Below are 72,089 nucleotides of genomic sequence, written 5' to 3' on the forward strand. Positions count from 1 at the left end.
AAGTTGTGTTCGGGTTTCAGGAGGATAACACAAGCGCGCATCCGCTCCTCTCAACGTGCATGGCCAGAGATTGAGCTTGGTGGGACGCATTGGGGTGTGTCTGTTATCGTTCAAGATATTGCGCCATATCTGAGGGCTCCTTATCGGACAGCGCCAGTATATTGTTAGCTGCACGTTCAAACTGCCGTAGCACCTCTTGATCAGCGCTGGTTTCCCTTACCAAACAGGTGCATACCGCGTGCTATAACACCTTGCCACAAATACGGTAAAGAAACACCTGACCGAACCATGAAATCATCACCGTCATTGTTTTTCTCTTATCAGAGAAACAGAAGAAGGGACAGACATTTATTTCATGGACGGGTACATGAAAACAATGCATGCCCGTTACATTAGTCAAAGTTCGGTTATCGGGCATACCAGGTATTTACGAAAAGAAGCCGCGCAAGTGGAATTTACGACTAAACACGAAGGATGCTCAGCAATGCTGCACCTTGTTCACTTGCCCTACTTTGGGCTCCTAGCGGCGACACATGTCATGCTGGACCCGATGCGCTCGGCGCCTGCACTTCCACCTCGGCAGGTTGTGAGAGCGTTATATGCTGAAGTGAGCAGCTGTGATCTGGAGGAGTGACTTTCCGTGGAATAGAATATTTTCCTGTAAATATTCTTTTGTGAACTTCAGCAGGATAGCGTGCTTTCTGGGCAAATACCGGAAATTCCTTCGCTTGCGTGAACGTCGTCACGATAATTTCGTCGGATATACGAGACAACGATTTTCCATTGCCTGGTTCATAATGTACACCCCATCCGTCCCAATTGCTCACTCTCTTATGCGAAACAAGTTTGCAAGCACCGATAAAATCACGGCATCCATAGTGTAGCTTCTGCGATCGGGAGGTGCTTCAGAGACTCGGGACAGTCAATCGCAATGACATGCCCCAACTAAATCTCGCGGCTTTGATGGGCGAAGCATCGCAGGCAGCGTTCCTCGTGTGCGCGGCAGCATGACTTCTAGGAAAATACTAATGGCGAGCAGATAGTGAAGAGCCACGAGGCCTTAGTAGGAGCAGCATTTGCTTACTGTTAACACCATTCTTGCTAGGCCCATCAAGAATGTCTTGTCGGAAACAATTTGTGACCACTGCGATATCTCAGCAGATATACGGCGTTCTGCTGCTGAGCTCGAGGTCGTTGGTTCGATTCTCTGCTGTGGCTGCGGTTTTCCGAAGTGACTGAATAAAAAAACACGCTCAAAATTAATTCGGACCCTTCCACTCGGGCGGCGTCCATCACGATCGAGTGGGCTGTTTCGGAACGGTAAAGCCCACAACATATTTGTTTAAATACTAATTTGTTACTATAGAAGGGTACGAATTTAGAAGTCAGCGGCATTTTCTCTTCAAACTCGGATGTACACGAGCGTCCACCAATGGGCGCGCACTGCAGACTTACGTCATGAGCCGGTCGGCCAGTGACCCCGCCGACGCAGAACATGGTCGCCCACGCTTCGAATTGGCGGTACTTTTGAGTAGGACTATTTCTCTACTCGCGGAGGCAATTGGCGGCTGCACTTCAGTCATCTTGGCGGGGCCTCTCCAGTCTTCGTACATTGTTCCCGACTATACAATCTTTAACACCAGACACATTTTAAAGCTTTTGTAAACTGTGGCAGGGCTCTCTTAAATTGCGCCCATTCCCTGCTATTTCTCACAGTTGATGACCAAATACTACAGTGCCACTTCTTTCGGCTCTGTTAATCACTGCTAGTGTAGTTTAAAGCTTAGGCGCAGTATTCTTAGCAACAGTAGCATACATCGAAATTTCACTTTTATCGTATTGACAACTCTGAAATTCCAGCCAAGGTCGGGCCGCCGCAGCGATGCATTGGGTACCACGTGTTTCATGATGAATGGGCACGCAATATGAAAATCATGGGGGTTATCGAAAGACCAAGAAGGTCTCCTTGGTAATTCGGCATCGTAATTAAGGTGGCGTGAGAGTGGGTTTCTTTCATGAAGCTTGTTAAGGCTATCTGTGAAGTGAATTTTTTATTCAGCTGTACAAGTTCACAACATACGCTTGCGTCATGGATTTGCTTATGTCCCGGCCGATACAAAAACAGCGTGAGGCAATTATTTGCATTTAGGCTCTCACAAAATACCTAAGAGAACAAGAAAAAAAGCTAATTAAGCAATCACATAATATGAACACCTAAAGCATATATACATGTAAGCGATATAACTTCTTCGGCGCGTAACGATCAATAAGAGCAATACAACATTGGAACACGTCTCTGTGAGTTTAGATTTGTAGGAATTGTAAATCAATATACATATATGGTGTCCCAGCTAACGTTAGCCAAGCTGTTGAACAATAAAAAGGTTGGGGGGATTGAAGAACACGGCGCAAGATACGATCTGAAGTCCTGCGGTGATTGGTCACCAGACATTTGACGACGAAACGCCGTAGGTTTTGCAATGGCACCTTTTATATATATATATATATATATATATATATATATATATATATATATATACCGTATGCGTCGAAACTTTCCTGAATGTCTTCACCCATTCTATGGCGAACGATTCTTGTCTGATCAGATTGCGCCCACGACCAGAATTATCGTGTACGTTGTTAAACGTTAGCCAGTACCAGTAATTACGCTGGAATATACAATGTGTCATGTATAAATAGCCGAAGCACATGACCCGTAGTACAGATTGTGATGACCAACGACGATTTTCGCTGCTATCATGGTGATTTGAGAGCGACCTGTTTTTCTGCACACAGGTTAGCCCAGTAAAGAGCTACAATCGTTATTCACATTTGTAACACTGGCTTGTTCTTGACCGTCACGACAATGTGACAATATGGTATATAATGTCACGTTGTTGCACAGATATAATGCGAAATTTACAGAAATATAATTACAGTTTTTCGAATGTATGAATTACGGATGCAGCGCCCATGCTGCCACTGAGCGAGTGGCAGTGAGGAGCTGTCTGAATCCCCTCGCGTATGCCGAAGGCGATAAAAAACGAGGAATGAGGATTTCAGCGGCAGGAAGCCGACTTCACCCGTTGACCACTGCTAGCGTTTTCATATTCTACAATGACCGAGTGTGTGTTTGCCACTTCATAATTTAAACCATCATATAATAATTACTACATTTGTGTAGCGGTCTCAGCACCTTCAAGCGAGCCACCTTTGCCCATGATATCTTTTTTCTTCTCTCTCGCTTCCCACATGAACACAAGGATCCATATTATAGCTGCAAAAGCTATGAGCGACCCGCAGATGACGAAAAGCACATCGTAGGCTCCAACGTTGTCCCGGAAGTATCCTGCAAAAGGAAGTGAGAGACAGCATCACTTGAAAGTAGCCTTATCAAAGGATGTAACTGCCTCATTAGCTCTGCATGTGTACTTATGTCAACTGCTCTGGCTCGGCCGTAAGTAAGAATGGGGAGAAGGGGTCACAATTGAATGGCTTGGGAATTCTCACCGAATCATTTCGAGAAACAGTTTTTTTTTTAATTCAGGCTATCAGTTTTACATGAGTACGCCATACGCATGATACCAACTTCAGTGGGCAGATTGCCGGAACACAAAATTACTTATGTGATAGAAATAGCCAACGTGCTGTGACCTGGGGCCCTATAACGCCAAACTATTCCGACCTGTTTTTATTCCAATCTCTGGACGTCAAATTTACGTAACCACTGACGCAAGCATCAATCGGTAACCCGCAGCGTTGTCTGAACAGCCGAACCAAACACTCTCCTCGTTTATAGGGGGTCACATTTGTTCGCTTTCAAAACCAATAACATTGCCTTCACTGAGCGTTTTTTCTTATATAATTTGCTGACAAGGGCCGTGGAGCACGCTAAAGTGGAAAGGGTTTCGATGAGGCAGAGTCAGCGCAGTAAACATAGATAGCCGGATGAAGAGGGTGGTGCCGTAGTCTCCGATTGGTCCGCTTCCCCTTACTTAGCTTGCGGTGGCTGGTCCAAAAATCGCGGTGGCGTGCAACGGAAGGTGAAGAATGCCGCTAAAACGAATCCTCAGCAAGGAAGAGTTGGCAGAGCGATGTCGTATATGTGCCGAAAGGGCTCGATAACGTGTTACTGCCACGTAAAAAGATTTATTATACGCATATAAATCCATGTTCACCAGAATGTGCAAGTAGCGAATGCATCAGAAATCGCTGGGCAGCCATCAGAAAAAAAATTCAATTTTTTTCGGCCTATTAATGCATTTTTAACGTCTACACGTCACTTTGAAGCGGTGAGTTTTCGCGGTTTTCTGACGTTGCGTGACAGACAGGTGAAGTGGGCGCAGTCCGAAAACTGTTGACCAATAGAAGATTGCTAACGGCGAAAAAGCGTCGAATCAGCCATAATTCGTTTTCTTCTGGTCGGTTTATTCATGCATAATAAGTGTGTACATGCCATATCAGATGGAGAGCTATCGCGGTTTTCGTGACGTCGCGTGACAGACAGGCGAAGTTGGGGGTGGCCCGAAACATTTTTTCACGAATTGTGGAGGGCTGATTGCACCATTGGAGTAGAAACATTTGGAATAGTTGTAGATTATAGAGCCCCTATTCACCTCCTAATGGTAAAATCGACCACTTTTCTAAGGCATTCCTAAATAAAAGTAGAGAGACAGGTAGTTAATGCAGCAGAAATTAAGAAATATGATGGTCTTTGTGCAAGTAATCGTAGTTACCAGTGATAAAGAATGAAAATTTTAGATTATCATCTTCAAATGTGAATGCTGGTCGATTTGATCAAATGCTTGCATGCGTAAAGGTGGTTTGACGAATCCTAAATAAATGATAGAAATTCAGTGCCTCTGTACATCGTTTGTGTACCTCCTTGTGTCCCGGCTGCGCATATTGGGTTTTAGAAAATACCTTGCAAACCTCCCATTACTTGATTCCCAGTTACAATTTGTGCTTAAATTTGTTCTCAGCTACTGGTCTAATCGTGGCTACACGTTGGCTCTGTGCACAAGGCTGTTTGCTGTAGAATTCCACTGTTGCTATAATTATATTGTTGCGGGGATAAAGTTTCCTGACGATTGGCTTGATTGTCTTTGCAAACATATTATTCTGGTAAATAACAAGCGGTGTTCTTGCTGATCTTACGCTTTCACCAGTATTTACTGCTCCTTTGAGTTTTCCTAGTTGACACGTTCAAATGTCCCTTACATCCCAATTTTCTGTTTTTTTTTTTCAGTTTAACCGGCTTACTGAATCTGACCAAAGTTCTGCTGTTCGAGACTTTCATACTCTGTGGCATCTCCATTGGAGATTTTGCTGTTTTGTAAAGTTTGCTACTCTCTTTTTGTTCTACTCTACTCCCGCCTGCAATTCCAGCGTTTCATTCATTGCCTTATTCGGACCTTATCCGCCTGATTTCGAGCTTATTGTTTGCGAGTAACGACCTTAATTCCTCTGCCTGTATCCCAGTTGCTGCCACGTTGACTGATTGTAGCTTTTCCTTTCCATCTTCGGCAATATTGAGGACAACTCTGGGGCTTACTCATCCACGCTCACTACACGTTGCCACTAGCCGTTCTACATATTGCACTAAGGCTGTATCTGTAATTGTAATATCTGTAATCGATATTAATTATATAACATATATCGCTTCATGTGCGGGTTTTTCTACGTCAACTTCGGGCTGCTGCGTTTGAGGAAGATGGTATATATTCTTGACTATAACTTTCGTGGCGTGAAGTTAACCGACACACCTCCTCCGCTATTTCTACTGTAGATGCCATAGTTTACAAATGCCTGTTCTCCAGCCTATCTTTTCGAAACTTCCTCGTTGATGTGCTTCAATTGGCAGAGCGATGAATTGTCCTAACTGGTTGGTTTTCGTTGCTCTTGCACTATGCACCACACAAACTAGTCGGTTGAAACAAACACAGATCAGGAATTGTTTGTGTCCGCTTGTGATTATCGTGCTGGTCTATGTTCCTTTCGTCCTGTCAGTGTGTGCCGTGCACAGATCACGAATAATGAAATAAGGCCCATGACTATAGTAAACCGAGTTTTTATATTTGCGACCTCTAACTCGACGTCCTCATGTAACATATCCCTACATTCATCATCACGACGTATAACGCGTGAATAAATGTAACTTGTATTTGCAACGGGCTCAAAGTTATGAGGCCATAAATTGCTTTATTCGACTATATGGTGAAAACAAATATGTTATTCAGGTAATTATCAATTTTTCTTCATAGCAAAATTAAAACAATTTTTCTTTGCGGTGATAGGAACGAGGTTGAGAATATTTGGCGTATTTTACAACTCGGTAACGTTTGTGACTTGCAGTTACTTTCTGTGACAGCAGATGTACGTGTTTGAATTGTGCTCCTGATTAAAACAACACGTTGTGGTTACCAAAACTAGCAATGTAGGATAACAAGCATTTGTGTTTCATGCTTACCTATCACAGAGGGCTTTATAAACGAGAGCAGCCCGGCTGAGGCGATGACCATTCCGTATGACATGGACATCCTTTCCTGGCCAAGGTAAATGGCGAGGATGACGGGGAACAGCACTAGACCAGTGCCAATGGTGTAGGCGATGACGGCGGCCACGGTAAATATGAGCCCGTGAATGTAGAGGAAAGGTAGGATTATGAACATGCCACCCTGGACGGCAAAGATGAGTACGATGAGCTGCTTGTTGGTCAGCCAGCCACGGTCGACGGCGGCCGGGAGTGTGAGCCTGCCGAGGGCTTCGGCGATGGCTCCCATAGAAACCATAGTAACTGCACTGGAAACGGCGACGCCTCGGTCTACGGCGAAGTCCACGAACAATGATATGTAACACTCGAAGCCGAAGCTGTGAACAATGAAGCTGTACATGACGAGATAAAAGATGGGGTGCTTGAACACAGTGAGCCCGTGGCGCAAAGTCCCGTGCTTCTTATCCCCACTAGAGGTAATCGACAAATTCTGCGCATTGGCCTGCTTCTGTTCGGGTGGGGCGCTTCGCCACTTGGGTGTCCGCGGGAACAGACTGAACGCGAGTCCATTCATTACAATGGCACCGAAGATGAGCAGTGCACCGCGCAGGCCGTACGTCTTGGTGAGGAACTCGAGAAGTTTGGGAAAGACGAACGTGCCCATTGTGACGCCGGTAAAGTTGATGCCCATTGCTAGACCTTTGTGCTTGACGAAGTGCTCGCTGATTATGGTCGGCGAGACGACAAACACCATACCAGCCCCGATGGCTGCGAGAGAGAAATGGCAAAAGCACGCATTTCATGTATAAACGGGTAACACTTTGTCGCACTTTAGTAACTTTGCACTTGCAGTCGCAACAGCTTCTGCCTATTATAAAGCCTTGGCAATTTTTCTAGCGACGATATTATCACATGCTAAGTAGTATGACAATCTTAATTAAACATTTTTGATACCTGAAAGAGCACATCAGCTTTTTCATTTCTTGTTTTACATTTGCAATGCTAGGGAAAACACGGGGAATGCGGGAGAGGGAAATTCAAGACGACGAGCAACACGAGAAGAAGTTGACAGCAGGATTCAACGTTTCGACAAGTGGACTTGTCTTCTTCAAGGCGACATATGCTCTATAGCATATGTCGCCTTGAAGAACACAAGTCCGCTTGTCGAAACGTTGGCTCCTGCTCTCACCTTGTTCGGGTGTTGCTCATTTGTCATGCTAGTAATATCAAGCACAGTTAAATATTTTCGCATAGAAACAGTGCCATTAGCGTCTGCCTTAACGCAACATGCCTGGAGTGCTGTCTCCTCTGCGTGTGTGTGTGTGTGTTTCTGTTTGCGTGTGTGAGTGAGTGAGCGTGACACACATACAGAAACAAAATAGCTTAATTTTCTGCCTATGTGCATGTGTGTCAAACCCACGCTGTCAAATTATCAAAATTCAGGTGAACAATGAAGCATACTCGTCCACCCACGCATCACGATTAGTCCAGCTCCGTGTGACACAATGTTATGCCGTAGTATTTGCAACAATGGAATCGTGTTAAAGAGGCCAAGCCTTCTGGAAAGATGAACCAATTGCATAAAAGACACTACGTGAAGTTTTATAACAAGTGGCTATTCTTTGTTTAGGATGATTGTTATGTATTGTGATTGCGGCAGGCCAGGCGCGAAGTCCTTTCTGAGGCTCTGTTGTGGCTGCTGCTCATGATAGTGACTCAAGCGCGCTCTCGCTGCAAAGGCTCAAGTTACTCGGCGGTGGTTTTTAGGATCCCATTTCTCGGGCTCCGCTCTCTCCAACTCTGCTGTAAACGTCCGTACAATTCTATAGCAGACGATAAGAATACACGCGATTTCAATTTCTCCTGTGAGTGGGTCTGCCTGGCTTTACTGCCTCGAGCATGCCACAACATATTATCGACGAAGGTGATTAAACCGTGTTAGTCCATAAAGGTAACGCGACATCGTCCATGGCTTCAAGTGCCTCCCCATCAATGCCAGACATGCCCTCGTTGTTGTCCTGGTCATGTTCCCGTGCCTTGGTCTAATTTATTCGCGCTTAGTTTCCCAACGCATTTCTCGATGTTAGATTGTCGAATCTTGGAATATAGTAAAGCAGGTCCCTGGAGGCGGCGGCAACTGTCCATCAAGACCACCACAAGCGCAGCAGCAGGCGAGGAACCCTCTTGTTCCACCATGAGCCGCGTTGGACACATAGAATCAGGACGCCGAGGACGATAAGGTTCGTTGCTTAGCGTTATCGATGCGAAGTCTCAAGCATGCTTAAAGTCACCAAGAGCACTGGAGCTGCCTTCAGACAAGACGTTTGATTGACTGAAAGGGATACTTCAGGTTCACTTGGCTCCACGGCCATCCGTTCAGACCACAAGTTTTACAAGCGATGTCAACTAGAGAATGAGGCTATGGCTGACTTCATCTCCAAGCTAAGGAAGTTGGCACAGACTACTGACAACGGATATTTTCTTGACCAAGCCTTCCACGACAGATTCGTATAGAGGTTCAAGCACGAAGCAGCATTAACGACTCTTAACCGAGAACAAGAAACTAGCGCTCTAGAAAACAGTGCGGAACGTTCTCGCGATGGAAACTGCTAGCAGAAGTGCGCCGCTCACGCATGCTTCGGAAAGTGGTGCGTCTAAAGTGCACGAGATGCGTGCTTAGAAACCGCATGCGTCGTCTTCTTGCAGCTTCCGCTAGGACTAGGCAATTTATGCGAACAAAGGCTGTCCACATACTGCTGTTACTTGCTACAAGTGTCAAATTAAGTGACATATATGATACAAAGCGCGCCTGTCGGAGCAAAAGGTGGAAGAAAATGAAAACCCCCTGAAAATGGATGTCAGTGTGGCCGACTGCGGCATGGTCGAACTCAATAATGTCGTCCCAGTAACTGACAGTGCTAAAGTTGACAACAAGCCTGTGTGTATAAGACACAAAACCGGCGCAGCAGCGTCCGTGATGTTACTGCAAATGTTCAAGAAGTTGTTCTCGAACACGAAGCTTAACCCAGTGTCAACAAAGCGCGGAACGTACGCAGAAGCCTTCGTCAAGTGCGCTAGCCTAGGCTTCGCCGAAGTCCGACACAACGATTAAAATGGCAACCTGCCGGTTGCGGGTTGTAAAGGGACAACCTCCACGTATTGATCGAGGCTGGCACTAGAGCATGCAACTGAACTGGAGCAACACACTAACCTTGAACAGATTGGAGACAGCTTTGTACAAGTCACCGACATGGCCAGGATGGAGACCTTACTGGGTCGGTACAGCAATATCTTCAAGGATGCAGTAGGCATCATCGCTGGATAACACACCGAACTGGTTCTGCCAGAAGAAGGGCACGCGAAGTTTTCAACAGCTCGAAGCGTTCCTTTTGCTTTACTGCCAGCTCTAGAAGCCGAGTTGAGGAAGTTATTGAGACTCCATATAGCATCACTCCCGTCGTGTTAAGCCACATTGCGATACCTCTGGTACCGGTTGTGAAGAACGATGGCGGCATTCGCTTGTGCGGAAACTGGAAGATGACCATAAATTCTTGTCTTGACACCGAAAAATACTCAATACAATGGATATGGGGGCTCCTTGCGTCACTTTCAAGAAGACATTTCTCTAAAAATGACATCACATCTTTCAAGCAGGTGTAGATGGCCGAGAATTGAAGAAGTACTGGCACGTCCACTTTTAGGGGAATCACGCGAGCGCGCGGCCGTGTGCCCCGGAGCGCCACATGCAGTCTGCTTGCACATGCGTGCTGAGAACCGAATAGGGCTTACGCGGCGTGTCACCTGCTACTGCGCCGGCACGCGCGAAAGCTCGCCCTCGTGCTGGCGTCGTAAATTTGCTGACATCTTCGCCGTACATAAAGCGTTGGATGTTATCACCCGTCGCTGAACAAACTGCTCAAAAGAGTAAGGATTTGCTCGTAGAATGCCTGCTTTTGTAGCGTTAGCTACACTGGCCTAGCCAAGCCCGTTTCGCGCGGCACATCAAGAGCCGTGCTGCGCATGCGCAAGGATCAGTGATGTCACACGGCTTGCGCACCGGAGCCACTGGAGCCGGCACCTCTCGCGCACTCCGCCGCCGCCGCGCGCGACTCACCGCCGCCGGTCTGCGCATTCCAGAGGAGTGACGTCGTAGCCGTGGTAGACGCACTGGCGCCGGCGCGCGCTCGCTGTGGAGTCGCTGTCTGACACTGCGCTGGAGCCTCTGCGCTTCTGACTGGCGTTTGCCAGTGTGGTATAGCCACGGAGAAGGAGAGCGCAAATGCTGCTCAACAGCGCAGAAGAACGAAGCTTGACTCATCGGATCCCGAAGTAGTTGCCTGGCAATTAGCGGTTGAGCGTAGGAGACAACCAGGAAAGCTAAGAATAATCAGCTGAACCTTTGGTAACGCTACGTATATCCTGGCATAGCCGAGCTAAGCCACTGCAACTTTTTTTATGTGTCGTGAGTTTATGAGGGACTTCTACGGTAATTTTCGGGATCGTGTTCATAATAAATCTTAATTGAAAGGAGCTGAGGCGCGTATTACAGCATGAACCTGTCCTACAATGTTTTTGTCGCTGCTCTTCCTTGCATCTCCGGTCTATCTGTCTGTCTTCCTTGGCGCAGCCAACCCATTTATTGTAAGATTACAAACTGTAAACGAGCATTACTTTGCCTCTATAGCAATGCAACCGCCCCATGCTAATAAAGGACGGTTAAGTTGTGTTCCGCGGCAAAATGACCTAACGTGAAAATACAAGTACATGTCAACAAGCACTACATATGTGACTAACTAGCCTCAGAAAGCTCTTCGTCAACTGCAGTGTTTTTTCCAAGTCAGCACATAGCTCTACGGATTGGACTGAGTAGGTTTTAATAATAAAGTGGGACTTAACAATGTTGAGTTCATTAGGTAAACTGAGACAAGTAGCACATAGGCACACCCGTCGTGTATACAGCATACTGTCAACTATTAAAGAAAAAACTCTCGGACTACTACTGTACACTTCAAGCAGTTTGTCGTGCCGCTTGACATAAAGGACTGAGCGCTTTACGAAGGTTTGCACGAAATGCGGGCGTTCGGGCACCGCGATGCAAGTAAAGCTACGGGGCCAGTGTCAGGCGAGGCATTGCGCACGCCGGCAGAGTAGCAGGCGATACGCCGTAAGCACCGCCTATGGTACCTCTGGCTCTCAAGGCGCCTGTGCAACCATTTGCCTGGGTGGCCGCATGTGGCACACCGCGGAGCGTCGCCGCGCCTTCGCGTGTCTCCCTAAGGCCCGTATTCACGTCATTGTCCCAGCTACAGCTCCCCGAGACAGTCGCTCGTGACGGAGTTGGCACGCCTCGACGACCGGCCGCTTTCTGAGCAAACGATCTTAGAATGCCGGCTGATACGGTCTTCACACCAGAAGGCGACGAGGGCGCTACTGAAGTTCCTTCGGTCAAGCGACCTGCTTCAACAACTGTGACGCTAATGAGTTCCTTTGTCTATTTACGTGTTTTTTTTTATCTCCCTCTTCTTCTAAGTGTGCGCATTTTTCTTTGTCTTTCTTTCTCCCCTTAACCCTTCCCCAGTGCAGGGTAGCATACTGGATATCTACCTTCCGGTTAACCTCCCAGCCTTTCGCATCTTATTTATCTCTCTCTCTACCCTTAACTTATGACTTAAGTAGCCGGTCGATGCTCAACACGTTTCATAGACAAATCTTGTACTTAAGGTAAACATTAATCGACACTTGAGTGCCGGAAATTAATGTGCAGCCATTGGCAACCTTAAGTGCGACTTTCGCTACTCTCGCCTAGCAAGTAAGATGGAAGACTGCTACGGCCGCCTCACGGACTTTGCCGATTTCGCCGGACGTGCGCACGATATTACGGAGGATGAGGCACACCGATACGCGCCGCCACTACGGCCACGGCTTAAGAATCGACAGAATCCCATGGAAGTATACAACGACGTGGAATTCTCGTGGCGGTACCGCTTCTCCAAGCAAGCGGTGCTACGGCTGTTGGAAATGCTGCCACTGGTCCCAAAAGTCAGCGAACGCGGTCACCCGGTGCCGCCCCGTGCTTCTGATCGTGCTGCTATTCTACGGCGCCGGAACGTTTCAGGTTGTCATCAGGGACCTCGTTATTACTTAATTAAAATATTTAATTTAAGTAATACGCGAAACGAGCTCCAGGAGCACGGCGCGTTCTTCTTCGGAAAAGTTTGTTTTCCTTTTTTGCATCGCCCAGGCGGGTTGAAAACACACAACACATACTCTACGCGCACAAACACCGCACGTTTTCAGCAACAAAACCAAAAAAGAAATCTCTGGACGGTGGCACACACAACCGCAGTGGCTGCGAGAACGGATGAGAACTCTGGGCCAGACGAGTTTGAGTAAAGCACTAAAACCAAATATTTCTTTTGTATTTTTCTCAGCAGAATGCACGTGCACGCACTGCAACATATATATCCGCATTATTCTGCTGCCAAACTTATTTTCTTTTTTCACGATTCAATCAATCGTACACATAAATTATATATGTATCCTCAACACCAGTCGACCTACTTGACCCGAAAAGTGTTAGGCCCGTATTCACAAACGGAACTTAAGTAGGGCGTCAATAAGTGCGGCAAAAGTACCAGGGTTAGGAAACTTTTGGAGAGCACTTCAAAAACTACACTTAAGTATCACTTCTGAAAGTAACACTTTTTGGGTCAAGTATGCTATCTGGTGTGGAGGGTACGTAAATAATTTACGTGTACGATTGGTTCAATCGTAAAAAAATAATTTTTGCAGCAGATTACTGCGAATATACATGTTGCAGTGCTTGCGCGCGCATTCTGCTGAGTAAAATGCAACGAACTATTTGGTTTTAGCGCTTTACCCAAACTCGCCTGGCCACAAGCTCACATTGGTTCTTGCAGCCACTGCGGTTTGTGTCGCTGTACCGACTTTTATTTGTTTTGTTTGCTGAAAACGTGCGTTCTTTGTGCGTAGAGAGTGTGTGTGTATTCTACGTTTTCAACCTGCGCGGACGATGGAAAAAGGAAAACAACGAAGAAGAACGCGCCGTGCCCCTGGAGCTCGTCTCATTCAATAATTAAATAAAGTAAATATTGATTGATTGATTAGTGTGGTTTATTGGCGCAAGGGCCAGATGTGGCCAACGGGCGCCCAGGTGAAATAATTAATTATTAATAAATAATTAAACATTAACGAGGTCCCCGGTGACAACCTGAATGGTTCCGCGGCGCCGTAGAATCGCAGCGCGATCCGAAGGTGGAGCAGCGGCGGCACTGGGTGACCGCGTTGAATGTATTGCTGAATGTATGTGGATATGCTCAAGGCGGCTCTACGAAAGGCGAGGTCTGGAGAACGGTTGGCAAAGGAAAGTACGTAGTCTTTCGTTACCTTACCAAAATTGTCCTCACGCCAAATAAACCCTTTTATTTTTTTATTTGTGGCCCGACGCCTTCGAACACGCCTGTATGCTAGCAAACAAGTAGTGGAGAGGAGAGTCCACCATCAGCAGTTCAGACAGGCTGTTCGACGCCCGAGTGTTCAACGCACGTTTATTATTGTTGAACGCGTTCTGGGTCGTAACTACGGTGACCCGCCGCATTTGATGAGAGGCGTGTAATCGCGCAGCAAACGGAACCTGTCTCTTACAGCATTTGCACGACTAGCCACGAGGCTCCTTCACGTGGCGAAGACACAACGACCAGCTCCTGCTACATGAGTCAGACAGTGACTTTGTGGCAGCCAGTTCTCCAGAAGAGGGGGCGATCTAGTATGACGTAACGAGCGATACCTTACCACTGGTAGCTCAAGGTGGCGAAGCTGTTACGGGCAGAGTGATATCCTTAACTTCTCGAAAAGTAACTCAAGAAATTCCAAGGACCCAGCAACCACAGCCTGGTCCCCCGGACCGATATCCATAGGACTGTACTGTGTGAAGACCTATCGTTTAAAGAAGAAGGGGGGGGGGGGGGGTTGTTATGTATGACTGCACCTGTAGGGCGCAGAGATGTTTCGGGTGCGCTATTACTGCTGTTGTTTACGATGCGGCCGCCAGCTTGCACTGCTCAGAAAAGGCTGAACTAACTCGCCGCCCGTTCACGGGTTCGGCTTTCCGGGCTCCGCTCTTTCATTCTGCGGTAAGCCTCCGTGTAGTGCTGTAGCAGGTATTAAGCGTAAACGCGTTTTTTTTTCTCCTTCGTGAGCATGTGCAGCGGGCTTGCCTGCTTCGAGGAAGACGGAACAATGACGCTATCGTTTTGTTTTTGGTACACCGACAACCAAAAGTGCATATAGCTTTTTCCAGGGTCACCGATGTGAAACCATTGGAGCAAATTTGGCGTGAACGTTTTTAACAGCGGAGTGGTTTCAGCTGTTCATTTCCCCGCGTAGCGTTCGCAAAAACTCGCCTAGCGAAGACGTCACTCGCGTTGCCTAGCAACCACCTCCCGTAGCGGCATGTGCTTCCCCTGCTCTCTGTGCCGTGCATATGTTGCCTTGACATGAGACGTTGAGAGGGAAGGAGAGCATGCGCAAAGCACGCTATGCCCAGGAGAGAGAAAGAAAAACATGAGAGCGAGAGAGAGAAAAATTGTAGCAGCACCAACGAGACAACGCGCCGAGCTGCTGCCGACGCCGTCCGCGCTTCCCCGTTTCTCCGCGTTCGCGCCGTACGCGCGCCATGCCCGTGACAGCATTAGGGGTCCCTGGCAGTAGCTCGGAAGGTTTCTACCAGCCACGCCCTGGCAAGTGTGGAGGCGCACTTTGGCCGTGACGTCACCGGGAAGATTAAAGCTCGGAGCCGCCGCGACGGTGGCAGAACTCTCGTTGACTCTGTGACGAGTACACGTAGCCTTGACATGGGACGTCCAAAGATCCGGACACCCGAAGAAGCCGCCGCTCATCTTGAAGTGCGTCGAGCGGCCAAGCGAGAATCTGCGCGTCGGTGGCGAGCCGATTCGGAATACCGTGCCAAGCAGCACTTATAATTTCCTAGCAAAGCTTAGCCAAGCCTAGTAAAACCTGGAAGAAACTAGGTAAATCACAAGCTCCGCTGTTTACTCCAGCCTTGCACCACTAGTGCAGGCTGCCCACATTTTTTTTAACACGCCCAGAAATCTGAACACCAAGAACCAGGATTTGCGTTTCGCTGGGGCAACGCAGGTCTTGATAGAGCCAGTGTTATCCTTATAGGGGTGGACATTTTCGCTTCGCTTCTGTCGTATTTACTCGTGGCCACAAGAATTTTCCGCATGCGGTATCGACGGCGAAGCTTGATTACTTCTGGCCTTAAACGTACAACCTCTAGTTATGAGAAGCACTGGGCAACAGGCGCGGCCAAATCTACTTTGTCCTTGAGTTTCTCCAGGGCTGAACATTTTCGTGTTCTCGTATTCCAGAGACATCTGTGGTGAGTCGACCGCGTTTTGTGGGTACAGCAGTGCAGTATTGAAACACAGGAAATCTTACCATGTATCGCTCCAAGTGTCACTGTCATGATGGCGATGCTATTGGCGAAGAAGCTCAGCATCGCACCAATACCCGAGATCACCGCGCCTGCGATGATGACCGGCCGTGCGTTGAAACGGTGCGCCAGAGGTCCTGTGATAAGACCTGTAAAACAAGAATTTCGCGCAATCTTTAGCAGGCAGCCTACTTGTTAATACCCTTGCCAACGAATTGGCTCATAATACTCGTGTTCTTTGGTAGATTGGCAAGACTGAGCATAAGAACATGGCAGAGAAACAGATGCACAGATTAGGCACTATTGCTTCTATCCCCGACGGCGTCCCGTCTTGACTATATATAGAGACAGCGGCAACAAGATATAGCCAAGCAATTTGGCGCATTGCTCTTTGAGCATTTTTTTTTATTTCTTACCTTCACATGTAAGAAAACATAGTATTTCACCTAGTGCGTGAAATACTGTTTAGTATCTAAAATTTTTCTAATTTATGAGAAAAAAATTCACCCACGATTAGGATACTCCCTAATGCGAAATTTGAGCGCACCTCCATACGTGTTTTCATTTTGCGATATATTGGCTGGCGCGGAAAATCTGTCTCGTGCGACACGCTGCAAGTGGAGCAAAGTGTCGCGCGACTGCCTCGCTCATCTGGAGATCGCGGGAGCACTGGGGCCAGCGCGAGGGTGATGCGTGGGCGCTATTTACGGCAGCCGCTGCCGACAGACCTCCCAGACGATGTGAGCTACTCTGGCGTCATCGTCGCAGCAGTACGCTTGTCTTCTCACGCTTTCGCAATACCCTCCTCCTCCGATTTCCGCATCATGTTTCCGCTGCACCCTCCTCTCAGCTTACCTCCTCTCGTCTTTCATGCCTCGCGGCGATCCGCATTCGCTCTTTCATCCTTCGCAGCGTTCGTTCGCTCGGTTACAAGTGACGCCGCCGACGCTCACCATAGGAACGGAAGCCTAAAAGCTGCGCTCTAAAAAGCAGTCCAGCTAAGATTGACAGCCTCGCATACGCAGGTATAATGGCAACAACATCTCACTTACATGTGCGAGTCCTGTAGTTCAATTTCGCTGAAAATATTCATCTATAATTTATATCCAATAAAGGGAACTCCATTTGATCCAGACTTTAATGTTTTACTTTTTAACACCACCAAATTCGTCCAACTTGATGTTATTGAGGAGCAAAATAGTTTATTTCATTCTTGATAGAATCCGCGATAGCGGAAACTACAAGTAAGAAAGGCAGCGAGCAGAGCGGTTGGTGGAGTGCACATGACAGTGGTTTAAACTACGAAGTGGCGAATTGAATTATTAATGGGGCCCTGAACCAATTATTATCGAAGTCGAAAAATTCAATTAAGGTTAAAATAGACTACTTCAGAAATATTTTGCTCCAAAAAGTACCTCGATGCGTTCAAGAGAAGCGGAGTTATAGGCAATCAGATCTCGCCTACGATCCCCATCGCGCTGCTACCACTCCTTCAATGCCTTGCACTGCGAAGGCTACGACGGAGCGGGGCGTGCCCACAACACCCCGCGTACTGAAGGTTACCATGGCACGCAGTTCAAATTTGATTTCGGACGTTAACGTGGGCGCCACTACTTAAGATTTTGGCGGCTATGAGTCACCAAACGCGGCTGTCCTCAGTGAGCGGCTGTGCACTCAGCCATCAGACTCGTCGCGGCAAGCCGCGGTATCCGTGGCATCTACGGTGCGTAGCAGACCGCAGCTACAACTGTACTGCGTATGCGCACCGTTTGCATTGTGCACAACAGCGCTTCATTGTGCTCTCGCGCTAACATGCACCAGTCTGGCCGTGCTACGTGGTGCGGACCGGCGTTGCCCTGCAGCAGCTTGACCGACAAATAATAGCCACATCAACTTTGCACATTTTGAAGCGCTATCAATAACTCAATACTAAGGCAAGTCTCCCAAGGCGTCTGGCCTGGGGCGCCCTGAAGTGAGCGCGTGCTAGCAAGCGTGCGTGTGGTCTGACCTTAAGTTTCGCGTGAATTGAGGCTTGTTGAGTGTTCAAAGCTAGTCGAAATTAGCGAGACTTGACCACTTCAACACGACACCGATAAGCAGGATGACCAAAGTTTAATTCCTACGTAGGCGACCGTGGCTGACAGTGAGCAGACGATAGAATAGTGTTGGCCTGAGCTCGTTGGTTGCACATAGCACAAATGGTTTCCAGCAGAACGTATGGACACGGACAGAAAAGGACGACGACACACGCTGGACTAGCAACTGAATAGTTGCTAGTCCAGCGTGTGTCGTCGTCCTTTTCTGTCCGTGTCCATACGTTCTGCTGGAAACCATTTGTGCTTTGAGCAGACGATAGACGGCTTATTCCTGAACTACGTATTTCTTATCGAAATTTGAAAGCAGATTTTCGCTTTCATCAGCCGGTTTATTAAACTCAATCAATAAATATACGCAATAACAGTAGAACAAAGCACACCAAACACCCTTCTTTATCGATGTCAGCTATTGTGTAATAGCAGACGCGTATGGGATGCTGCTCAATTAAGAAATAAAGCAGCCCGAATAGAGTGTGAAGAACGATTCTCTTGAAAAAACAGCGTGTGACAAAAAGGTGACTTCGAGCTCCGATTGGGAGCTCCATGCGCCGCGCACGACTGCAAAATTTCACTGAGGTGTTCACAACAGTGTATGCTCTCCGAGGAATGAGTTTTTTCCCCAAGCCCGATGGGTCGTTCAGAACCCTTAAAGACCAGGATGGTGAGTAGTTGTGAAAATCACTGAATAGCTTTTGTACGAAAGTTCGTGAACTGATTATTAAATTTCTTCAAACGCTTGCATCAACATCGCCGAAGGTGTATACGCTTAAGCTCTTCTACTCACTGTTCTGACTGAACAACTCACACACCGAGTCAAGATGGAGGGACTTTGCAAAACTGAATAAGCGGATGTGGAAGGATATTCAGTTTGACCAGATCGAAAGAGAAGCGCCAGACTCTGACAGCTTCAAATACGAGATATGGAATGCTGAAACAAAGCTTGAATTGCGAATAAATGGGTTAGAAAGATGTGCGAAAGGTTAGCATTCCCGAAAAATACTTCTAACATTTACTGTATATGCAACATCCACGCATAGGCAGCCAACAAATGTGAAGACAGCGAAAACAGCATGAAGGGTGCTTCCGGACAAGCTGAAGCACACGAGCTAATTGAAGGGACTTCAGCCTTCCCACCAGAATATTACGCACCATAGTTTACTTCTGAGATAATGCAATCGCTCAACACCGACGAGAAAGTGTCTGCGACATGAACCTTTCTCGAACGTGAGAAATCGACCAATGAGAACGCTAATTATGCGGAAGGTACGCACAGTGATCCTATGCCTTGGTAGATAATCCGCCTTGACCGCTTACGAAACCGCCCTTCCACTATGTGAAGAGAGGTGCAAGTGTGTTGACTCGTTTGTGGCACGAACTCGTGCCGAGCACAAGCACGAGCGCAAACCAAGGGGCGCCAATGAGCCAGCTGCGGAACACTTCCACTCCGTGACGATGGTTAACCAGCGAAGCTGAAACGTGCGGCCCCAGTGTCTATCACTCGGTTAATCCCGAGGGTTCATTAAAGTATTTCCCAATTATGAGGTTAAACACACGTTCGGCTACGACGGGGAGAACGACGTCACTGACGGTATGGCCGCAGTCTGCCGTTGTCGCATGCATTCGATGTCTCGAGTTTGCTCGGCGGCGTGGTCAGCAGCATTCGCCCGCCATTGCTGCTTGCGATTTTTCGAAATTTAATTGCTTAAAAATTAAACCTGTCCGTTACGTAAAATAATGAATGGCTCATACCCACTTAGCAATGGCTCTTACCCCAGTAAACGCGGCCTCCCCATTACGACGACAGAAGAGAAGTGAAATTCTCCGCCGGAATGATGAGCGGCAACGCAGTCAGCTGTGGAAGCAGATGACGACGACGAACGCGGGAGCAGTTGCACGAACGCGTGCTGAGCACAAGCACGCGCGCAACCCGAGGGGCGCCAACGAGCCGGCTGCGGAAGAAGACGACGACGCTCCAGCCGCTATGAGGGCAGCTGGTTTTTATAGCATTGTGTCGCCGGCGCAGGTTAGCCTATATTCAAGCTTCGCTTGAACATTTTGAGCGTTTGTCCTGAAGCAACAAGAGTAAATAAAAAAGTATATTAACTACCCACAGAGAAAAATACACGTGCATCATAATCAGATCGTGGTTTTGGCACGTAAAACCCCACAAATTATTATTCAAAACACACAAGGCTTGTAAGCCACGTGGTTAAGAAACAGGGAATGAACGAATAGGGTATCAAACAACAAGCACTGCATTTCACCCAATAGCTAGGTGCCGTACGGAGAGTTCTATTTCAGCAATTGGTTCCCCAAGAGATACAAACGCCATGCTTTTATTATTATGATTATCATTGTAAGGTGAAACGTCCTCCACCAACGCAAGTGAACAGCATAACAAGGGCGGCTGAATATCTTTCACTTCCTTAATAATGTGCAAACCCGCGTGGAGCCGGATGTTTTGTGAAGTTCACTGTGCTCTTTATAAGCGGCACCGTCTTTGTGTTCAGCTTTGTAGAAGTTCCTGAGTTGGGCTCTGCTATTTTTGAAAAACTCCTACGCATTATCCTTATGCGTTTACGTTACATCGTCGAATCTGCAGTTCACCAGAAATTTCTCCTGCTTGGTCGCAGAACAACTGGTCCGAGGTGTGCTCTGCGCATGCGTTTGAAAATTATATTGGATAGATCAGTGACAACTGTTGGAGCTATTTTTTTAATAGAGGGGAGTTAGCAAACCAATTGGGAACATTTAGCTTTAGAGACCGATTATCGAACTTCTTTTGTGATCCTCATTTTGTAGAAAATTTCAGATGAGGTTTGTATAGAAATGAAGGTCGAATTTGGTCGTCAGAGTTTCGGAATCGCTGAAAAACCAATCGGAGCTGTACGAGGACAAGGCAAGAGATGCTGGCGTGCCATCTATCTAGCTGCGAGCAACGTGCACTTGAAATGTAGGTTGGGGTCAAGATTATAACATTGAGTATTACGAGATGATTGACGAAAGCGCATTGGTATTACAGCACACTACGCGTATATCCGTCAATCCGGCCCCAAAGTTAGTGTTTCGCATTGAAGTCGCTGGAAATCATCCCAAATGAGCACATGATGTGAGTGATGTAAACTTGACTTTTTTCAAGCATTGCTTCGAGTGGAACAAGAGGTAGGGCATAAACTGCGATTATGGCAAATGTAAAATCGGGATTCGCGCAGTTCACCGCCTGCTACTACCATTTCAGAAGTGTGAAATATAAACATGTAGCCACTAACAGGGGCTAATAGATTTAGACAGTAAGGGCCGACAATGCCTACAGTTAAGCCAGTCAGCGAGACCACTATGGCCGGCCACGTGTTTGTTAAAAAGATAACACTCCGTGCACTCCGATGAATTGATACAAGAGATATTGTCTAGTATTGTAAGCGAAGTGCCCTCCATGGTAGTGAAATTTCAGAAAATAACATCCCTCTGCTAAGCCTGTGGTCTAACCAGTATGCAACGGTTTCTCCAAAAAGTTCCAACTCGGGTTAGGTTCCAAGAAGATGGAAAACATATCGGTGTGGTTCTGCTTCAGCTTAAAAACACGGTTCAGCTCCGGTTCGCTTCAACACTTAGAAGAAAACTATAATTCATAGATACGCTAGTCATGGACCAATTATACGCATGTGTTTCAGGTATTCGCAAGAGAAGAGATAAATGTGGTTTCTTATAAACATTAAGGGCATAGACATTTTACAGAGCAGCGCAGTTAGGTCATATTCATATCTATTCTGCTGTGACAAAATATGTTGACAATGCAAAACTTAAAATGCCAAAATAGTGTGGCGTCATGCACCTGCCAAGTCCTGAAATATTGTTGATCGATTTTAATGCCAGTTGGAGCACTGAAACGTAGTTTCATTTTAAGCGAATAGGTGGTGGATACAGATAAGCGGCATCTTCAATCAGTGGGGTCACAAACAGTTAGAAACTATCCCTGGCAGAACACGGCACTCACCGACTAGGTGAGCAATGGCCTTTACGTTAAAAAAAAAGAAAACTGTCTTGTTTTTTGAGCGATCGGTGCCTTTGTAGGTAGGCTACGGAGATATTTTTCTTTTTCTCACCCGCCAAGTAGACGAGGCCACCCATAAGCATGATGGGCCACGATCCCTCGCTCCTGTTGACTTGAAAGGTGTCCAGGATGGCCACGAACAGGAAGCCCGCCGAACGCCGCCCAGCCATGGCGAAGAAGCATGCCAGGGCGCAGGCACCTTGGCGAGGTCGATAACAGGAGAACATTGTTAAACTGAAATCTATTCCTTTAAAGAATACTACCTCTACAAATGGCGCTCAACATTACTACACCAACGCAAACAAATACCATTTTACCGCACTGCGCTGATCCCATAGATGCCTGAAGAGGTTTGGGCCACGTGCACTATGGTTTTGCCTGGGTGCAGCCGTAGAAGGTAATGAAAAATTCTACTTGATTTGCGCAACGACTAACAAAACAGTGCATCACAGACAGCGAACAACCTTTCGTTAATCACATTTCTTCTGCGGCACCGTGGCGTTTTCCCGATCCCTCAGTTTTTTTAAAGCCATAACCAAAATCGTGGCAACAAAGACGAAGGACTGCTTGGAGCGCGTTTCTACTCGACCATATCATGTATAGGACGGCACCGACATCTTGCGAGTGCAGCGCTTTGCTGTACGTGACATGGCTGAGCACAAGCCCAAACCAAGAGAACAATAGATGCCAACATGCTCAGTTTTCGATCGTAATTAGACATAGAGGCAGAACCACACGCCGCGCTCACTTCCGTGTTTTATGCTGCAGGTATAGTTATAGGGATCTCCGCAGCGCGTTTGGCGAGCTGTGTGATTAAGTTATCCTCATGGTAGAGAGCTCAACGTCCGTGTGGCGCAACCAGGTTCAAGCTCTAGAAGTGGAGATAAATTATTTGAGTGTTCCAGTGATGTTTGCAGTAAGTTTCTGTCTCAGGTAAGATGCCTGCAAGATGCTACTGGCTTCTGTCACGCCCGAACAAAATGCCAAGCATCCATTATGGGCATTTCCGTGGTGGCGCCACCAAGCAATGTGCATTGTTTCACTTGGAGCCTATTAGTAGTATTACGATATAGCATTTTTTGTGCTTTTGACACCTTTGTTGGACCTACGATATGCCACAAAGAATACAACTGCAAACATTAGCCGGGAAGTCGCTTATTCTGCGTCGCAATAAATTTGACACCAACCTACGATGCGTTATTGTGTGTATGAACATCATCATTACATTGCCTTCATTTAGGGACTCAACCAATCAGATCTCACCACGTTACTTAAGAGGAAGGTGTAGCTCGGGCCCAACTGCGATGCCTCCTATTTAAAGATATGTAAAATGCAGAAACGCTTTTCTAGGGTAATCACTGGACCGATTTTAAGGAAAGTTATTGCACTTGAAAGCAAAAGTTTTATTGCAGTGACTACTTCAAGTGTAATTTCTATTTAAGGTTTGCACCTTTTAAAAGGACTTTTGAAAAATTGGTAAGTTTGGAAAAAAATGAAGCAAGAAGTTTACAAATTCGTAGCTCTGCACCAAGAACAATTATTGCTGTTCTATCAACTGCTTCCGTTATAGCCATCAAAGCGGGTATATTTGATACATCAATATACATCTTACGTGAATTTGTTACACGGTTTACAAGGGTTATGAAAAAGTTCTCATATATTATTGGTATGTTCTACTGCCATGTATAATACATCAATGTTATTCACTTTAGATGTACTATTACATGCACTTAACACAAATGTAATATAGTTTTTTTACTGATGTGGTACAGAGTTCTAAACTTGATCGTTTCTTTTTCTGTAAGTGTGCGATTTTCAGCCACCTTTATTAAAACATTGACTGCCTGAACCTAAAATTCGCTACATTCACGAGACTTTAACTTTTTCTTTTAAATTCAACAAACCGCATCAAATTTGGTGCTACGGTTGGCGAGAAAAATGATTTCTCCTTTCACAAGTATTTAGACAGGAACCCCCCAGCTAAAGCTTCCTATTAACTCCTGGCTATAATTTAGAAGAACATTATGAACTTTTTGTCGAAAGCAAAGGAATTCAGGTAAAAAATGGGGTCTCAATCGAAGCTACTCAACGTTATGTCAATTCAACTTAGGCAGACCCAAAGCTTGTAGGAGTAGATAATTAGTAACTAGCACAAGCAGCGGCAAATTACTCCATTTTCTTAAGCCAAACATGGTGAGGGAGGTTTTCAGAAGGTACTGCTGTACGCTTGTATAGAGATGTTTTGTATAAGCGGTGCTCGTGGGTGGTCTGGAGAGGAGCGTCATCTTTATATGTCAATAATACAGCCAATAAAACGACACACTGAACGCAACTTGCCAGCTGCGGAGGTAACAGTTAAGTGGAATGTTCTTTTTTTCAAGGTTTGGAAGTGATCGACACCTTTATGAACAGAAAGTTGTGTGCATAACGGTGACAAGTCCGCGTTAGGCACTATTTTCTGGCAAAAAATGTCGCCGACATTGCAAACCGATTTACCACATTAACGGCGTGTTACTCTGTCTGTAACTGACACCCTTAGACCCGAGGAAAAATGCATTTCTACAAACCAAAAGACCCATCCATTCAATGAGTGCATTGAGTTGCCATAACGCCATTTTCTGTACAGGTGCGAGGCATATGTCATTACACCCATTGCTTTAAAAATATACCTGCACGCTCTATTTTTTGTTGCACATCTTTCTATTCCAGTGAATAATCAGCAGGCAGTGCCACCTTGAAAGAAAACTAAGACGTTGTAGTTACTGCACGAACCAATAGATGTAACAAAAGCTAGCCAGAAAAAAAAATTTCGGCAGTTTTTCCGTTTTACCCCCTCATATGACATAATTTACCGTCTATACGTTGTCACTCACAAAACAGCAGCAGTTTCATAGGAAATCAGATTCCATACATATAATTGCAACACCAACACAGAGCACACACACGAAGGGCACATTCGCATACAAACGCTGCTCGTGCGGCTTCAGTCAAGTGCCTACTAGACAGCTTATATAATATATCCACGGTGTTTCGACCTCCAGTCTAGTAGTACCAGCGGTACCAACTCTGTTTTGCGTAATCAAAGAACAAATCTCTATAGTCAGCTAATCGGCACCTAAAAATCACACATAGCTATTAATATAAAGTTGCACTATATCGAACGCATTTCGACTGGTGGCTTCCAACTCCAAGCATGGTAGCGAAATTCACAGTTAACAAGGTTTGTGAGAGTACATAACACCCTTAGAACGAAAATGATGTTTTAAGCAAACAGCACATCCTTACTGAAACGAAGAGGTTGTTTTCGTGCCCAAAACATTCTTACATCCATATTTTTGCAAATTTCTCTTTAGCAAAAAGGTGTCTTTGGTGCTCGAAAGACCGGTAAAGGCTGATTCACACTAAGCAGACACGGCACCGATTTTTGTCTGCCGAGTGTTGGCGACAGCATTTTCCTTCCTTCAAATCGTTGGCCACAGCGTTTTCCGTCCTGTAAACTGCTGTCGTCACCAGTCGGCAGACCGAAATCTTTGTCGTGTCGGCGTAGTGTGAATCAGTGTTAAGAGTGCAAAGTGGTTTAAAGTTAAACAAAGTTCTTTCACAATATCCAAGCGAGGATAAAGTGTGTTACAAAATGTTTACGAAAAAACATGCGCTGGAAGTATGACAGGTCTATGCAGCCTTAGCTTATTGCTTGACCCTATGTCAATTAACAGAAATATTAATATTTATTGACGTGCTGATTACGTAATTGAAGCTAAAATTTGTCACTGAAGTTCTAGGTTCGTGGCAACGGAATTGGGGTGCGAAAGCACATCTTACATTCTGGGAAATTTTAAAACATTGCAGACGCCTAACATGTAGTGCTTCACCTACCGCTACTATACTAGTATTCCAGCTAGTATTTTCAGATGCCACACAGAAGTTCTTGGCTTCTATTTCAACCACGCCTGGTACACGCAATAAAGAGAGCAGACTGTACATGCAAAAAATAATGACACCGCTTGCGGCGATTTATGCACACCTTTTAACCAAACAAAAACATCACTCATAAGTAACAAGACAGACCACACTACAGGCTCTCTCATGAAAACTGTGCAGCTTAGCAGCGGAACTCTCCAGCAATTAAAATCATTTTTTACTAATCATTGCACACTGGCTTTCGTACTTCGAGTACTAGTACAGCACCAACAAGAGGACACAGAAGAGAATATGGGTGCATAGGCACTCCCTTATTGTCTCTGTGTTCATGTTCTCTTCTCTGTCCTCTTGCTTGCATTGCACTGGTACTGGAAGATAGCATACGAGCCAGCCAGCATTGCGATACTGACAAATTTAAAGTAATGAATAGCCCAAATCGAGATGGCCGTTTTTTCACTGGCAATGTTGTGCAGCTAGAGCGTCGCCGACTGAGAGCTAAGTAGCATGGCAGTTTCGGTTGAACTAGTGCGACTGCGTACGCCTTGCGTGTTTACATTCTCGGCAACATCTGCCGTTCTGGATGGTTCGAAAGCTATTTTGAAAAAGGGCACTCGCGGTATTATTTTATATTTTTAATTGGGTAGTGGCAGCTTTTTAAACGTGTCATAAGGCCAGAAATAAAGCAAAACTGTTCAGGCATTTTTGCAAGAACTGCAGAGAACATGTTGAAAGGGCCGGAAATGCTGCAGAGGGGGATGAGCTCCTTATGCAGCTTTTTCTTCGGTGTTCCCTGTGTAATCAATCAAAAAATAAAGAAACCACAGATTTGAAACTTCGAAGATAAGTGCCTGAAGTTTACATTGTACGAATGCACCCAATCGATGCATTCCATTTTGCTGCGAGTCTTACTCAGTCAAGCACAACCGTCGAGCCCAGCCATTGAGGCTTCATTGGCTGGCTTTAACTGCCTGTTGGACAGACGCGTACCACTGCCACGTCTCGTATAATCCTTTAAAGTACACCTTCGTTCAGCAAAACAAAGACCGTTTTATTCTTCTAGGATATGTGCAGGAACTATTGATATATTATTTTTCAGTGACGCCAAGTGCCATCATTTCCAACAGTTAAACGTTTAAGTTCCACGACTTCAGGAAATTTGGTTACGCTCGCCAAACTCATTATTCGAGAAGCTGCGCGTCACCCTTAATGAAAAACTTATAATGCCACATTTTATTTAGGTGGTGTTCGTGCTTTGGGCGTTGGCACCTTGCCTGCGATGTGCCGCAATGTGTTAGTCTCTAGCGGCCTTCTATCAAGTGTAGTGGCTTCTGCAAAAGCAACACGTTCCAACTAGAAGTCTATTTAAAAGAAGGCGTCCTTGGTTCACGAGAGAACTTGTAACAGGAGTCAGAACAATCCCTTTTACTACTTCTACACCACTCTCATACGTTCCCGCTAGGCTGTCCTGTTTGTGATTCGCGAACATACGATGCTAGAATCATATGAATGCCGACTTGTTAAAAGCTATTTTCAAAGGAACTGCAACGAACCCCTCCTTTTTCGCATCACCGGTTATTCTTATGAAACACATAATAATGTTTTGTGAAATGTTTTCTGCTGGCGTCTGCTGTGGTGACAACTGACATTCCTTCTAGAAGCACGTCACGACAATGCCAAGGGGAGGCTGCACATCTGTGAAATTCGCAATCAGTACATCACACTGTTTCGCATTTATGAAGCAAATGATCTTATTTGTGCCAGAGGGAGTCATGACGTATCTGACAGGGTGCTTAAAAACATCCACCTCGACCCTGCTACCATGCTGTTCAATTTGAAGTTGAGTAGCACAATCAACACCTTTCGAAGTTCAACAGAATGACAGTACAGACCTAGTCCAGGCCCTGACGTCATACAGGTAGTAAGTAGCCTGTCATTGCCTACTGCAAACCTGCGGGTTCTGGTTTGCGCACGTGAGTCTATTGGTCTTGCGGCCATTATCGTCGTCCACGAAAACAAGCAAAGCCGAAGAATACCGCGGCCACGAATTGAAATGGCTTGAAGAGAAATAGCGAAAAGTGTCTCTTTTTTCTTGTGTCCATTTGCATGCGCCCGAGGACGTCATAAATTTTTTGTGCGCAGGCATGAACGTTGCCTATACGTGGAAGGCATTTCCCACCCTGTCAGATGCGTCATGGCGCCTGATATCTGTGATGGCATGACTTATGTGGCGTGAGCAATACCGCGCGCAGTGATTTTCATTTCAAGCGCCACAACACTGCAAATGGGAGTTGCGCAGCTCCGATGAAGATTTGCTTTGTTGTGCACCTCGCAATCATTGTCATGGTGTACATGGTGCTCATTTATTGCATGCAGATGAGCGTGTTTATGTAATGGGAATCCTACCTTCCGCGTGGTCATGCTCCTCAAAATCTAAGAGCCTGTAATTGCGTGGAGTGGGAACTAACAGCACAAAAGAAGGTAAGCTTGCAAAAACTAAATAAATTTCCTATAAGCTGATCGCAGGTCCATTCGCATAATAGTACCAATCAACTACCTGAGCACATGAGCCTCACGGCTTCTTCATGTGTGCTTGAATTTTCCATTTGTGGTAATATTGCGGAATGTGGAGGCTGCTCAAAAAGACGCGCCGCTGAGAGAATGTACTTCGCTATTCTCGAATACGATAACGAAATAGGCACATGAAGTTCTTTTAAAGTCTTGGCAAATGAGAGAGACAAAGACAAAAATCTGGTTATTAAATTAAAGAAAAGTGTATGTACATATATTAAAAGGCAACCCCAATGGTTTTTCTGGCGAGGTGCATAGATTAGGTTAATTGTTTCACTCCTTATTTGGGATAGCAGCAAGCTGTCATATATGTATAGCTTTGCGGTGTTAAGGGGTCCCTCTTGGAAGGATGCAGTCGTTTAGTGTGACTACTCAGCTCTGTAGCCCAGCAAAGCAGATTCTTCGCAGTGGGGATAAGTCAGGACATGTCCACACTAGGTGGTGTGCTGTGGCTGTCTCACCCGTGTTACAAGTTCCACAGAGGGGGGTCAAATAAAAGGAGCAGATGTATGTGGTGTGAAAATAGCATTCGAGGGCTCGCGTCTGGTCAGCAATATTGTACAATAATAGTAATAGCGCTGCTCATGTTAATATACGCGACCACTAAAATTTCTTTCTTGTTAAGTCTTCTTTTCTAGGTAGGCTTCTTTTGCAAAACAAGTAGAAAGTGTGTTCCTTCAATAATGTGGTCATTTTTCATCACTTCACACAGCTTAATCTGCAGAACTACGATTGGCAAATAGTCACCACGGTGTAAATATTACCACAGTCAGCATATTTCTTCACTGTGATTGAAAAGCACCTGCAGCTCGATTACCGCAAACGTTATAAGCTCCTGCTTAACATTGTGAACCATAATGGCCGTTAAAATCAGCTTCATCGGAATATATTTGCATTGCTTGTTATTGATGGTTTATTGTTGCCAATTTCTCTGTGTGATATTTCAAAAGAAACAGTAATTAGGTTACGCCTACATTCGTTTGACCTGAACTGTAATGCCTGTTCAGCTTCCGAGTTTTCTTTGGTGACCGCTTTCATATTGCCTCCGTGTAATGATGACCATAGCAGCCGCCCTAGGGAAACCCTTACGGGCGTGAAAAGTTCAAGCACCCACGTGTCGATATCCATGCGACCGTTCAAGAACTTCGGCTGATTAAGAATTCGCTAGAGCACTCTCTTGTGACATCATAAAGAAAGTATAAACCTTTAACGTGACTTCCAGCAGGAGGGTCTTAGATTGTTTCCTACCGTAACTTGTTGCACTCAATCGGAGTCTGCAACCATCGCGTCGTCCATGCCTAGCATTGCGCGATGTTTCCCTCCGCTTTTTTCTGCAGAACCGTCTGCCAGAACGACTTCATATGTTTCCTGGTGTAGTGGCAGTACAATTATCTCAGACATACCGCTGGCGTCAATCCAAGAATCATGAGTCCTCGGTGAACGCTTACTGGGTAGCAGATGCCTAGAGCATTGCGCGCCTTTCGCACAATCATCTCGCACAAAGGTTAAGGACAGGTCCCACGCCCTCGTAAACACGGAAAGATGCGCGTGCAACGGAGGCACGTCGTCCTTCCTCGCCCCTCACCGGCGATGAGCCAGCTGTGAACGCTGTCCGGGCCATGCTGGGGCACGTGGGCGCAGCCATTCCACCGTCGAACCCGTCGGCCTCCGGCCATGGCGATAACTGTCTTGTCTGGCAGCTGCGCGGGCCAAAAAAAAAAACAGAGAAAATGATTGAGTGATTGAGCGAAAGATAGATTGATCTCGCGATATAAAATTTGAGAAAGTCAGCACTGTTTGCATGGCTGGAAGGGGGCGATCAGAATCTCGTCTCGTGGCACACCCCGTGCGGTGTGGAGTAAATGAATTGTTGGGCTAGTTGGTCTTGCATTGCTTTTGGTCTTGCATTGCTTTGCATTGCTACGCGTTTTTCGTTCTATATTCTCTGTGTGTGCTGTCTTTTTGTCACTCAAATTTTCACCATCAGAATGAAATGAGGAAGGCAAAAATCAGCATAATTTGCATCACCTTCATTGCACCTTTTGAACAAACGGAAATACTCTGCATAATACTGCAGAAGTCTCTTTGCATATCCGTCTCAGTAAAAATACTTAATTTTGCTCTTGTAAAACGATTTCTTAACAAAATAATGCGTGAATTCAAGCGTATAAATTATTATCGGTTATAGCATATGGACTCTGTTGTAATTTTCGAATCAAAGGGGCTTGCAATACCCTATAGGAAATGTAAGCACAAAGCTCTCCATCCCAGGAAACGTCCGCCGATGTAATTTAGAGATAAGGTGAGCATGGGTGCGTTGCATGTATTCCAGCACCGGTCTGTTTTTAGTTGTGCCACGACTAGCCCAAAACAATGATGTGCAATGCGCAATAAAATGCAATGATGTGCCTCATTTTTCTGTCAGTGCAGATAGCTTGCACATATGTCTCAGTGGGGATGAACTCCGCTGCGCATGATGTGGTGACCAGTGTCAATATTAACAATAAGTCAGAAAATTTTGCGTATATTTTGCTGGTTTTTTTCATTTTCAGCCCTACTTCACTCCCGAAATGAAATTTGGAGATTTCGCAAAGCATTCGACCAATTACAGAACTTCCAAGCACCGTAAATAAATCAATTACCTCATAATTTGCAAGAGAAGACCGCTATAGCCCAAAAAGCGTGGCATGCTGGCAAAGACGGCAGTGGCGTCTGCTTTCTGCCCAAAGAATGAGGCAAGTTCTGCCATGAAACAACATTGGAATATATGCGCGCTGAAAAGGTATATGGCTTGTCTAAATTTTAAGCATTATCATGAAGCGGTAAGCCAAATAACTATCGAACTTTGTGCAGTGAATGCGTGATGTATGCATATAGCAATGTCTGCTGTATGCGCTTAGCGGAAGACGGCTAATGTGGAGCTAATATATGGACTCGGAGGATGGCGACAGGGAAGACATTAGCACAGAAGACAAGCGAGAGTATTTTTCTATTCATCCAAGAACTAAAATGTGAACAATAAATATTTATTTACGTATTAATTAGATTTTGCTTTAATTTTTGTGTGTTATGTGGGGAAACCACGATCTGATTATGAGGCATGTCGTAATGGGCCACTCAAAATAATTGTGACAGCCTGGAGTTCTTTAACGCACGGCACCTAAATCGAAGCATACGACCGTTTTCGCATTTAGCGCGGATAAAAGTCACCAGTTTAGCCTGGTATCTTCCCCGTAAATTGTGCTGTTTTGTCACAGTGAGATACCTGATTGACCTCTCATACCTACGCAGCATGAATTGTATAATTGTTACCAATTGCATTCATTGAATGGTGATGGACACTGTTATGGCTTGTATAGGTGCTCAGTAAGTACGAAGTATTAAGGCGGCAAAGCGTTGCATCGTGCTTTAGTGGTGGGTTTCCTCTGCACCTAAATGAGTGGCCACCTTTTTCTGAGAGTAATCAGTAGGGGATCAGTGATGATGGAATAAACACGTTCCGGCATTAGGGCCCTTCGTAACTTCGGATAACAGCATTGTGCCGGCCGCTGCAATTAAACGTAATCTTACCTACAAAACGGACAATTCACTCGTGATGTTCGAACCGTTGTTACCACGCAAAGGAGTAAGCAGATAACCGGTGTTAGAAAGCAATGGAGCAGTGCTAGGGCACCGAGGCTGAGCGGTGTAGTGTAGACTAATACATTAAGGTGGCGATTCGGACAAGTTGGTGGATGTTCGTGCTGAATTTTGTTTGAAGCGCGGCAACAGAGACAAGTAAGTTAAAACGAGAAGGTGACAGGACAAGCGCTTTTCATTTTATTTGTTATTATATAGCAATTATATGGACACTTCAACCGGATTTCTGCCGTCGGTGTCGCCGTCGCCGTGAGGTTCCCTATAGATAAAATCTTCGCCGCGCGCCGTATGCCCGAGCGGAAGCGTGCGGGGACGCGGGCTATCACGGAGAGCGAACGCACTCAATCTCCCACGCGCAAGCAAGGAAGCGGGAAGCCAGCGCCGGAGGGAGCGGGGGGGGGGGGGGGGGCGCACTTCTACTCTGCCAACAACCACGCTCGTCGCTCCGCCCACACCGTCTCTTATCTCCCCACGGCTCTGACCTTTATGCGCCGTGCATTCGCCGCTCAGTTTCCGTTGAAGCGATAGACCGCACGTACCTTCGCCGCTGCGGCGTATGCGCTTGCTGCCAGCGTTTTGACAGTCGTTGTCTGCAGTCATCCAGTGTGATCTATTCGTGTTTGATTGTGCGCGCCTACACCACGATTGTTCATTCAGTTAGTAATAGTCGGGCCACATTTCCAACGCACGCTACACATGCAATGCTGCCCGGATCGGCAGTGCAGCGCTACAGGTGTGTCCCTTCGCACGCGCTGCCCACGGGAAGCGCTTCTCATCAAAATCACCGTTTCACACGCGCCTTCTCGTGGTCATCGAGTCTCTCTTCATGTCGGTCTACTTACGCCGCAGCACACCTGCTTACTTAATCAGCTCATGTTTACTATAATTCATATTGCTACCAAAGCCGCTCACCTTACTTCGTATGACATTGCTGTGTTGCTATCGCAGTCATTGCTTCGCCCCTAGGGCGAAACTGTGACATTTTTGTATATTTGGATGCCTATATTCGTCAGAAGGCATTTCAGTAAGGTGGGTGGGGGTGTGTGTAACAATACAAAGGATGAACAAGTCGCGCTAAAATAACAAATTCAAATGCTGCTGTCCAAAGGGGAGCACATGACAAAAAAAGAAAGAGTACCAAGCGCAAGAGTCACCGTGGTCGCTTGAAACATCATGGCTAAGGCCACACAAATTCTGTTACCTTTTCGTAGTAGCCTACATGTCTGTTGTCGTGCTCCAAACTAAATTCGACACGAGCTGTAGTGTAACGCTCAAAGTGCGCACTTTGAAACAGTCACCAGAAGGTTAAAACGTGTAAAGAGGGATAGGAATTTGCATAGAGAGACCTCCTGAAGTCAAAATGAGATGTGTAAATTTTTATGATCGTCTGGTAACCAGCACTGCTACAATTATAAGCTGAAAACACAGTTACAATGCTTCGACGACGTAGACAAGTGGCGGGTGGTCATTCACAGCGCGGCGTTTAGCACTGTTGTAACTTTATAGATATAAATCAGTGAAGTTTCGCCGACATACCTCAGTCGTCTTTGTCATATTTGTAACTGCTGTGCGCCTTACACAATTTAAGAATGTTAATGCCGTCAAAGCCTTGGTCTTTTTTTCCGCTTACTGCCCAGCGTAAAAAATGCTGTGGAGCTAGAGCGGTAAATCCAGTAGAAATGCGTTAGCGTTACGTCGCCCCTATTTGAGGTCCCAAATCTATGATTTAAACCGCGTTCACCACATTTCAAAGTGCTGTTCAGGAGCTCACTCCACACACATCATGCCTATTCGAGAAGCGAAATGCAACTGACAGTGGTCCGGAGCCGACCACCATCGGTCGTATTAAACATACATAGAAATAGATAAATGAGATCCAAAAGGGGGATAGGTTAATCGTAAGATAGATATCCAGTTTGCTACCCTGCACTGAGGAAGGGGTAAGGGGAGACAGAAAAATAAAGAAAAATGCACACACATAGAAAAAGAGGGAGATTAAGAAAAAAATACACGCACGCACAAAGGCGCTCAGGAGTCTCACAGTCGTTCAAACAGGAAGAATTGCAGTAGCACCTTTGTCGCCTACTGGTCTGAAGACTGCATCAGCCGGTAATCTAAGATCCTCTACTCAGAAAGCGGCCGGACGTCGAGGCATAACAACTCCGTCACGATCGAGACTGCCTCTAGGAGCTCTAGCGGCGATAATGACAGAGGATATGTTAGATTGTTCCCTCGTTGCCGCAACTATCACAGGCAGCACTATCAGCCATTCCGATGCGGCAAACAAAAGCATTTGTAAAAGATACTCCAAGCCACAGTCGGCAGAGAGAAGTTGTCTCAATTCCGGAAAGTCCAGATGGAATACGTAGTCGGAGGGATGAATCCAGATGGTGCAGTTGATTATACCGGAAACCTGGCGTGTTCCACTTGGATCGAGTGGCATCACGCGCGAGTGTGCAAAGCTTTGTTGCTGAGTCGGTTCTTGCTGGCGGAAGTGGTTCCTTCATAGCATTTTCGTGAGCTTTCCTTGCAGCTTCATCGGCATGTTCGTTGCACATGATGCCGTAGTGGCCTGGGAGCCACTCAAAAGTGATGGCATGTCCTTTTTCTGCTAGTCGTTGATATATCTGCCTTATTTCCGGCACAAGTTGGTCTTGTGGTCCATTACATAGAGTGGATAGCAGACACTGCAGGGCTGCCTTCGAATCGGTAAACATGCTCCATTTTCGTGGTAGATCTTCATGAATCATGCGAAGTGCACTGCGAAGTGCACCAAGCTCCGCAGCAGTAGCCGTTGTCCGGTCAGAAGTTCTAACCTGAATGGTCACGGCGTTTTCAGGGAAGATCACACCTCCTGTAGATCCGTCAACAGTTGTCGAGCCATCAGTGTTAATGTAAAGGTGGTCTTTGTATGTCTCGTGCAGCATGAGTAGAGGTAGCTACTTGAGAGCTGGCGACGAGAGTCCTGCTTTTTTTTTCGGGTTTCCGGCACCGAGAGTCTCGCTTGTGGGCGAGCCAAGCACCAAGGAGGTGATAGCAGCCTCTCGGCAGGTGTATAATGTCGAGGGAGGCAGTCACGGTACGCCAATATTTCCTGGCAAAAGGAGGCACAGGGCCGGTCTTTCGGCAGTGCGGTGAAGTGGTGGAAAGGGGCGCGGGCTAAGTGCCTGATGTGTGCTTTGAGCACTTCCAAAGTCATATGAGTTGTGCCGAGATAATCTTGAGCTATTGAAATTGTTTCCGCTGTCGATGTGCAGCGCAGCAACCCAAGACAAACCTTGAGCATTCTCGATTCTGCGGATATTGCTTCTGCAGGTATTGCCCAGCACAGTTAAGCTGTACCTTAAATATCCTTGAAAGAGCGCCCTGTAGAGTTGTAACATCGCATGTACTGACGTATCTTCCGTTTTCCCTCCTAGAAATTTGAAGACGCGTTAGGCGTTCCTTCAAGTAGGCCTCATGGGGACTCCAGCTGAGGTCTCGATCAATGATAACCCTTAAGAATCTGTGCATCCTGGCATTACCTAGGTTTTTCTCATTGATAGATATGGCGTAGGGCGTCATTGGCTTCCCCGTAAACGCGACCAGCGCACATTTCTCAGGTCAAGTCTGGCGGCCTTGTTCACTAAGATACGCGGATATTGAAGCCGCGGCTTTTTGATGCCTCGCGCGCACTGAGGACGTGTTACACCTGACGGCCACACGCAGATGTCATCGGCGTACACCCGTGAGCAAAAGTACACGGCCGAGCGATTGCGCCATAACGCTGATGTTCTCCTCTACCTGTGAATGTAACATGTAATTAAAGAGTGCAGTTCAAACTTGGCATTTCGAAATTTTCAGTACGCTCGTCAATTTCAGTTTACGCATCTTAATGAGGAAGAAATTCAGCTTTTCTCGGCGACCCTGTGGTTCGTATACTTTTGCTCACGGGTGTACACTGATATCTGGACAGCACTTGGTATGCGTTCCACGAGACCGACAAGAACAAGGTTGAATATTCTTGGGCTCAAGAAGCCACCTTGATAACACCACATACATACATACATACATACATACATACATACATACATACATACATACATACATACATACATACATACATACATACATACATACATACATACATACATACATACACACTCTTGTAAGCTCTCCCATCATCTTTCTACCTCTGCTACGTGAACGGCTCACTACACTTTGCACGCATACATTTTCTTTTCACTTTGACGCATATAATTGTAACACATAAAAATTTTCTTAACACTAATGGCTGTAAGACGACTGCTCTGTTTTCTCAAGGACATGAAAGCACTGTGTGAGAAAGAAGGAAGGTGGAATCATCCCGCGCTTGCACAGGCATACCGCCACCACTAGCCGACGCAACGCACTCCTCTCTATCCACAGACCACGCAAGGCTAGCGTTTCCTCCTAATTATATTTTTCATTTAGCACGTAACACTCATCCTGTTCAAGGGGGACTTACGCTGTAGGCTTTTTTCGGTCAGTAGTTTTTTGGTGCAGCTGGTCCAATGTTCACTCAGGGCGGCGAGGCCATGGCGTTGCAAATTCCGTGCTACGAGTCTGCACGGTGGATTTCCTGCAAAAGTAACATACTCAGATGAGACGAATTTCCAACTTCTTTAATGACACCATAATATGTATGCACTTCGCCACTAAATATCTCTCAGTGTCGAAAGAATTTTTCTCTTTCTTTTTCAGAACAGCATACAGTAATTTCCAACGCCGCTACAACGGATAAACGCCCAAGCAGCTTTATAAACTGCCACCTCTAGGACATTCATATTTCCTTTTGTACAGTTTTGTACTGCTAAAAACACAACATAAGAATAACACTGGGGGCTACTTGTTTGCTAAAACACCAAAATGGCGGCGATAAGTAGGCGGTGCACAAGGCAAATCATACAACGCTGCTGCGCATCTGTGAAAACGGTGAGCAGGTCGAACAAAGCTGAATTTTGTTGGACGATGCTGCGTGGTAGAAATGCGCATATTAAAATGCATAACGTGGCTCACTGACGGCAAAATAGGAGTGATGGGGTCGCCTGCTAGCGCTTTCCTCAATGCTGCATGCGACACAATGCTTGTTGTTGGGCGAGTTGGTTCACGATACACAATAAAGTTAAAGAGCCTAAAAAAGGAAAAGGCACAGACAAGACAGGGAGTACAGCAAGCGTTAACAACTGATCTGTTTTATGAACAAATAAAAGGACAATTCATGTTCTGCAGATCATCATCATCAGCCTATATTTGCGGCCACTGCAGGACGAAGGCCTCTCCCAACAATCTCCAATTACCCGTCTTGCGCTAGCGGATTCCAATTGCGCCGCCAAATTTCCTAACTTATTCGCCCCACCTAGTTTTCTGCCGTCCTCGACTGCGCTTCCGATGATTTAGCACCCATTCTGTAACTCTAATGGTCCACTGGTTATCTGCCCTAAGGATTACATGGCTTGCCCAGCTGCATTTTTTTTCCTAATGTGAGCTAGAATATCGGTTATTGCCGTTGGCTTCCTGATCCACACCGCTCTCTCCCTCTATCATAATGTTAGGCCTAGAAATTTTCGTTCCATCGCTCTCTGTGCTGTCCTTAACTTGTTTCCGAGATTCTTTGTTAACCTCCATGACGAAAAAAAAATAAAACTCAGCTTACTTATGCAAAAATTCTTGCGTGAGCGCTGCTTGCTTGAGCCACGCACCATCAGAATTGGAGGACGCTTAAGCTTTGCCTTTAAAAGTTTATCGAACTCGATAGCATTCATAGATCCCTGGCTGCTTATCAGGCTTTTTTCTGGCATATTCAAATTACGATCCTATATATACGCTAACATGTCTGTAGGTTGTAGTTAAGTCATACTTTACGATTTGTCTGACAGATTTTACCCTGAGAAATTCAATTTTTCTTCGGTAACCCCTTGCGCCACGCGGAGGACTTGTTTGGTCGGGGTGGTTCGGGATGAATTTCTCCGCCACGGTTGCCACGGATGCCGATGCGTACGCCGAAGCTAATGCCATATTTTCCGCGACAAGAGGCCCTTAACGCAATTGCCTTCAAATAAAGACCTTGTGATTAAACCTTTCCAGCACCATATTTTCCCCTTTCTTCTCGTCGACAAATCTGTCACTAGCACCCACACACAACCGGCAACCCACCGCGGTGGCTTAGCGGCTATGGGGCTGACGCGCTGGAGTTTTGAAAGTACTGTGGCGCAGCCTAATGGCGTGCAAAGAAGTTGGCTGGGTAGGTTAATATGGACGCCGTCCCTTGAGTTAAAGAGATCTTGTTAGCTCTGTGCGTTGTGTTGAATTTCGTTATTAGTTTTCAGTCGGAAAGTGGTTGAAACGTATGCAAGACTTTGTGCGCTACCGGCTGCATTGCCGTACGTGGAAAGCGAGCGCTCTCTGCTTCGAAAAACCGCGTCGAACGATTACGCTGAGCAGCGCGCGGTCCCGTATCGCGGTAGCCGCCGTTATTGTTGCTTCGTAAACTGTCATGAACGCGAGGCTCGTAATCCTGATGTGTCGTTCTATCGGTTCCGCGGAAAGCCGTACGAAGTGGAGAGACGGGAGCGCTGGAAGTTCGACGCGTGAAGATAAGTACGCAACAGAAACGCTATCTGCTATGTGTATATGTAGGGTATTTACAACCTGTTCATAGAGTAAGCTACGCGGCTCGTTCGCCTGCCAAACGCCTCGAACAAATTGATGAAGTTAACCAGGCGAAGTTAACACAGGGCTCCGTCAAGGCCAGCCAATACCAACGCAAAGTAGTTTCGGAGAGCGCAGCCAACACGGGGCAAATTGGAAAACCACGGCTGTCAGCATGCGAATTTGCGAACTGCCACCGCGCACATACAAAATTTTAAGAATTTTGTGGACACACAGCGGTAGTTTAGCGGTAGTTTAGTAGCGCCGCCTGGGCGGCGAGTCTTTCCCATGGTGTTGCGTTGCTAAGCACGAGGTCACGGAAGGAAATGCCGACCGCGGCAGCCGCTTTTCGATGGGGGCGAAATGCAATAACGCCCGTGTCCCGTGCATTCTGAGCACGTTAAAGATCCCCTGCTGGTTAAAATTATTCCAGAGCCCGCACTACAGCGCGCCTCATAATCAAATTGTGGTTTTGGCGCATAAAACCGCAGAATTAATTTCCAAACAACCACCATCTCTGTCCTGGATGAAAATGTGGCAACATATCTGCGGCATCTTTTCAAGGGCACAATGCGCACAATCGCTTCTGTCACCACGGCCTTTATACGTGTTCATCTATTTGCATAGCGCAATTTGGTTGGTTAGCTTGTAGAACATCCTTTCGGATGCAGCGCAGGCCACACAGGGACTCAAGAACGCAAACGTACATGGTCTGTGTGATGGCTAGTAACTGGAACTTTTTGCGTGTTGATCGACGTATACATTGAAGAAACATGTCGAAGCAGACAGAATAAAATGTAAAGTGAACCATATCTTGATCTAGGGGTCACCACAGCAAAAAGCATACGGCCTATAATGCGCGGAAAATTAAGTTCTTCAACCGATAAAACCAGCGAAGGACAGCTGACTCACGGGCTTTTTAATCTTATCATCTCTTCCACTTCCATAATTTCACGCGCTGCCTTCACACTACTTCTTATATTTTAGTTAATTTACAAATAGTGTCATGAAGGCGCAACCTTCACAATGAACGGCAAGGTGTTCTTATGTGTTTGTGTCCGCGTTATATTTATGCTTCCTCAGACTCTACGCTGAGTAACCAGCCTACCTACCCCACAAAAGTATACTTTATCGCAGCCTCGTAGAATAGAAAAAAAAACATACAAATTTATTACGAATTTTTATTTGTGCAGTTGTCCACTATAAGACCACTAGATTTAGCTCACCGGCACAATGAATTCAAAAGACTAGGCGCCAAAATGATCACGTCCACTCCGCCCCTCGTGGCTATATTTCTAAGTTCTATGAAAGCCGATGAGTGTATAGGGAATAAACAAAAATTGTATCCTCTGCCGAACTATTAGCGCTATAGCAACAAATACGGACATAGGGTACGACAAAACACGGTGCTACGTTTAGCTAAACGAGAAAAAAAAACAGCCTAACGCGGAGACATAAAAAAAACTGCGCGGAAAAACGCTGCGAAAAAAACATTTACGATCAAGGGTTCTTTAACATCCGCTCAAAGCCCGGTAGAGGAGGGTCCTCGCATACCACCCACATCGAAATTAGGACGCCGCCATTCGAACCTGCAACCTCGTGATCAGCAGGAGAAGACCATAACCACGCGGCAACCGGGGTGCTCCTTGCACTTCGCCTTTATTTTAGATAATAAAACCTCTTAAGCACAGTTAAAAATAGCTGCAGCGACCGCTTCGGAATCTTTGTTAGGCAAGGCGGCAGTATAGGAAGACTACCAATACTCCCTCCCTGTCAGCCGGAAGCACACGGAGCGAATCATTAAACAAGTATTACGCGACACGTCGCTTGAAGAGCAATTCTGCGCAACATTAGCAGCTTGTTGAAAAATGGAAGCTTGCTTAGATTTTGTGTTATGCTTCCTAGCACCGCAGGCACAACGACACCGACATGGCAGGAACGTGAGGCAGCACAGCGCCTTTAATGTCGATGTCGTTGTGCCCGTGCTGAAATAAATGGGAAAATTACCCAGCCACTTGTCAATTCTCATCAATTTCATTTTGTGAGAAGGCTTTCCGTGGCAAACACGAAGAGTAATTTCGGGTAACCTACAGCTGGGAAAGCCGTGAAAGGACTACTGTACGAAAAAAAACAATACATCGGCATAACTGTACACAGTACGTTATTTATATTCTTTTTTTATTCTACTAACATAACACGTCATAAATGTACATGAGGTCAACAGCCCGCTCACCCAACAAAGTCCGAGTAAATATAGCGTGTGCAGAATGATGTCAGGTGACCTTGTTGGTCATTGCGAAAATTGCGGCTGCGTGCGACAATTTGTGGGGAAAAAGAGAATAAATGAACTAAATTGTGTGAGAAATCGCGAGAAGTCAACACGTAAAATGTGCAAGAATAAGAGACGATAAGATTACAGGGAAACGCGCACAAACGCCCTTTCTTTAACTTTATCGGGCAAAAAACTTAGTTTATTGCTATTGTTGGAGTAGCATGCTTTCTGAAGCAGTCGCGTCTGTAGGTCGAGGTAGGTGACACTTCATCTTTTACTCTCTTGTTTCTGCTCTTGGCCACCATAAACGTTTGGTTGAGCATTGCCTTAGAAATTACAACACCAATTTATTTCAGCATCTACGGACAGCCGGTGCATGTTTATGACATGAGCTCAGAGCCATTTTATACGCCCAATATGAACAACATACAACTGACCACTCATTAGCTTCTCAGTCTATTAAAAGGTGCACGCCGCTGTAAGATCATGCCTTTGCCTGCATGCAAGATCTGCGCCAGGTCAATAGGCGTTAACAAACAGACGCCCATGCGTGTGTTTCCTATCCTTGCCGTTATTTTATTCGCGTCGCGTTATGTCATACAAGCCGTATTTTCGTAAACTGTAGGTTGAGAACTTTACATTCCTAGCATAACACTTGCTATTAAATAGCGAGGGCAGTGCGTAGTGCGTGGGCTATGAATAGCCGATATAATGACCCGAGTACAGGATTTCTTGTACTCGCGTCGTTTATTATTTTTTTTTAGCCTCCGAGCAATCAAAGCAAAACAATCTCGGCCTCCAATCACGTGTGTGGCGAAAGCGAAACACAGGAACCACGACGTAAACTAAATTTTGATTTGCGGTGGCGATCGCCAAAGATTTGCTCGCACGTGCTCGAACTCGCCGACCGAGAAAGGCGGCCTCCATGGTCGCCGACTCGTTGTGGTGCAAACTTATTCCGACTCTCGCGTCGTCGCTCGTGCACGATACGCCTCTCTCTCGATCCGGCTCGGATGAAAGCGCAGGCTGTTCGGGCGAAATGCATTACTCTGCAACCGCCACGCGCGTTCTCGCATCCCAGCGATCGGCACCCAAGCGCACCTTCGACAGCGCGTCTGGCGCTCGGCGCCAAGGTCGCGAGCTCGGTATCTTTAACCGGTTCGACGGAACCGGGCGCCGTTGATAATCTGCCCAACTCGGTGCCGAAAGGTGAAAGCACAAACACGAGGAAGATTGCCAAGAAGGATCCGAAGGGGCGAAAAAGTGGAGAATGAATGAACGCATGGCGCGTGCTTGTCAAAACATGCCGCTCCCACTAATAACAGGGAGCCGTGGAAGTTCACGCTGTTGTGGCCCTTGAAGTTCGAAGGACCGCTAGCTCTGCGGTGCGCAAGGCGAGGAGAGGGGCGACGTACGGATAAATATCTATTGCTACTGGTTTGTGGCACACCGCTCAACCGATGTTCAAGCTGGTAGGTGAAACCGGTCCAAAGTCACGGTATTCCAAGTGTTGAGAGAGGCGTTTGCGGGATACATGACAGCAAAGGTTGACATAAATTACATCAATATAAGCACTCTGCAGGTTAGTACAGGCTAAATGCAGAGCCCCACTCTTAAAGTTAATAGAAAAATACGCTCATTCCTTCAGAACAAAGTAATGCATTCCCTTACCCTTGTAGAAAAAGGGAGCCATGTATTATTAGGACTTACCGCAGCACTAGGTAGTCCGAACATATATATATATATATATATATATATATATATATATATATATATATATAGTATGTGTGTGTGTGTGTGTGTGTGTGTGTGTGTGTGTGTGTGTGTGTGTGTGTGTGTGTGTGTGTGGCGATAGCTTTGGAGTTGTCTCCTTTGCCTGATCCAAGTTAAAATAAACTTTGCTTATTCACTGTTTCACAATTATTCACGTTCTATACATGAACTCACAACATATGCGCAATATTCGCACCACCCAGTCACACTGCAGTCACACAGCAAAGTTCACTGCTTGGATAAACTGAACGTCTCAATTAGTTCTTGCTTTGCAGGGCCATCAGAAGTGACGTCTTGTGAGAGCCTGATACTTTCAATGAATTTGACGATTTCTAGCTCTTGAGCTTACATCCTAACCACGCGAAGTAGCAGACAACAGAAACACCCACTGGAACGCTTTATCGGTCCTTCAATTATAGATTATCTTCGAAGCAGTCGATTTGTTGCAGGCTGCTTAATTGAAATATCGTATGCGATAGCACCACTTCAGGCTATTTGCGTTCCGAAGTGCTTTGAAAATATTGTTTTAAATAGTGGTGTCATCAGAATGGACATTATTTGAGTAGCGCCGCGTATAGTCCAGTACAACAAGGAGTAAGGGAAAAATAAGAGAGGAATTAAACATACTTTCAGTATCCTCACACTACAGACTTGACGATAGCAGAATACTAAGCTTTCATCCACTCCATTAGATATACGCCCACTCACACATCCAGAGAGGCCATGGGCAACAAGTGGTGCTTTTCGCTGATTTTAATTTTATATGTGTGGAATACATGCAATGAAGCAACCATTCATAAACAGAACAGAATCCCCTGGAATAGACACCACTTCCCTTTGGCGTGGAGCATATCGCGTTTTCTGTTGTTGCCAACAATTTTCTGTTTGTATTCTTCCCTCTGTAGATGTATACATCGAGGCGTGAGAAGACTGACACGGAAAAGGAAACAGTGCGCTCAACTTGATCAATTGTTGTTGAAGATGTGATACGAGAAAAGCACGGCAAATATTTGAAACCTACTTATTACTTAAAGTGACCCAGGTGAAAACGTACCCACAGCTTCTGCGTAGCTGGAACATGCAGCTCTTTTATTTATAGACAACTGGTCAGAGTGATGATTTTCATAGCAGTGCGAAACGCGCTAACTTTTACCTCCCTGCCCTTCTTTTTTTTCTGTTGGCGTATTGTACACACCTTCTTCATTTTTGTATGGTGGTCCTTGCGTGTTATTTAAACGTTTAAAACAAATATTTGAAATCCCCCCTGGCAGGTAGCACAATTCCACTTCCTCAGGCAGGCTTTTCAAGAAGCTGGACATGATTGAGATATCACAATAAATGACCTTTGTGATCTCTTCAATTATTACTTCAGGGCACTTAAGGAAATCGATGACGTGAATGCGGGTTAGCTCGCGAAACATGTCGACTTGCTACAGACCATGACACTAGCATCAGCTTTTGCCAAGCCCCCCAGACGTGCGGGAAAATGGAGCATTACCCGTCACTAATTGAATGCTGGTTTAGGCGTTTCGTAGCACACTTTGGCACCGAGCACGTCCACGCCAGTTCCAGCCTGATAATCAGTTCAATTGGATATGCGTTGAGAACGCGCCTGCTATATACAGTTCGGAGATTGTAGTATGGGCGCTAATGTAGCCTAATCGGTTTAATGTTATTAGTGAATGATAGTATTCATTCAAATATGCGAGGCGACTGTTTCGTGAATACAACTTCACAGAGATCGACTAAACCAGACCAAGGATAATTCCGTTATCTGTAACAGGCGATGTTCAATCATTACTGTTAACTGATAAAAATTAAGCACCCGGACATCTATAGATGACTTGCGGTGCGAATGCGTAGTCGCTTCCGTTGTCTTTCGTACGGAAAAGCTGTGCTGTAAGCCAGTGAATGCATCATAAACTGCGCCCTGCCGAGGCCTGTAGCTCGTTTAAGATACCACAGTAAACAAAACGCGAAGCGGGGAGCCAAATAGCGAGCCCATTTTTGCGCGCCACTCTCGACCTGTGGCCTGACGCATAGGCCTGCTATTCGCGGCTCGGTCAATGACTGTGGCGCCTTAACGGTCACGTGAAGGTCTCTACTGTGACCGTAAGTATAAAGGTGGCAGCCAGGGTTGCAAGGGACGACTGCCTCTCCATTCAAAGGGGGAAGGGTGTAACGGAATAGAGAAAGGGGAGTGGATAGGTCATGGCGGCAACCTCCCACTGCACTGGCATCACTTCGGGACGTCTGTTCTTCGTGCAAATTATACATTTTTAAAAAGATTTTTTTATACGCTGGTGACAAAAGACGCTGTTCCACCTGTTATTGAAGGTTTCTGAATGAGGTCCAAATTATGTGTATGAGAGACCACAATGTGTAGGTAGATAACTGAAAATATTCACTTATTCACTTTTTTCATTATTGAGGTTTCGGAACATGTTGCAACTGCGAAACTCATGCCAAGCAGTAGGGATGTGTGTTCTGTTCTGTTATACATGTGTTTCTGTGCAGAGATTGACATAAAATGCACTTGGGCTACTTCATTTTCTTATCTTATGCAGCAAGAACTTATGGAATAAATGTTAATGACCAAACGAGTAAGGATAAAAATTAACAATGCAGCAAACATTTCCCAGTTGCTCATTGGTAATAGCAGGCGCGCAATAAGCTTGCCTCGGTGCGCCGTCCATCTGTTACGACTGCACTAATTATTTACAACAGAACTCCCACAAGGACTTGAAATTTCATGTGGAAAGTGCGCAATGGTGGCATTCACGAGGAAGCCAATGTCTGCTTACGGAATATCAATTAACAGACAACTTATACCATACAGCCGAAGTCACAAGTTCCTGGGAATCGTAATTGACAGAGACCTGTCTTGGACTCCGCACGTGAATTACGTGAAAAAGCGTCTGTCTGCTATCTGTCACCTGTTCAGGTTCCTTGCAGGAAAAAGTTGGGGAGTATCCATACACGGTATGTTACAGCTGTACATAGTGTTGTTCGTTGGATTCCTGCGGTACAGCCTGCCTGCAATATCCAACACCTGCAAGACTAACCTCCGTACGATTCAAAGCATTCAAGCTCAAGCCCTTAAGATATGTCTTGGCCTACCACGCAGTGCGTCAACGGCTGAAACAATTGCCATTGCCCAAGATTACCCAATCACGACGCACATTACCGTTGAGACAATGCGTACGCATCTCAGACACTATGCTAGGACCCCTTCCCACCACCTGGCGAGCCTCACTGCTGAAAGGCCCTGCTCGACATTTAGCGCTACTGTCAGTGCACATCGTGCATCGTTTACTTCAGGGTACGCACCTGCGGCCAAGCCAGTGCTTCCTCCGTGGTGTTTGAGCCGTCCACAAGTACATATAACGATTCCAGGACTACAGAAGAAATCAGATGTACCGGCCCCTGCTCTAAAACAACTGAGCTTACTCCTCTTGCATGAAAAGTACAGCAACCACGTGCACATCTATACCGATGGATCGACTACGTCGTCCAGTTCTGGTGGTGCGGTGGTTATACCAACGCGAGGAATAACACTGCGGTTCAAGACATCGCATGTCACGACCTCAACGGCGGCAGAACTAACGGCTCTGCGTCGTGCACTAGAATTCATTGATTCTGAAAGACCTACAAAATGGGCTGTGTTTTCAGACTCAAAACCGGCATTACAGTGCATGCAGTCAGTTCTCCGACGCGGCTGTCATGAACAGTTGACATACGAAACCGTAAAACTTCACCATCACGTCCAACAAAAAGGCCACGAGGTTGTATTTCAATGGGTACCTGGTCATTGTGGAATCAGTGGCAATGCTTCCGCAGACAACGCTGCTCGCACATCACACCAAGAAGAGCTCAGCGTTCCAATTCCACTTTCTAGGACAGACGCCGCAAGGCAGCTTCGACACCTGGCACGCAGTCTCTCACTGACCGAGTGGAACTCGCCAAACTTACGACTTACACGACTGCATCAATTAAACCCCTCACTGCAACTCCGACCTCCATTCGGACTTCCTCGACGTGAAGCTTCGCTTCTCTGTCGCCTTTGGTTAGGAGTTGCCTTCACAAAGGCATACTCTACATTAATTGGAGTGACCGACAGTGCAGCATGCGAGGTCTGCGGCACCAACGAAACTATTGACCACCTGCTGTGCCACTGTCCACGATATGCCCAAGAAAGACAAGAACTCGCTAACGCGCTAAAAAAACTGGACAATCGGACGCTTTCCGTGCAGGTGCTGCTGGAACACCGCCCCCATCGCTCGTCGGCCCATAAAGCGGTGAAGGCACTTTTGCGCTTCTTGAGGACGACGGGCTTGTGTCAACGTCTGTGACTATTAGTGCACTAACACACGCGTCAGCGAACTAACCGCTCATTTCCCGTCTTTCCTTCCCTCCTATCTCTCCCTGTCATCTTTCTGTTCCCTTTTCCCATTCCCCCGGTGTAGGGTAGCCAACCGGGCGTTATCCTGGTTAACCTCCCTGCCTTCTGCTTTTCTCTTCCTTCCTTCCCACATATTTCGTTTACGGGTGAAAATGCGGCACCTTTCGCGCGTAGCCACTGCAACCTGCCGTTTGCAGAACACCATTGCAGGATTTTCTTTGATAAAAAGTTGTAAAGCGTCACAGAAATACCGATGTCTACCAATGCAAACGGCTCATACGTACCAACTGTTCCTGCGTGCCACATGGATTCGGATACAAATAAATAAAATCTGCGTAAAAAACTGTTTCGTATTGCCAGATTACGACATCGGGTGGTTTGTTTGTGCATACCACGACGAAAAGCACAGACTTCAGGTCAAAAACGAGAGAACGAAAGCTCGTGTATTCCATATTTCGTTCTCAGCCTGCCTTCTGCGCAGTCCGCCGCAATGTTTCACTGCATGCGATTAGCCGCGCATGCACTCACTCTTCCCGATTAAAGAACTGAATGGTTTAAGAAGAGGCGCACACCGTGGCAATGGGTTCGTTTCAGAGAAATCATTATGCTCCCACGAATCAAGGTCTCACCTTTCGGCGGTCAGTTGCCTCGATGACGATGTCGTCCAGCTGCCACGGCCGCACCACCATTCGATTACGCGTGCTCTCAAATATGCGCGTTGAGGAGAAGCAGCCGCGCCCGTGCCGCAGCTGTACCAGAGGCATCCAGTTTCGCGCAAGGAGGCCACTGTCTGCCGGCGGTTACCGCTAACCAAGCCCTTGTAATTCGCCAAGGCCGCCTGCTCTCCTTACTTCCTCCGAGCTCGTGCGCTATACAACGCGCGACGACTGCTTAACGATTCGCCCACTAAACAACGTTGAAATCGCGCGCGCCACCCCGTACGAAACGCCCCACACTCGCGCCGAAACACTACGCGCCCGTATGCTCCGTGCGGAGGGACGCTAACGGCAAGGCGAGCAAGACGAGCGTCGCCTCTCGTTCTCTCCGCCGTCGCTGCTCCCTCAACTCTGCGATAATCGTCGTCCTTGGTTGCTCGCGGAAGAGGCAGCCTTCGCGTTCCCATCGTTGTGTATCTCCTTCATGCGGCGCCTCTTTCGTCTATTTTCATGCCGGAATAAGACAGATATAGTGTTTAATGGAAGCCAGAGACGCGAGCCATTCCTATAAGCAGGGCTTGCTGTGTCTAATAAGGTGGCTGATTTGAAATGAGAAGCTGATTTGAAATGAGAGCACCTGTTGTGTGGTTGAGCTCGATAGCGCTTCCCTTTTCCGCGACGCTTAGAAAAATTAAATTATCGGGTTTTACGTGCCAAAACCACGATCTGATTATGAGGCACGCCGTATAGTGGGGGACTCCGGAATAATCTGGACCACCTGGGGTTCTTTAACGGGCACCTAAATCTAAGTACACGGGTGTTTTCGCATTTCGCCCCCTTCGAAAGGCGGCCGCAGCGGACGGGATTTGATCCCGCGACCTCGCGCTTAGCAGCCCAATACCACAGCCACTAAACAACCATGGCGAGTTCGTGACGCTTGATATATACGTGAATGAAATTCCTAATGTTGGCAAGTATTGTATCACCGGCTTGTCCGCAAACGATAGGTTATTGAATGATCAGGCGATCGTAACGTGTGCTCATATAAAAGCATTCCGACAAAGAAGCACTTTGAAAATGCACTGAAAAATTGAATATGTACTTTTCTGTAAAAGAAAAATATATATGTATAAACAATACGTCACATTCTGTTGTTTCGCAAATGTCAATAAATCAAGTCTATCCCCCCAATAGTAACAAAAACGTATAGAAAAACAAGCAAGAACGTGCTACGTATTCACTATACATTCCACATCACTGTATATGACACAAGCATCTTTCCTACACTGTAACGCTTATGCGCGGCCAGCTCTCTACTTTATTTGAGTAATCCGTGCGGGACTAACTCTCCTATTCGGTTACTTTCGGCGCTATGCGCTTTCGCGCAAGCCGACTCCCGACGCATCACCCCGCTCGGCATCGCCAAGTGCGTGCCGCCGACTCCACGAACCGGTTCGAGGAGCCTTTATTTCGCGCGTCGCCTCCGAGGTTGTTTGCGGACCCGCTTTGTTGCTTTCTAGAGACGCGTTCCCCGGACCCCCCGAAGTGCGATGGCAATTACCGGAGGAGGAGGTAGCGCTCTCTAGGTGAGGGCCTAAAGAATGAAAGCTGCGCTCAACACGGCTAGAGAAGCGTGTGCTGAAAACAAAGATAATTATACGTAAACGAACTAGCCAGCGATAAAAAAGCAAGATATTATCACAGCGCGTTTGTCTTTCTTTGAAGGACGTATACATTGTTCAAGGGCAGTTTGTTTGAGAAGCCACACAGTTTCCTCGTGCTGAGTCGTTCAGGAAGTCGAGATGCGTTCGGCGCGTTGAGCGACTGTTCATTAAAGGGTGACGCAAGCTGGATTATAATTAGAAGGAGCTTAGCGCATCAGTACAAATGTTGACAACATCGAGGTATTTCTGTTATCGTTATGCAAGACGACTTTCTCTTTCCCCTTATAAAAACACAGAGCCAGACTATATAATAAAACTTCGAAAATGTCTAGTTAGTGAATGGATGAGGCGATTGGAAAGAAATGCGTTGTATTGACAAGAATTCGCTTAAAAAGAACAACTCCATTACTACGAAAAAGGAGTAGACAGAGTCTGTCGGTCAATTCTATGCAACCGATTGAAGAGTAATTAAAATAAGTTTAAAAATTATTTCACCTCTCCATAAAACACTTGCCATCATTTCGTAAGTAATGCTCGTGTTCTGGGCCCCTGTTCAGAAAAACCTATCGGGTTACGATTGTTGGTAAAAGAAAATTTCACCCACTCCTAATGCTGGGCATACCCTTAGCGAAGCCGGCCAGCCTATAGTAAATAACAGGAATAAAAAGCTTTGTGAATTCGGCTCCTGGTTATGAGGGAACTGAGTGCTCTAGATCAACACTTCCATCGGTTTTGTATCATCCAGCAGACAAAAGGCACCGAGGTTTTATAACTGACTTTATCTCACGTTCATTAAGCTGCAAACATTCCAATTGTTCAATCATTTTTTGTCGTCAAGAATGAGCCGCCTATCCGGCCTCTCGACGCGCGTGCATGCGTATCCTCCGGGGTAAGCCGGCAAACATCTACGAAGTGGGAAGTAAACAAACGCAGTTGCAGATGACACGACGCAAACAATGCGCGAGCGAACGCAGGTGTTTATTCCGCTCTCTTTGTTTTGCCTCGGTACGCTGAGGACAGGCCTTGACAGCAGTCGGCTAGCGCCCCTACGGGTTCATTCCCTTCTCAGCCGTCCCTGCTCCGCCGAACCACACGTGTAAGGCTCGAGATCGAGCGCGCCCGTGACCCGACGCACGAAAGCACGCGTTCAGTACGTCTTTTGCACCTCCCCCGTATTATAGCTCTTTTTACGCCCTTACCCGCCTTCCGCGCCCGGTCGAGCAGGAAACGGGACTCGCATTGAGGGTGGCTGGTTCACGCAACATCCGGCTCCACACATCATGAAGCCCAAGTCTTACAACGAGTTTTCTTGTTGCAACGTTCGGTTTTCTTTTCTTTATCTTTTTTGTGCAATTGACGTCTCTCTTTGTGAGTGCACCTTCTACCCGCCGCAGTGGACCAGTAGCTGATGCGTTTTGTTCCTGGACCACGAGGTGGCTGGTGTGATTCCTGACTGCAACGGCCGCATTCTGGTAGTAACAGAATGCACGGTCACTCGTGTGCCGTCATTTGAGTGTACGTTAAACACCAGACCTTATCAAAATTAATCTGGAGTCCTTTACTACTATATGGTGTCCCCCATAACTGAGTGTGGAGTTCTGGGACGGGAAACCCCTCAAATAAGCAAACAAACAAACAAAAAATTGCGCGGTGGTTCACAGCGTACGTGACCCCAGTAGAGCCGTCCTTGTATATGAGAGAAACACAAGAAAGAAGTGTCTTCTACACTCTACAGCACTTAAATCTAAATATTACGTAAACACTTGTCCCATTTCATTATCTTCTTTGCGCTTGCGAAAATTCGAAAAAAGAAAGAAGCAGTTTGTCATAAATGTTTGCCTTAAAGATATCTAAAGTGTTGTGCTATTCGCACGAACAAGTAAAGACATAGCAAAGGAAACTAACTCCTGCATAGCCGGCGCGAGCAGTGCGGCGCGCTCTCGCGATTTCGTTTCAAGCTCAGGCAAGAAATTTCTGCAAATCGCGCTTGCTATGCGGTAGAGCAACGGTGTGGATTACGATTTCCTCGTACATTTAGGAGCAGGGGCTGCCGCCGGGCAGTGGGAAACATGTTAACAACGCTAGGACTTACGAGAAACAAAACACGAAGTGCACGGGACAGCAGTTGGACATGAATTAAATTTAGTACAAGTGCTTGAAAGGCTCACATTCGTGGCGGAACTCGACAACAAATTTCTTATGATCACCCGTTAAGCAAGCGTGACAAGCATTCTCTTAATAAAGTAATCAAGTTACTGTTTCGAGATCTCAATAGCAGAGCTCATCATTTTCGCGTATGAAAAATGCCTTTTATAGGCATCCGCATTTCCTTTCACTTTACAAGTATACTTGCTGTGGCGTGTGCTGTCAAACTTCGACGCGCTATCGAATCTTGCACTGGCAATGGCAGACTAGAGCTTCTTACGTCCGTGAAATACTTATGAGTGAGTGAGTGACATAACTTTATTTGAAATCCGGCGATTGGAGGCCCGGGCCTGGGGCCACCTAGATGGCCACAGGGAGCTGTTGCTCCCGCACGGCATCGATGGCTCGCTGGACGGCCCAAAGTTGGTCTAGGAGTTCTGAGCTGAGTAGCGTGGCCGACCACCGCGCCCGTAGATTTTCCGGGGAGAATGCCTTTTTTCTTGATATACTTTACATCCCCACAACATGTGTTGAAGGGTGGCTCTAGCAGACTTGCATAGCTTGCATATATAGCCTCAATGGCTACCTGGCTTACACATCCACTGTGACGTATCAACGCACCTACTTCGCTGTGTGTGCAGCGTATGGTGGTGTATGACGTGTGAAATCCGCTGATCAAGAGGAAAAATACGCAGGGCCTTACTGATATTACGAGTAGACATAGCCATGGTGCCCGAAATGAGGTGGCCATACCGAAAGTAGCGTAAGATGACTATATCATTAATTTAATACTGGCGGGTCCAAATAATCTCAATAGCCTTTTTAAACACCAACAACTGATTATAGTTAAATTTAACCAAATTATTGTGGTAATCCTACTGATAAACTTCGCTCAATAATAAGTACTACAGAAACTACACTGAAGGGTACATTTCTTATAGGAAAATTATGATTTTGAGTATACAGCGAAGAACATGGTCTTTTTGATACTGTGGCATCAAGATTACTGATTTTGTTTTGTTGTAATTATTAATAATGAATTTCAATTGCTGCCTTTCAGCACTTTCACAAAATAATTTCAGATTCAAGTACTTCCGCCTGAAAAGAGGAAAAATACGGTGTTGCCTTCAGCCTAGATTGCCAATTTCGTAGAATCGTCAACTATAACTCTGGTACGGAAAATTTAAACAGCAGGCGCTCTGAATGCCTCTTGCTACAGTCACACACTGCGCAGGAATATATTGCATCAGGTAATGTTGCAAATATAAAAACTCTTACTCTGATGCGACAAGTAGCTTCTCAGTGGTACAAAAATACTTGTAGACAGCGGCATACTCGTAATTTTCGCAACAAAGTATCGTGATAAATACTATGGAAGACCTCATAAAAGTGAACAAAAACACGCAGTTATTCAATTTTGTTCAACTGTACTCAACGTGAATTCCTGCTGGGTTCGCGATGCTAATTTGGTGCTGAAGTAGAATACAAAGGTGAGCTAGTTCGTGACCGGTCATCATAAAGAAAAGAAAACATGACGAAAGTTTATTATCAAAATTTGTCCGTGCCGTGTGTTTCATGAAGTCAATTTGTGTTCAATAGAATATGCGTTAACAAACGCCGTAGTCAGCAAGCTCGATAGCTTAGGGAGGCGCTAGAAATTCAAAGCGAAGCTCAGGAATGCGTGAGCTTTCAGTATCGCGCTTTATGACAATGAAATTTCGTATATTTCGGCCTCACACGTTCAAAGGTAAACCCCAGCAGCTAAATAATGTAGCAAAAAAAGAAACAAACAAAGCAAATAAAAGATAAAATGGCTGAAGAATAGAGCATCACCTAACTGAAGCATACGCTACTGTACAATACAAATAGTCAGAGTGCGCTGTATCCGTGACATGCGCACGTCCGGTAAAAATGCGTGTCAACTGAACAGTCGCTATCTGTACACTCGCGGAATAGAATTGAAAACGGAATAGAACCACGCCGACAGCGAATAGTGAAGTTCATAAAAACATGTTTAAGTTTGCACAAACGTGCTTGAAGTCAGTTGTCGTGCACATTTACAATGGATCGTCTTTAAATGAAACTGCATAAAGTACATTGTATCTTAACATCCCAAAGCGCTATGATAGCGTGACTTTGCTTGTCTGTGCTCAAGGGACTAAGAAGCCTGGTCGGGTCCTTCTCACCACCTATAAAATGTCCGAGGAAAAACGACACATTTGTGCAGTTTCAACTAACTTCTGGACATCCTGACACCGAACGACAACGATGAGCAGTTATTTGTAACGTTTTCGCAACAACAGCATGTACAGGGTCGATCACATCTAAGGTGAACAGCTCATAAATATTCAAGCCGGTAAAACTACAGCGTTTATTCTACTTCACCAGTAAAATGTTCGTTATACGATGTGTAATCATGGTGTCGATAAACACAATAATGATTTTTAGAATTATGTACAGAACATCAGCTTCTATGATGTGTTGAATACTAATGAGGTGTTCACCTTAGATGTGGTCGACCCTGTACAACAAATAGAATCATACATGCTTTTCATCTTACAAGAGGAGAGTGACCACTACAATTGATAGCTTGATAAAAGAAATGTGTTGTTTTCAAAGAAATGACTTCTTGGTCTAATAGAAAGAATGGGGGAAAAGAAGAAAGTAAGTCGGAGTAAAAATGCTTCTACAAGAATGCTGGTATGCTACGAAACAATTGTCACGTTGTTACGCACGCCCACGAACCTTCCAATTATTTCACCAGATTTCGGCGATTTAGGATGTTGTTTCGCTTTTCTTTCAGGCAAATTACGCCAAAAACCTACCTTCCTGGCATAATCGATACCTGCACTTACCCCCAGAAGCACCTTTCTCGGCAAAACATTAGGGATCACCACGTTGATATCGGTACAGACGAAGATGAGTATGACATCACGGTTCCCGCAAATGGATGGGTTTTTTGAGATACAGCTGAGTAAGTGGTGATCGACAGTGGTGATTGCTGATTTTGCCAGTAGTGTCTCAAGTCGCACACGTTGCGTAGCCACGTGCGTTAAAGAACGCCTGATATCAGTTCGCGTTGAGCTCTTCTGCGGCAAGCAATCCATCGCCATTTATTGTTTCTTTTGTATTTCTGACTCGATATTCGAGTGTAGTTGCGTCAATAGACGGAGTAATATATGCTCCATAATTGGTTGAAAATGCTTAGTACACTCGATGAATGCGAAAATGCCCGATGACAAATCGCAATGTGGAATGAGCCTTCGAGCTAACATGCAACGCCATTCGTCAGTGCGTGCGGGCAAGTTTTGCAAACGGATATTTTTGTCGCTGATTGTGTATGAGATAACGCTTTCATATCGCACTATTTTTATTAGTCTACATGTACTGATAGTCATTGTAACGTCGCTTTTTTATGGCAGAAATACCTAGGCAGTTCGTTTACGTTCCAAATACAATAGCGCTGTCGAGACCGACGACAACAAATACATAGCACAACAGTTTACTTGCCGCGCTTCTGGGATCGAATTCTTTCTACAGAAAAAGTCGGAACGTCTTCCACGGCGCCATGACGATTGCATCGGCTGTGTTGAGCGCCTTGCGATCCTCCGGTTCCGGAAAGGTTCCACTGAGCCATCGCTGCATATGTCAGTGGATTTCGACAGCCTGTGCGAATATTTTACACATAGGGCAGTACAACCTGCCGGTTCTTCCCTGCAGGTTAACCTTTCATATGAGTGTCCGGCTCCTCACCAACTTCGTTAGCCTTTCCGCCACAGCCTACAGCAGAGCTTCAGGGCAGCCAGTGTACATCACTAGGTCTACCTGTTTTTGAAAATTGCGCTGCAAGGCGCGCGTGGAAAGAATTTGTTCAAAGCGTTGACAAAGTATAGATTACTGATGCTCATCTTTACTAATTTCGAATGCACGGAGCTGTAAGGTAAAATGAGTTTTACATCGCTTGCCTCATGTATCCAGCATAACTGAGTATATTAACAAAAAGCTTCAGGTCAAGAAACCACAAGTTATTATTGAGAGGTAACTTATGCGTCAACTCACAGCTGTTCGAAGTCATCAAAGAAGACTACAATATCGTATCGATCTTAGTGAAACCTGTCATCGTTACACTAAATTAGCAATAAATAATAATCTACAAATCAGCAGACTCGTGCAATCATGGACAACTTTTGCTGAAAAGCTTCCATCACTAAAGAAAGGCACAGAAGTTAATCGTTTTATTAGCATTTTTTCTCACAACGTCGAACAAATTCGGCAATCACGGAGGAGCAAAACATGAGGGAGAATTTTCAGCTTGCACTGACACAAGGAATAATCTAAGTGTAGTAAATTTCCGTAAATTCGACTGCGGTTAATTGAATTTTCCCCTTATGAATTTAATCCCAACCGAAGGTTCTGGCCGGCCCCCTTACATTTCTCGGGGCCCAAACTATCGTTATTTCGATCCTGAAATTCGCCTTCGTTGGACAATTCCAACTTGGCTGGTCAGCACGCACGCGCCTAACGGCAAAGGTGACCCCATGTGATGACTGAAATAGTGGCAGCACCTGCCTTGGCGGCGCTTAGGGCACAGTGAATGCGTTAAACACACGTCACCTTCCGTCGAAAACGCCTATTTTCGGCCTATGCACCCGCGCCGGACACCAAGACCCCAAAAGACGACCCTCTTGCGTCTAAAGTTTGAGATATTTGCTGGAAAATGCACTTAAGAATATGTAGCTAGATTACCACTTGAAACACCATACGAGCAGACGGCATCCAACGAGATCAAGTGAAACCAAGAAGAACGTCAAAAATTTCGGCGACTGGTTGGGTTCTATGGTAGGCGTAATCATGCCGTGATAAAACCCGGATAATAGTACGAGTACCACCACTGTCAAGGTGTCGACTATAGTCAATGACTGTCAATGACTGATCGAGCAGAAATTTAACAATTGAAATTGCGGGAAAGGCTTTCTTCGAAAAAGTCGGCAAACAGTGTCCGTGCTCTGCAGTTATACACCCGCTTGTTAACCCCAGTTAAAACATGTGCTGATATTTATTTAATCTCAGTGTAAAAGGGATATTCCAAGGAAAATGTACCAGCCATGAAGCCGACCCCCTCCAATTTATATTTAAAGTGTTGTGGCTAACTACTAGACTCAGTGAAGTGCATTCCCAAAATATACCCAAAGCTGACTAGTAGTGTTGCAAAAAGCCTAATAATGTTGTGGGGAACCAACCTAGCTGAATGTGCAAATTGAGTAGTTTAATCCGTCATTTCCCATAATTTTTCCCACAAAAAATAAAAAATAAGAAGATTCCTTGACAGTTCCCTGACTTTTCCAGGTTTTCGAGGTTACCTATAGAGCCGACTGACCTATTGAGAAAATTGTTGTCGTTCCAAAATAGGAAGGTCAGTTTCAAGTAAAAGTTCACGACTTCAAAGATGCTTCATTTGCTTTCGTTTATACCAGAGCAAACTTAGAAAGCCAGATGAATTAAATGAGTCAATACATCCTTCAACATATTCAAGGAAGCTTTCGTGAGGGAGGTAACAATACAAATTTTTGATGCAAAGTAGCCGCATGACGTGTTTTAAACGTTCGCCCACACCGACGCGCCATGCACTTCGGGGGCCACGGGCAGGCCGATGGAGGCGGCACCAGATGGCGCCCGGTGTTATTATGGAAGCGCGAAAAAGGAGTCCCACTGTAGTACAATCCTCATACATAACTCCTCGCGACGGTGTCAATCGAACGATCGCGCATTACCGCCGACAATCATTGTGAGATGGGTTCTGTTGCATTTTTTATTCAATACAAAGGGATGCCGAAGCGTAGGACCCGTCGAACTCGTGAACACATCGAGGCTAAAATTATAGGTAATATTGGTTATATGTGTATAAGTGCACCTTCCGTTGGTACACAGGAAAAATTTATGTGAATACCTTATCGGCTTCTGACGCAAATGTGTTCACGTGCTTGAAACATGACATTTCATGTTTTAGATTTGTCACTCTCGTTTGCCTTGTTTCCTTTCCACAAGTGTGTATAATAGGTTATCCAGAAAATAAAATCAGTTGAATGTCAGCACTCTTTCCTTTTTATCCTGTTCCTTATTGTAGTAGTGGGGCGCTATGAACACCACCCATATGAACCAAGTCTCCCCAGCTTCAAACTCTGCGTGAATAGACTTCACTGGCTAACTATAAAGGAAATGACGGTGAATGCCGCTGCTTAGTGCAAAAAAGCTTACCTCCCAATCCGAGCAGACGAAAATGCTCTATGCGAAAGGTGATCGCGGTTACCTGGCTACCTAATCACAGCATACTTTTCTTATGCTTATGTTATCGTGGGCACAAGTTTTGTTGTCATCAAAGAACAAATCGCGCACTCAGGAACTCCACTGAGCGCAGCGTGAACATCGCGCACTAAGGCGAACAGGCGCTCACGTGATCAAGCACCATGCAGTCATGCGTAGTTTAACCGTGCAGTCGGGCACGTAGCGGCATGCGCTAAATGAACTACTACATCGGAAGAGCCATCGATGTAAGCTGCGAGGCAACGATAATGGTGTCATAAGCGTGCATGTACCGTAGTAGTTCTGTGAGTTGTAAAAGTGCTCGTTCTGATGCAGCAGCGGTAGTTAGACGGGCTGAGACAGCTGGTGCTGATAAACAGGAGACCTTTGAGCCCAGACTTAATGAGTGACGCTCCAACGATGAACGAAAGCTGTCTGCTCTGCTAAGATAATTGGCGCAAACGATATCAGACATAAAAGAAGCCAGTTGTTCTGCACATTCTACGAACAATAGAAGTGCTGGCTGGTCTTTTAGCTCCAGTAACTGCTATCCTAAACGAATGCCTCTTTTGTTTTGTTTTTTGCTTTCCCAGGAACAATTTAATTTTTATATAGGTTGAAGTACGTTGCAAAATTCATACGGCACAGGTTTGTTGCCCGAAGTGGACATCATTTGAACGATAGATGGCAAAGTGCGGTTGGCTAAGGAAAATATTAGCTAAATAACTTCCTAATCATTGAGCCCATGGCAATTGTCTCAATCGAAAAATTCAAGCCGAGCTGGAAGTAGTACAGTGATGTTTGCTTACCAGAAATCAGACTACCACCACTTTCAAGATATTCGGTCTCCAATACTGCTACCAAATGCATCCGGGCCCCAGTTAACAGTTTACCAGAAGCGTGCGAGAAACTGTCCACGACAATATTAACTGAAACGCCAATGCATTTTTAAAGTATTTTGAGAACGCCGTCATCTTGAAGCTGGTGCTAGCCTTATTATTCCTGTTAAGTAGACATGATTTGACTGCTGCTCGGCTTTAATACTTCAATTGAAAGAAGTGCTTTAGATAGACCAATTAAAAAGTTAAAGAGTGCCTCTTGATAATGAGCCAGGTACTCCTTACCGTGCATCGTACAAGTTACGTGCGTCTCTTCATGCAGGTAACGCAACCGAGCAGGTCAAATTGCGCTCAATTAAGCATGCGTTGAAAAAAATACTGTGGGAACTAAAAAATGTCATTCTACTGAAGTTTATTTTTAGAGTTCTAGAAACCCATAATGAATTGCCTTAATTCTGATAAGGATTGAACGGGGTCAACTTCATCGCAGAGTATGAAAGTTCTCAGAAATGGTGCTCAGTGAACGTTTAGCAGGTACGCTAAATAAGCTTTGCCTATATGGCAGACCTGCCAAACTTTATTTTCCTTCGTATGTTGTAAAAGTGCTAATAAAATTAAGGCCAGTACCTTTCCCAGAATTTTGCGGTCGTACTTCCACGCCCACACGTTAGTGAAATCGCAGGCTTCAAAATATTTTTTTCATTTTGAGGTCGTTCTTTCCTGCAGCAAATGGTTTTAGAACTTCCGTGTTTAAATCATCGGTTTTTCTGGAATAGACATACTTATTCTTTATTAACGAAAAATTAAATAGAGTAGACGTCAATACCTATTACGTCAATGCAAGCTGCTACGGGAACTTAGTGGCGGCTTTACCAACAATGTTTCGTTCTTGAGTCTTTCCTCGAATGGAAAGCGTCCGTCCGGTAACAGTAGCAGTGGCGGTTTGGTATTTAGGACGCTCAACGCGCTCTTGAAGCTGAAGTTCACTTTCCTGTTGGACTTCCTTTAAATATCCGAACATTAACTTTCTTATTCGTTGTATTCTTTCTTATTCGCCTTAAAGACGTTCAGAGAACTCCAGGAAGCCTGTGTCGTTGTGCGAGCCAGTAAACGCAGTTATTTTGCACCGTCTGTCCTGGCCAATACAATTGCAATCGCCTGGGTGCCTTCGTCGGCAGAGCGGGCAGCCTTGTCAGAAAAGTCGTTGCGGACGGTACCTGAATGACCCGTATAAGATTGTGAAATAATGTGCCTTTTTTACAAAGCATGATGGATAATTTCTCTTATTTCAGATATCATCTTCTCGTGTGTACTACGATGTAAAGTAGATTTGAGGCTCTTCAGAGCTATTTGAGCCACAAAACGAGACTGATTTCTTTGCTGGTTGATCAGTTCCAGGATTCACTGCGTCTCGGAGAGCCGCAAGTCCTATCGCCGTGGAAGTCGTAATTTTTTAGACCTTACATTCTATTCTGCCACCTTTTTCTGGGACGACAACAGCCGCTTCTGGGCTGGTAAGTGCAGTCGAACCATTACTTCAAATATGCATGCGATCTCCGTATGTTCCATGCATTACTAGCATCATCACTTCCTTCAACTCTACTGAAGAAAGATTGCTTTTCTTGGTATATTCAGGAACGCTCAGGTACCCTTGAGGCTGTCATAGCCACCAAATGGGAGACGAAGGTATCGCTGCTGCTCTACAAGTTGACTTTATCTACAGTCGTAAGAAGGGGTGACCAGTTTTGAAAACGGAGCTCGGGCTAGCTGTACTGGCCGGGAAGCCAGGTGATGGTGGGAGATCCATGTAAAATGAATAGTGCGCTCTCCGATCAAGTGTCAAGGTAACGTTATCTCATATTTCACGTGGCGTTTTTTTCGACGCATGTAACTCCACTAGCTGTGCTAACCGGCATTGTGAAACGCTTGATAGGTGCCAGGGAGCTCTTGCTTGTGCTCGGAAAGAGTTGCCTGGCGTGCGGTTTCGCACCAACAAGTCGCTCCCGCGTACAGTCAGAACACTGCGTCCGAGATGGTCAAGTGAAACAATAAAGTTTCACGTCGCTGTCAGTGCGCCATTTGTTTCAGCATTCGCACGGATGTCAATTCCGACAATTTTTTACGTTTGTATCATAAATTATTCAGCATGTTTCCTTGTTCGATCATCTTCTCCAATATTTTAAAATCCTTGGCAATGAAGAAAGGTACATACCGTTTTGCGAGTGACGAGTCAATAGACACGATGTACAAGGAGGGCAAAGTAGACCAGTTGTTTCGTAAATACAAGACATCACGAGAACTACACGGACGATTTAAAATATGTCATCGTGTCATTTTCTGTCGTCTGTGTAGTTTTTTTGCTGTATTGATGTATTATGAAAAACAACGCGAAAGTGTACTGTATTTATTCACCATTTTCGATTTCCTGCGCGATAAGCAGAATGTGCAAAACACGCATTTCTAAATATAAATTCGTCAAAAAGACGAAGGAGACTGACGTTCGGCATATTTTTTTTTCTTATTGTATTACGCATATGACAATGCCTAAGGTAATATGAGGTCACGATTCGAAAACATTGAAAAGTGGCAAATGGTTCTCAATTTCCAAAAAAACTGTAAATATCACAACCACAAGAACTTGTCCATTTTGTAAACAAACAATTAACGAAACTCTTCTTACACAAGTAACAGAACAAAAACCTATTCGGAATATAAACGATGGGCTAGAATATGCACAGCTATTACAGTACGCCAAACATACCAATAACTCTTTTTTTTGCTTCACGATGGCCTAACCCATTATTCCTAATGCATCAAAGGCCGTACAACGCAAAACTATTTCATTGTTATTTTATTCCAATCTCCTGATGTGAAACGCTATCCTCATTTATCGGAGGTCCCCTTTCTTCGCTTTCAAAGCGAGTATCATTGCCTATACCTTGGCAGATTTTTATTATGAAATTGGCTGACAAGAGGCGAGGAGCTTGCAGAAGTGGAGAGGGTGTGTATGGGGCCCAGGTAGCGCAGGGAAAATAGATAACCGAGAGAGGAGCGCGGTGCCGGCATCTGCGATTGGTCCGCTTCCCTTTGCTTAACTTTCTGTGGCTGGTCAAAACGAGGCGGCGTGCAACGGAGAGACAAGACTGCATCTAAAACGGATCCTCAGTGAAGAACACTTCGCGGAGTGATGTCGTATAGGTCCCGAAAGTGGTCGACAACGTAATACCATAGAGCAACGTAGTAAACGATAAGAGTGGACACTCCAGCCGTTTTGCGGCCGAGCTTGAGTTTCCACAATTCCCGTAGGTGGCCCTAGGTGCTTCCCGATGAGGTAGCTGCGGCCATAGCTAGCAGATTGACAGGCGGCACGACCCAGCGCGTGCGAAGCCCAGTAAGACCCCGTCGCCGGGCTCGCTACTTTGTTACTCTGTAAGAGGCGCCCATGGATTGTTGTTGGGTTCTTCTGCCAGCGTCTGACGCTTCGTCGCCGTTTCATGGTATGGCCGCAGGAAGTTCTTTTGCAAGTTGTTAACGACGTAATCTCCTCGTACTTCGTTGTGTCAGTGTTAGCCGCATGAGCGAGTGACATGGCGGCCTTGAAGCCATAAGCAGAAGCTGCACTTTTGTAACGTCGAATTTTATTTTGCATTCTTTTTTTTGGCATGCGCAGAAATTATTGGTGACTCCTGCTTTAACAGCAACGCGGCAGCGTTCTAGCTGCGAGGCACGTTCGAAACAATGACGATGTTCGAAAAGAAAGGAAAATGGAAGTGGTTCGGTAAGAAATGCGGCCTATGAACTCATGCCGTTCGGTGCAGAGGGCTTTATGTTCATTTATTACAGAAGGTTGCGCGCAGCAGCTTCTGAAAACGTATGGTGCGCCAGTTCTGCAAAAGAAATATGACTATTTCTAAAGCCATGTACGTGTGATATTTGCAGTTTGGTAATAATGGTCACGCTCTCAACCTCTGTACTGTGCTGTGTGCGTTCGAGTGTTGTTAGCCGTGTTGCACTGGGCTGAAGATAGGAGTTTTCATGTTTTAATTTTGTGTGGACACTTTACCAAAGGGAGTTTCTTCTTTCTTAGCATTTATAGCAGGGCTTCCTTTGCAGCCAGTCCATTTCATGGCATAGTTTAATACCAGAGATAGTGGCTAAGTTCGGTGAGAAAAATGCGTTTCACGAAGGAACATCTACATTCAAATCTTTGGAGCCTCTAGTATTGCTTACCTTCTCCCTCTGTTATTCTGCATATTGCAGGAATCTCCACTACTCCTTCCTCAAAACACACTCCACAGCCAATGTACACCATGCATATTGAGGGGCACATTTCCAAGTATAAGAAGATGATTGCAAGGCTTCGAAGAAAGCAAGTGAAGACCCCAAGCAAAGTCGAAGCGCTTAGTTGGCTGAGATCCCAATATCTTGCAGCTGTTTAAGGAGGGACTCACGGGATTGCACATTGGAGACGATGATATTGGTGCATGGCCAATTGTTTATGCAGCTGGAACGGGAAAGGCTCGCTACTTCTTTTTGCACACAGCACTTTAACGTGCAGTAGCCTTCAACCATCCATCTCATGCCGAGCATCAAAATGGTTATGTACTTGCCAATGTACACTGGCACGCAACCATTCACATAATTTTGTTATCTTATTTAAACTTCTTTCTAGAAGAAAGTGCAAGAAACAGCGTCATATGTATTCCTTCTAAAAAATACAATTTTCAGTAAATTCATTGCACGATGCCTTTCTTTCATTATCTGGATAATTGTAACACGTCTTGTGTGTGTTGTTACGCTTGTGTAAAATTTTATTTCCATTACGCCATTCATTTCCGGCTATTCTCTATCACTTCCATTTCGCAGTTTCTGCCCGTTATCGTTTGTCGGGCACTTTTCTCACAATTAACCTTTAATAAATTCTCGTCTGCTATTTTCATGTGCTTGGTTGTCCTGCAACCTGATTGACATTGAAGGAACATGGCACATTTATTTATGATACTTCTTTTCGTGTGAATTATTAGATGTACAATATCACAAATGATAAAGTTCAACTTCCTCATTAACAGTTTATATGACTGTTGCTTTAATTCACAGCTAGAAACGTTACGAATATGAATTTAAGTAAAACTAACATAAAGTCAAACAACAGGGGCGCTATAACGTAAAGCTATTCCAAACTTTTCTATTCCAATTCTGCAATCAGCCCAACACAATTGGTCAAAACATTTTCGGGCCACTCCCAACTTCGCCTGTCTGTCACGCGATGTCACGAAATCCGCAAGAGCTCCCATCTGATCCAACGTATGCACACTGATTATGCATGATTAAGCCGCACAAAAGAAATATAATTATTCCTGATTCGACGCCTTTTCACCATTAGCCCTCTGCTATTGGTCCAATGTATTCGGGCTGCGCCCACTTCGCCTGACTATCACGCGACCTCAAAAAAACCGCGAGAACTCATTACGTCAAAGTGACGTGTAGGCGAAAAAATGCATCAATATGGCGAAAAACACCGAAAAATGTTTCTGAATTGCCAGAGACTGCCCCGTTCCGAAAGGAATAGAAGATGGCTGCCCACCGATCGCTCAGGCCCTCGCTACTGGCACCTGTCGTTGAGCGTGTATTTATTTGCGCATGATAAACCTTTTTGCATGGCAGTAAAACGTTATCGAGCCCTTTCGGCACGTATACGACATCGTTCTGCAAACTCTTCCTTGCTGAGGATCCGTTTTAGCGGCATTATTATGGAACGAAAAATCTTAGGAGTAACGTTAAGAGACAGGAAGAGAGCGGTGTGGATCAGAGAACAAACGGGGGTAGACGATATTCTAGTTGACATTAAGCGGAAGAAATGGAGCTGGGCAGGCCATGTAATGCGTAGGATGGATAACCGGTGGACCATTAGGGTTACAGAATGGATACCAAGAGAAGGGGAAGCGCAGTCGAGGACGGCAGAAAGTCAGGTGGGATGATGAGGTTAGGAAATTCGCAGGCGCAAGTTGGAATACGCTAGCGCAAGACAGGGGTAATTGGAGATCGCAGGGAGAGGCCTTCGTCCTGCAGTGGACATAAATATAGGCTGATGATGATGATGATGATTATCCTTCCGCTGCACGCCCCCGCGATTTTCGACCAGCTACCGCAAGCTAAATAAGGTGAAGCGGACCAATCAGAGAAGCGGGCACCACCTTCTTCATGCGATTGTCTATTTTCACTGTGCTGGCTCCATCGAAACCCTCTCCGCTAGAGCGTGCTCCTCGCCTCTTCTCAGCCAATTAGATAACAAACAGCTCTCAGTGCAGCAGTGCAGGCAATGTTATTCGTTTTGAAAGCGAACGAAGGTGACCTCCTATAAACGAGGATAGTGTTTGATTGGGTTGTTCAGACAACGCTGCGGGTCACCGCCCAATGCTTTCGTCCGCGGTTACGTAAATTTGACGTCAGGAGATTGTAATAAAACAGTTTGGAATAGCTTTACGTTATAGCGCCCCAGCTTCGTGCGCTCGTCGTCGCAGCATATAAACAGCGGTGCAAGCGCCTTCATGAAGTCTCTCGGTATTGCATGCAACGTTACTGGTCACAAATCCGAAAACAAAACAAAACCGAAGGTGAAGTAGCGGCCTCCGAGAGTTGGCACCGCGGGGCAGCCATCTCGGAAGCGGGTGCGTTTCACCGAGTCCGCTAGGTGCGCTCAGAGCCAAAGTGGGCTCAAAATAAACGCCATCAGAGACTTAGAAGAGCCACCAATGATTGAGAATTACGTTAGGGAAAGGTGCAGCAGAACAAAATTGGTAAGAAAGGGAGGTGGAGCCGGAATGATCATATATCAAGAAGCCAAATGGGAAAGATACAATTAAAAAAATGTCAAGGGAATCTTTGGTTGCCAGGAACAGTCAGTGGAAAGAAAACATGGGTGGCCGTGGCATATTTATGGACAGGTAAATATAGCAAAGAGAAAAATCAAGAGTTATGGGGATGCCTACGTGCGGATACTAGGAGTTTCGGGAATCAGGCCGAAATTATCCTGTTATCCATTCAATTATCCATGAATGCCCACATACAGGATCAAGACGGTTATGCCGACAACAACGGAAAGTGATTGCTAGATCTCTGTGAGCAAAATAACCTCGTTATCGTGAATACAGGGCCTAACGTCAAGACCAGATCACATGGGAAGGCGGAAAGAGACAATCGGCCATCGATTACTGTCTGATGTCAGATGGAATTTATGATAAGTTGAGTGCAATGATCATTGAGGAGGATGGGCATAGCAGCATAGCGAGTGACCATAAACGCATTATTTTGAAAATGGGATTTGTAGTTGGGAAAGAGAGCGATGAACGAATAATGGCCAGTTCAAGTTTGAACACTGAACAAATTGCAAATATAGTCACAAGAGTCGAGAACGAACTTGGCAAATGGCCAAGCAAGGAGTGGGAATATAGCGAGATTCTAAGTGTAATGACGAGAGAAATGAGGAAATAAAAGCAACAGGCTTGTTGGAAAGGAAAAGAGAAGCCGAAAAGCTCGTGGAACAGGGAGATACGGGAGGCGATCGACAAACGAAATAAAGCATCACGAGAGCATAGGCAGGCAAAAAATGCACAGTTGCCGCAGGATGATAAGTGCAAAGTGCATCGAGCGGCCAGTCGCGCGGCACTCTTGCGTGTATTCGCGGGCTTCTTTCACGCTCGTGTACGTCTTGCGGTTGCTGCGAGACACTTCAGCACCTGATATTGAAGTTTCCCACTTTCAGTGCGCAGCGCATGTCACTAGTCAGGGACTATCATCATCTTGGCCTGTGGTGTACCACACTAGACGAATGTTTGTACCCCAGTGGTTGTGCGTGTCGACGCCATCAGGCTCATCGCGATCTCCTTACTTTTTTGGAAGTAACGAACTTAGGGGCACGTTTGTGACCAAGCAACTACTTCCTCTATTTTACATTCTTTAGTAGCGTGGCCTGCAGTGATGGGCCTTACTTTGTTCTTTGAGATTTGTCATCTCGCTCTTTCTTTCCTCTTTCCTGCCCTCCTTCCTATCTTCCATTTCTATGTTTGCCTCCTCCTTTTTGAAATATAGGCAGGCGTTGTGCCCCTTCCGGTGGCAGTATAGCGAGCTTTGCTCCTCGCTTTCCCTTTCCTGTGTGTTTTCAAATCAAATAATAATATTAATATTTCACGCTCGGAGAAACATTTTAACTTAACACGTATTGAGCACCAGAGAACTTCATCGGGATTTTTCATGTTGCTTTACAATTCTCTGATTGACACTTTTCATGTAATTATAGTTTGTGAGAAGTTGATTAATTAATTAAGACTAATTAGGTAAAAAGGCAGAATGCCGAGTGACGGCGAACTTTACCTCAATTCTTTCCTGCTACGTGGCATTTCCATATTTTAAAAAAATTTTGGTCCATGATAGTTGGGATGCCGTGAATACCGGTTGATAGTCTGCGCTCGTATTTGTTCAGTCGTGTTCCGGTTTCTTTTTTGCGCAGGTTCCAAGAAGTCAAGCAATATGAAGCGAATGTTCTCTAAGTGGGGTTCATCAGTTTTCAGACAGATTGTTCAACAGCTGCCTTAAGTATCCGGCCGCAGCAATACACGGCACATTCATAACACGGAGAACCAAAGCGTTTTACACTCGCGTTGCAGCGCACATGACCAACATTCGTAAGGTGCTCATTGATGGAAACCATTTCTATGTGTAACGTTCGTCCTCGCATACGCTTTGTTTACAAAAGAAGTACAGGTTCCACTGTGATGTTTGCGCTTGAGAGCCATGGTACCAGTTTGTCATAAAGGCGTAAGACCAGCTTCACTGCATACAGAGATGTCAGCGTCATGACGAAACGACGAGAATAGTCGAGATGTTCTACGTTAATCGCACACATTTCTGCATGACTCTCGCGTTATTCAGGCGAATATGTCACGCACCTTACGTTCGGTCATCGCTGTGGTAACATGATTACATTATGAAACTGCACAAGCTCGACACGCGGCAGCCGATTCGGTACACGCAGGTATACACGTACTTACGCACTTTTGAGCAGCGCAAACACATCGAGTAGTTGAATCAGTAGGTGCTGCGTAGTGCTACACACACGCAAACGCATCGCTTTTCGCGTGCACCGGCGAAACCTTGACTTCATCGCAGCCCTTGCTCGCCGGGCAATCGTCTTTAGATAGCTATATCAGGAGTTTGATCAATGCAATATAAATAACCCGCGAAGCTGCTTGATCTGTGCGAGCCACGCCACTGTGTTTACGTGCACGTACACTGGTCATTGACGACTTGACACTCAAATAAATCTCTTACAGGTATAGGAACATCGTGTACATTACGTATACTTTTTTGGCGAGACAAAGCGTTTTGATATTTATGCTTGTGTTCGACACTAAAAGGAATTCGTCCACGAAGCTAGCGTGGAAAAGCTTCTAACTGGAAACAAGTACTCAGTTACTCTACCGAAAAAGCACAAAAATCGTCTGCTTCTGCACCTTTCATAGCGTTCCGTCATCGCTCCTAGCATAACACACAATAAGCAAGCCTAACGTACAGTAAAAATGTTTAATTACTCACCTCGTATAACTCTATGAGCGAAGGCGCGCGCCCCGGAGCGAATGAGCAAACTGCGAGGGCGAGCGACGAGGGAAAGGAGAGGGGCGAGGAGACCAAGAGAAGCAGAGGCCGGGCGAGTAGGAATGTCGCTAGCTTTAGTTTTATTCCGGGGGCTTCAAGTCGGCTAGTGTCACCGGAGGAAATTTCTGAGTATCGCATTTGTTTTCCACGCGCCGTCGCCTGCCGCGGCCGCCTGTGACTGGGACACTCGTGTCACGTGACCTTTTGCCGCCATATCCCTTCCAAGCAATTTCAGTAGGCACGTCGAACCCGCAGCGCAAATAACGCGGACGGCGAGCACTTTGGCGCTTCGTTCAACGCGTGCGAACGCAGGCGCCAGAAATAACCGTAACATCATTCCTGGTTGCTCCGCCTTCAGGTGTAGCAACCAAACGGAGTCCGGAAAGGGAATGACGTGCTGCGTGACTGCGAAGAATTGGCCGCAAAAACTTAGCGCCCTCGAAGAACACCCGCTTGTGCGAGCTAAGTTTGTTGAATAAATTACGTGCAGTTTGCTGGAAATTTATTGCTTTCAAGCAGCTGTACTTCTTGCATGTGACCGCTAAATCTTACCTATCCGGTTCGCGCACCTGGCTCTACTTGGTGCTATTGAAAACAATGTAGTTCACGTGTTTTGAGTGAGCTGTTCGGTTGGCGCGGCCCGCTCTACTTCGCGCTGTTGTTTCAAGTAAGCTGGTCGGTTCACGCGGCCCGCTTTGCTTCGCGCTGTTGAAAATCACGTAGTGCCTACCTTTCAAGTAAGCTTTTCGGATCGCGCGGCTGGCTCTGCTTAGCGCTATTGAAAACAACGTACTGGGAACTTTCCAGTGAGCAGTTCGACTCGCTCGCTTAGCGCTATTGAAAACAACGTAATACAAGAGGGAGAGAGAGAGAATTAGAAGAGAGGAAACTTCAAGCTTTCCAGCAAACGCTTCAGCTCACTCTGCTTATATAGCTACTATTTCATTCCGTTTACGCGGCGCAGTTGAAAAAAAAAGCAATACATGCCTGTCAAATAAGCTGCAGTGCTTAATTCGCGCGGCGCGCTCTGATTTGTGCAATTGAATAGAACGTACGTACCAAGTAAGCGTATTATTTCAAGTAAGCGTGTTATGGTTACAGGGGGAGCGAAGTTGTTGAAGGATTTGGTGGATTACAGAATACTTAACAATTAGATATCTTAATGGCAGGTACGGCAAGATCTGCGAAATATTCGTAACTAAAGTGCGGTTTAGTCTGTGCACAAAATACTGATGACTCGATTACTATGTGACGTAAGCTTCAGTACATTCTCTCAAGAAAAAATACCGCCACGTTGTAGTGCACTCAGCGATAGCCTTGCATCAGTGGTGAGCCAGTAAGAAACAGTCACCGTAAAACGATAAACAATGCGTATGTCAGTACAGTCGTCTGAGATTTTGGGCTATTGGCATAGCTGCATACTTGGGATAAAAACAAGAGTGAAGTTTTTTTTTCGAAAAAGCGCGGATGTCTTCATTTTATCCACATCTTGTAGCCCTCTTACTCAAGCTCATCAAACAGCTACGGAGTAAAAGGATACGCTTGCCATGAATTATGTGTTTTAAATGAGCAGCAGGTCTATGCTAAAAATGTTGCTTCAAGATGTTTTCTATAAATTTCTCAAACTATTCTTTGTGACTACTTACACTTCAGATATTTGAAGTGCTGCCCCAGGGTAGGTTTATGAGCATTCATATTTTTGTTTGTTTTTTCCATGAACAAATTAAGGACCATATCATCCCCAATGGTTCTGAGAAACTAAGAATCGATGGTAAAAAAAAGTTGAAATGGAAGGCAGTCCCAAGCATTTTTCGCATTGGCCGCACAAAAATCCCAGAAAGGCACCGATTCCTGGACTCCAATAGGTCGATAGCAAAATCTCGGTTGTCGCAAGGGATTGTGGGGTACGGCGTATTCTGCTACAACTTCCGGTTCGAGACCACGACGCCGTCTATGCCGCCGTCACTTGATGCCCATACTTCACGCGCTTGGTCTTTTGTATACTGCGGAACTTTGGTGAAAAGCCACGGTGCAAGCACCACTGGGCAGTTCCAAAACGTAGGTGTGAGCTATCGCTCCTTCGTACTTATGTTGGCGCCCTTAGACTCGGGTATTTTAGGTGGCAGACATTTCATGCCCTAACGTGTTTGTGTCGCGTCAAATAGTCGTATAACGTATATCAAGCGCAAATAAACGTTCGTTAATTTAAGTAGCTTTTAATAAGTGATTAGTCAACCTAATAAGTGGCTGTTTGTTTGCTGTTGCGCGAGCCCATGCAACAAAATATATCCGCCGTTGTTGTAACGCTTAGTCGATCGCTGCGTCCGCTGTTTTGTCTGCAGCGGTGACCAGAGTGCGCCATGTCGTCGGCTGCTGTGCCTTCGCAGTCTCCCGTTTTTTCTGAACACGCACATGTCGTGTATAACTGCAGAGAGAAAGCACTAATTTAAGTATCTGAAAAGTGCACGAATTATGTTGACGTTACCTCTCCTCCCTCTTTCGTGCAGCCTCAATTGCCTTTTTGTTGAATCAGAATAAAGACGGCATCATAATCAATGTGCTGAGGATCCTTGCTGGGTGCACCTGTGCGTATTTAACTGACTGTTAAAAAGGGGGTATTTGTACTAGAACGTTAGTAGACGAATTTATTCAGCCAGAACACTTGCGTATGACGAAATGATCTTCACATATTCAGGCTCCTACGTTCGGTACCTACAGCTCGCCGTTCACGGTCGCTCGTTTGACGGCAACTGCTCATTTACGTTTGTGCGCTTCATTCCATGGAAAACGAAACACTTTTTTTTTTCCTTTCACGGAAGAGTTCGCGCACCCTAATGCCGAGCAGCCAACCATAATCACGTTTCTGAAGCGTGTTTTCTTCGCTAACAGCGGGAAATCGCAATGCAGAAAATGCAGACAAGGCTGAACGAAGCAACAGAAGCGTTAACCCTCGAACCGGAAGTCGCTAGCTGACGACATCGTCATTTTGCTATGCACCTACACTCGCTGCAAGCAAGCACCGTCTCAGAACCAGGCTGCCGACAGCCGACAGCTGGTAACCGGGGAGATGTAATTGATGTACCACAAGGATCAGGGAGCCAAGGAGCTCCTGAGGTCCCAGAAGAGACTCAAGGTACCCAGGGAGCACCTGACATTAGGAGGGACTGACAGCTCTGATGTGACTGGAGATCATCAATGGAATGCACAGCAGTAAGTTCCGAGTGTGTACTGTGTGTATTATGCAGTTAAGCACTAATGCTCAGTATATTTGAAGACATAAATTTTAGTCGGGAAGCCTCTCCATTGTATGTATTTAATCGTGATCGAGTGATAATAAACATTGTCTGAATGTAGAATGCAATCAATTAAAGGGAATACTTGTATATGTGGCCTTCACTTTCCTCACACTTTCTATAAGTGGTGACTAAAGCTGCCCGTATGTTTACCTACAGCATGAACAAAACAGACAGGA

At 45.7% G+C, this 72,089-nt stretch overlaps 1 protein-coding gene across 2 annotated transcripts; it reads right to left on the reverse strand.

Moving 5' to 3' along the window:
* Positions 1–2,031: 2,031 nt before the first annotated feature.
* LOC119445528 (monocarboxylate transporter 9) lies at positions 2,032–48,646 on the reverse strand. Of its 2 annotated transcripts, none has more exons than XM_037709794.2 (7): positions 47,992–48,646; positions 36,733–36,846; positions 30,193–30,307; positions 22,171–22,317; positions 15,977–16,120; positions 6,470–7,261; positions 2,032–3,349 (listed from the first exon to the last, which is right to left on the reverse strand). In XM_037709794.2, exons 3-7 carry the CDS (start codon positions 30,281–30,283, stop codon positions 3,171–3,173), a joined length of 1,353 nt encoding a protein of 450 aa, XP_037565722.1. In that variant the 5' UTR covers positions 30,284–30,307; positions 36,733–36,846; positions 47,992–48,646; the 3' UTR covers positions 2,032–3,170. The 2 variants fall into 2 exon arrangements, with proteins under 2 accessions (XP_037565722.1, XP_049519330.1); XM_049663373.1 differs by lacking the exon at positions 47,992–48,646 and adding an exon at positions 41,149–41,173.
* Between the last annotated feature and the right edge of the window lie 23,443 nt (positions 48,647–72,089).

This window comes from Dermacentor silvarum, chromosome 3 (assembly GCF_013339745.2).
Source record: "Dermacentor silvarum isolate Dsil-2018 chromosome 3, BIME_Dsil_1.4, whole genome shotgun sequence".
Lineage (NCBI taxonomy): Eukaryota > Metazoa > Arthropoda > Arachnida > Ixodida > Ixodidae > Dermacentor > Dermacentor silvarum.

What these genes read in the sequence shown, in the direction of transcription:
- LOC119445528 (XM_037709794.2), bottom strand. Translation starts at nt 30,283, where the DNA reads ATGGCCGGAGGCCGACGGGTTCGACGGTGGAATGGCTGCGCCCACGTG. An exon ending in TCACAGCTGGCTCATCGCCG is followed by an intron (nt 22,318 to 30,192) that starts GTGAGGGGCGAG and finishes GACCTCGCCAAG; the next exon opens with GTGCCTGCGCCCTGGCATGC. An exon ending in TATAAAGCCCTCTGTGATAG is followed by an intron (nt 3,350 to 6,469) that starts GTAAGCATGAAA and finishes TTCCTTTTGCAG; the next exon opens with GATACTTCCGGGACAACGTT.